Genomic DNA, 72,089 nt, shown 5'->3' on the forward strand with positions numbered 1-72,089 from the left:
AATGGTTGGAGCTTATTCATCGGTATCAGAAAGTAATACATCTCATTATTTATTACCAGTTATTTATATAGCGCACTTTACAGAGAATATTTCGCCATTCACATCAGTCCCTCTGAAGCTTATACTCTATGGGCCTGATTCAGACCCGCTCGCACAGTGCTCGCAAGCAGGTCCATGGTCCCCCACTGTGCATGCGCATGCCAGAGCCGGCTTCGGTGTGCGCGAGACCCGGCCAGCGACGGGCGCTCCGTCGCTACGGGTCTCGCACCAAAAAGGGGTGGCTGTCGATTGTGATTGACAGCTCGCCCCATTTTGGGGGCGGGCAGGGGGGGGTGGCTGGCCAAACAGAGGCGCTCCCGAAGGAACGCCTGCCTCTATTAGAGCCGGAAGCTCACTGGGGCTTGCGATGAGCGAGACCCTACCACAAGGGTCTCGTCGCAAGCCCGATGGTCGCGGCCATTGCGACCATCACCTGGCCGCTCACAAAAGCCAGGAGGCCGGCTCTGTAAAAAAAAAAAATGCCGCCCTGATTCAGAGTGAGCGCTCTGAAAGAGCATCCGGCTCTGAATCAGGCCCTATATCCCGACCACTGGTATCAGAAAGTAATCTCATGTCCCAATTAAGGACATTCCCCTTTAACCTCCGTTCACAAGAAACATCTTCCCTCAAGGGAATATCGGTTTCCCCTTTATCTCACTAAGGCTGCAATCTTCACCGGTAACCTCTAAACTGAGGAGTGGTGCAGATCTCACACTTCAACAAACCACTCATTGGGCGGGATGCATGACGCATCGCATTCCGGATGTGATGCATCCCGCCACCTTTTGCATGCATGTCGGCATTTGGAATGTTGGAATGCATGACGAACACCACAAAGGACCGCTCTCTCGGTAAGAGCGGCCCTTTGCGATGGAGGGACTTCCGGGTCTATGGCCCAGAAGTCCCTATGGCGTCCTTCTGCGCATGCCACGGGGGGGAGGGTGCTGGGAGGGATCCGATCGGATCCCTCTCTCAGCAATCTCTCGATAGAAGCCCATAGGCTTCTATCAGGTATCGTCATCAGGAAGATGGTGTTACCCACAGCAACCAAACCCCGTAGTGCATCACATTCCGGGGGTTGATGCATATGAGCAATGCAGTCTAACCCGCATTTCTCCCCTTGCTGCATCCCGCCCACTATCTTTCATATAATCTGTAATACTAATAGGAGGCCAAACGTGGACAGTTCCTTTATATGAAAGGACGATCTAGGGGCCGATGATTAATTGAGCGTATGACTGTTTGCCGAGCGGGTCTCGTGGGTTTTCCCACTACACTGAATTGGACATATTTCAATAGCATTTTCATTGACGAGTGAAGAGACATAACTGGGCTGTAACGGGGCGTTATTATGTTGTAGGCAATGACCAGTGAGGGCGTGTCAATGCAGCTGCGAGCTATGCAGAGTATGACGCAAACCTAAATATAAGCTTATATAACTTATTCTCTCTATCTGGCATCATTCTGGAGCAGAGAAGGACAGTGCAGAAACTTGACAGATTGGCTTGCTGCCTCATAGGTAACATAAATGCTCTTAACACACAGGCTGAGATGTACTAATGGGGAAAATGCTGTAAACCCCGCTTTTACCGCAATCCCCATATGTACACAGCACCGGAGTGCTTTGTCCCAGTAGGTAAAAGAAGCTTATGGGCTTTTTATCAGGACGCTCCTCCTTGGGAGGGATCCGATCGGATCCCTCCCACTACCCCCCGCAGCCTTCTGCGCATGCATGGGCATGGTAACTTACACAAGCGGAGGGATGGGGGCGTTGCATCCAACATAGATGCTGCCAACTCTGCATACAGTTGACTTCAGTACAGCTGTATGCAGAGTTGATAAAATAATAAAAAAGGGCCAGCATGCCATCCCCAGGCTTTATTGTCCACAATGCCGGTTGTGTGCTGGCTGTGAATTGCACAATTCATATTTAGGTGAATTGGGTGCAGACTTAGGTTAGTAACTGAGGGTGCAGCTTCCTGCTCATATACGAGGTATGTCTATTAAATAACGAGACTGATTAAATTACTCATCTTTATTTATTGGTATTACAAATTTAATGTTTGTCCCCTTCAATATCCTCCCCATTTGCACTAATACATCGCTGTAGTCTTGTTTTTCTCTGGTGGAAGGCATCGAGCAAATCAATTTCTGTTAGTTGTTTCATATATCTGCCGTTTTCTTCTTTACAGCATCAACTGATTGAAAATGTGTCCCTTTAAGCACTGATTTAGCTTTTGGGAAAAGATAAAAGTCGCAAGGTGGTAAATCGGGTGAATATGGAGGATGTTGAAGTGTAGTAATGTGATTGTCGGTCACAAACTGTTTCACAGAAAGTGCTGTGTGACCAGGCGCATTGTCCTGGTGAGAATGAACCATTTTTCCACAGTTGCGGCCGTTTCTTTCTGAGTCTCTCTCTCTCTCAGCTTTTTAAAAACTTCCTTATAATAATGCTGGAGAACTGTTGTGCCTTCTGGAACCAATTCTTGCAAAATTACACCCTTCATATCGAAAAAAACAATGAGCATTGCTTTGACTTTTGACTTGCTTTGACAAGCTTTTTTCATTCTTGGTGATGACGGTGTTTTCCTGTGCATTGACTGTCTTCTGGTTTCAGGATCGTACTGGAAGATCCAGGTCTCATCACAAGTGATTACTTTATGAAACAGGTTTGTATCTGCGTCAGGTTGCAGCAGAATGTCAACACAACATTCCTGACTAAAAATGTCAAATTGTTCAACTTTTAAACTTTGCATTTTTTCGGCACTCTACAGAAAACACAACCAAATGAAATGGCGACTCACAATCAACTGAACGTCATAGAGTCTTGCTGCTTGTCATGCAGGTTCAGACAAGTTCAAGGTTACTACGGATGCAGTTAGAACCGGTTCTGACTGCTTTGTTTACTAGGTGGGATCACAGTCTCATTATTTTATAGACATACCTCGTACGTATAAGTAAGTGACCACGGGGTCTATGTACTAAGCCTTGGAGAGAGATAAAGTGGACCGAAATAAAGTACCAACCAATCAGCTCCTAACTGTCACTTTACAGGCTGTGTTTGAAAAATGACATATAGGAGTTGATTAGTTGACATTTTATCTCTGTCCACTTTAATTCTCCCCAAGGCCTAGTACAGAGACCTCAAAGTCTACTATGTGGCTCAGTGGTTAGAATCGCTGCCTTGCAGAGTTGAGGCTTTGGGATGGAGTAGGGAGTTTTATGTACTTCCATGTTTTTTTTACTTTGTTCCCATATCCCATAGTAATGGTGCCAGGTTAACATGCTTCCGATTAAATTGGGCTTGATGTGTGGCTACATATCTGATACAGTGATTAGGTAGCATTCTTCACTGGGGCCAAATCCAATGTGCATGAATAAACGCTCTCTATATATTGATATAGTATACAGTATTTATGAAGCTAGACGACCGAAACGTGTGCAGTCAAAAGATTAGTGAAATTAAAGTTTTCAGTACAAAAAAAAAATGTCAATTGTTTAAAAACTCTGTTACTTTCAAGTGACATATTCATATGATCCTACACCTTCTGGAATAATGTAACCAATCTTCTTGAGCCAGTTGTATCTCTGGCAGATAAAGCTGGGTAATACACAAGGCGCCTACTAAATAGTGCAAGTGAATAAAAAGTGAGCTTGCACCAGAACAGAAGCAAAATAAGCTTATTTGTACATTTCATTCACATGGATCTCAGTATTTTTCTGGATATTTCAAAGGGACCCTCATCAAAGCGGCTGGATATGAAATTACAGAATTCCGCTAATAGCGTAATATGCAAACCACTATTTATCTAGTCATAAAAAATAATAAGATAAAATGTGTACATCAAATAAAAAAAGAACCAAGTAAGAGGATCACAACTGTATTCCCAGTGAAGCAGGTGTCTAGTAGTCCCAACATGCTTCGTCTTTAAGCGGACTTGGATAAGGTGATTGAATTCCCAGTGTAGAAGGTGTCCTGTAGTCCAACGCGTTTCGTCTTTATGTAGACTTCAATAAGAGTTCTATGATCATGTAACACCTGGAATAATTTACAGTAGGGCGTGTATTATTCCTTATAAGCTCTTATTGCTGTATTCAGTTAGGCATATTGAATCTGTGCCATATATATATATATATATATATATATATATATATATTGTATAAATTCTATGATTTGTCAACACCCATTTACAATTCATTTTTCATCTGCCAAAATAGTCACTGAAGGGTCCATGAATAAATCTATTTTAAAGAAATTGGCTTCAAGTTATCTCACTACTTAAAATGTATTTATGTTGGGGCAGTGTACTCATAGCACATTATAGCTGGGGACAATCAGTATTAGGGGACAAACGTTCATCATCTACTGCTCTGCTCCATCAGTTATTGGTTACCTGTATTCTACCAAATTCAATATAAAATACTTTTACTTACACATAAGGCTATTAACCAAACCATACCAACATACATCTCTTCATTTAACCTAGAATATCTCCCAGCTCGACCTCTCTGAGCAGCACAAGATTTGCGTCTCTCAACCACACGCATTGCCTGCTCCGATTCACGGTTACAGAACTGTTTCAGGCTGCACTCTGTGGAATGCTCTCCTTTGCACAATTAGCCTTTACTCTAGTCTCTAAACCATCAAGCGTTCCCTGAAAACTCACCTCTTGTCGCAGCTTATCATATTCCAGAACCACTCGCATAATCTCCGTAAAATATCCTACCCAATTACATTCCCTCTATACAGTCCACACATAACTTGACATATTTCTATCTCTTCACTTTCTCATCCTGCTGAACCTAGGCCAACAGTCCTGTGTGACTGGACCATACAGCCCATTAATAACCCTTACAATTTGGATGGACCAATATGCACTTGTGTATCAATACCTATTTCCCTATAGAATGTAAGCTTGCGAGCAGGACCCTCTTACCTCTATGTCTGTCTGTTATTGCCCAGTCTAGTTTTAATACTGTTTTGTTTCCAATTGTAAAGCGCAATGGGATACGCTATATAAGTAACTGTTAATAATAATTATAATAATAATAGTAGAACAAAACTGTGTACAGACAGAACAGTAAGAGGAGGCCATGTACGCAAGCTTACAAATTATAAAATACAAATTTACATAATGAACGCTGAGGTAAATAGATCAGATCTCACTGATTATAAGAACCTCTTACTGGCTAATCATATATTATGTACAAGAGTTTATACACACGTTGACAATAATTGACAGTGTATTATATGAAAATAATCAGAGCAACTACATGCAGGTAATGAGTGTGCTCTGACAATATGAGGGATTAAAGACCCATTGGATGGGTACACAGTATGCATATATATATATATATATATATATATACACAGTATATATATATATTTATTTTTTTTATAATTTGTAAGGGCTCTAAGATCCACACAGATTTTCCTGCTGGCTAAGTTTGACAAGGGTAATTTCCATTAATTGGATTGTTAAACTGTCTCGCTACACCCTTCCTGATCATTACACCTATTTGTGTTTAATTACAAATGCACCGCCTCTAAGATAACCCCGATGAAGTCTCATAAGTAGACGAAACGCGTAGTGTGAAGAAGCTGTTGGATCCACTTTAAAGGACACACACTTGAAATCTGTACCACTAAAATAAAGGGTGGAATTTTATTCAACCTTGAGAGTGGGAAACCTTACAGCATATTGTGTAAACTGTATTCTGAGAGGTTGCATTTTAACACTTTAATAAAATATATGTATGTAAATTCAATTGTTTTTATTTGATATAAATATGGACGCCTAAGGCCTTCTTTTTGGGTGGTGGCATTGAATGGTAGTGTTTAGGTATTTACCTAACACTTCTTACATCTTTGGCATCAGTGTATTATTGTGATTACAGAATCAGTACACCATTATCTATAACCTTGCTCCTTCAAGGTATTCCTTTATTGTAGTGTAATAGGAAATAACATATTTATATTGTTGTGCGCCCTCTCAATGTTTTTTTTTCTGTATATATATATATATATATATATATATTTATATATATATATATATTTGGAGTTCGCTTCCAAGACTTAACATGAATACAGCGACTATAACTTATACACAATGTGGGCAGCAGCCACCGTTGCCCACCAAAAATAAATACTATAGGGCTGCAGCAAATTGCAAACCCGCCACAATTACACTCACATTGTGTATTAGGATTTAAATGTGGATTTCCACTCGTATGCTGAGTTGTACACATGTATGCAACTGGACCGCCATATGCTATGATGATAGCGGTCAGCATTTGAGCCAGCCCTGCAAGACTGAAATCAGCTGGGTATCTGCGCACGCACATCTCAACATAGCCCACAATATATATATATATAAATATACACACATGCCCTCTACACGCCCCCAACTACACTTAGCCTACGTGTGAACTACATCCCATTCAGCCACAAGTGAATGTAAGCTCTTGCGAGCAGGGCCCTCTACCCTCTTCTCCTTACTTTACTTTCATCTACTTCTTATTCACCACTAGAACACCTAACACTTGGTTGCTTATGCTCTGTTGCTTATTTGGGTGTTATGGCCACCAATGTATCAATGTATATTATCCTTGTCCTGCATTGTATTGTATTGTATTGTACTGTACTGTATTGTACTGTATTGTTTTGTATTGTACTGTAAGTCACTTTTTTGGTTATGTACTATGTAAGGTGCTGCGGAACACTTGTGGCGCCATATAAATAAACGATAATAATAATAATAAGTAGAGATGCGAGTGAGATTCTATACGACCCCGAATTACCCGTAGATGCGTGCGCTCGCCTGCAGAGCTAATTACTGCAAAACGAACTCTCGTGTAACTCTGTATGGGCCCCAATATCCAAAACCAGGGGTGGAGGACAAGAAGGGCAATATTTGGATTATACAATGAATTTTTAGGTGGATTACCCTCCCCCCTCTCTCCCAGCTGGACACCAGCTAAGGATCCTCCTCCACCTTTCAAATCCTTATACTGCTGAGTTCCCCTCTTCTCCCTATGGGCTTCTCTCAGACAAACAGCTCCTGGTCACTAGAACTGGCTGCTACATGGCCTGAGAGATCCCACAGTGCAAAGTCCTGACAGCTCAGCAGCACTCTGAGCTGGTAAAACATTTTGCATGCCATCATACAGTCGCTAATACAGGCCACTGGCAGTCATGTGCCTACAAGACTGGAGAAACCCAAAAAGGCCAAAGCTGACAAGAAAGGTAACGTCTTCATTTTTGCCTCCCATGTCTTCCTCCCTTTGGACATTGACCTCAAACCCTGATTGCTTCTAGGCAAGTCCTCTGATTCTGCTTGTGACAGGGAAATTGTAATGGAAGTATTATATCTATACAGTGTTAACTCATTCTGCAGTTTTGCAGCTGAAAGCATTTAACCTCTTGTGTAGTTTGCTCTGGTGCTGACAGGGTTAATTCTATGCCATTATCTCTTGCAAACAGTGATAAACTAACAAGTGTCATTGCTGGTATAGAAGTTTCTCTGGGCTTTCAGCTTTGTTTCTGTGTTACAAGATATTATAGTCTGCTCAACTTTTCCCAATCTAGTCTATTATATATTTTATTTTACTTCTTGCAAAAGCCTATTATTATTAATAATATTATTATTATTATTATTATTATTATTATTATTACATCTAGATTGTACATGAGAAAAGAAAATATGGTTATTTGCAAAAGTGGCAGTAGGATGTTGAATAACATAATGTGTTTTATTCCTCCTATATCAGTTCTGTACCATAAATATTCCACAGATTTAATTTGTGAAAATCATCAGTCAAAAAATGTATTAATTTTTTATATTAAATATACTATACTTTCAATTTTATTTACAAATGTTTTCCACATAAATATAAAAAATACTATGCGAGAATCTCCCAGTGTAAAAAAAAAAAAAAAACAAACACAAAAATGTAATTTCCCATAAATGTAAAATTTTAATTTAAAACTGTTAAAACTGTGATTGCTGCTTTGTGTTGCAGGTAAAATTTACTCTTTACATATCACACTGTGCATAATTCTGTCGTTTGCACAGCTTCATGGATTTGTGCCTTCTTGGCCGATATATTCTAATCATATAAAGGATATTTGTTTTAAGAGCTTGCTGGTTTTTGTAGTCCCACAGCCACTGATTTCTAAAGTTACCTAGTTAGCACTGCCTGCGTGACTACAGATATTATTTTATTGAGTAACCAAGGTGAATAGGTTTTCAAAGGTTACATTTAATTTACACAAAAGAAGAACATTGCCTCAATTTGCTTGCTGTCACCACCAGTGGCATATATTTACCATGGAAATCCAACATTCAACTATAACTTGAAGTTAATATTTACCATTTGTCTTCTATGAGTATGCAAACAGAGCAATGTGCAATTTTCTAAATCTAATCTGAGAAATACAGGCCACAGAGTATAATGATTAAGTTTGCCTACAAAATAGGTATAGAGAGACTGAATAATCTGCAATACTAACCATATTACTATTATTATTGATGATACGCTAAGAGCTCCTGCAGAGCTATATAAAGTGAGCACTATATACAGGAATTATTACAGAATATGAATACAGTTATAATACATGGGTAGCCTATAGGAATAATGTTACCAGTGGCGTAAGTTCATCCCAGACGCCCGGAGGCAAGTTATCATTTAGTGCCCCCCTATTTCCCATATTTACAGCCCTAAATGGCGTGAATATATTGTGGGTGATGAAGGGGGTGCCCCTTCAGTGCTGGCGCCCGGTGGCAGTTGCCTCCATTGTCTCCCATACTTTTGCCCCTGAACATTACCGCTATCTACACTACCAGTGGAGGAAGCAGTGACTGGCACTAGTGATGGAACGGTGAGGGCGGTTTAGGGATTAGAATGTTGTGATTTGTCTTTCTAGAACAATAAAATAATAGAACCTAGCTTTGAAGCTACATTAATTAATTTCAACTCAAATAGCTGCTTAAATTCCCTGATATAAAAGAAATGATGACCATTCAGTATCTGGATGCAAAAAGTCCACCTTATGATTTTCCAAGTTATATAAGCCATGCACTGTAACCATTGAGAGATCAAATACAATAGCGGGCTGCCCATTAGTTATTGGCACACGTGAAGCCGTTACGTGGCATTTTTATATTGCCTGATGATTGCCATTCAGCCACAGATTTCACTTCTCAAATCCTTTATTTGTCTTTGTGATCTGCAAAAGTTCAGTATTCCCAGGGCCAAACTGACAATAATAATAGTTAATAATTGTGCGCTATAATATGTTGTTTTAAAAAGTAGCATATGTGATATATTACATTGGCTTAACTGGTTCAAAACAAGAACAGATTATGTAGAAACCTAGGTGCTCATTTCATTGGTGAAAATGCTTGCTACTAATTATATTGGTTATTATACTGTACAGACTAGATGGGTTAAAAACCGGTTTATCTGCTGACTGAGAACATTCTGTAGACAGCAATAGCACCAGTGACATTTGAAAACTATGACACAGCAGGTCAAGGAATAAAAGCATAATATTCCAAAGTGTGAAATGTTTGTAGATTTATATTCATTAACGTTGTTTTCTAAATATTGTAACAAAATTGCATAATTTTCATAGTTTTCAGTTACTGTTCATGCTCCATTATGATGTCTTCACATTTGACTCTATTGGCTTGTACATAGTGACAACAATGGTTAGGTGTAGCCAGCAAATAAAAGCTTCACAAACTGCTGTATTCAGTAATAAACATGGGACAACAAAACAATATATTTAAAACTATACAATCATACATTTTGCACAACACATAATAGCTGTGGTTCTTAAACTCGGTCCTCAGGACCCCACACAGCTCATGTTTTCCAGGTCACACAGCAGCTGCACAGGTGTAAAAGATTCACAGGTGCAGCTAATTATTTAATTTATGATTCTGTGAGGAGACCTGGAAAACATGCACTGTTTGGGGTCCTGAGGGCTGAGTTTGAAAACCCGTGCATTATAGTATACAGCAGTGGTTCTCAAACTCGGTCCTCAGGACCCCACACAGTTCAGTTTTTGCAGGTCACCCAGCAGGTGCACAGGTATATTCATTACTCACTGACACATTTTAAAAGATCTACAGGTGCAGCTAATTATTTCACTAGTAATTATGCAAGGAGACCTGCAAAACATGCACTGTTTGGGGTCCTGAGGACCGAGTTTGAGAACCTGTGGTATACAGTATAGTTAAGTATAGTTTTCTCCTAACTAGTAGAGAGGAGACTGTTTCGGGAGGCAATCGGGAAGCCGACTGCCTATATACCGGCAGCCGGCTTCCCGACTGTCTTATCCCGGCAAGGGTGAAATGCTGGGTGTCTAGATGTAGATGCCCGCATTTCCCCGACGCCAGGAGACCGGCGCCCGGCATCACAATCGTAGTGATGCCGGGTGCCGCGAGCGGACAGCCGCGGGGGGGGGGGGAGGGTTAGGTTTAGGGCTCCCGGGGGGGACTTAGGGCTAGGCACCCCCCCGGGAGGGTTAGGGTTAGGCTAGGGGGAGGGAGGGTTAGGGTTAGTCACCCCCGGGGGGGACTTAGGGTTAGGCACCCCCCCGGGGGACTTAGGTTTAGGCAGCGGGGAAGGGGGTGGTTAGGGTTAGGCACTTAGAGGGGGGATTAGGGTTAGGCACTTGGGGGGGAAGTTAGGGTTAGGCACCCCTAAGGAGGGTTAGAGTTAGGGGGGTTAGGTTAGGTTAGTGGATACTTACCTATCCACGATCGGGATTTCCAGCGCTGTCGGGCTTCCGCTGCGTCGCACTCTGCTCCTGTCGGGCTGCCGCTGACGGGAATCGAACCGCCGGCCACTGTTTCCATGTATTGCAAAGCATCATGTAATGCAGAGCGAGGCTTCATACATATATGTGTTTATTTTGCATTCGAAACAGCCTGCTAAACAAGCTTTGATGCTTATGTTCCGGAATTAATGTAAGCAGAGGGCCCTGTAAACATGCAACGTCACATAAGCGGTACAAGTGCAAATATCTGTGTTACTTGCAGTATTTGTGCATAATACAATGGAGGTCTGTGGAAACACTCATTGGGCCACATTTAGAGATCTACGCTATGATGTTTTCGCAGTTGAGTGATAATCGTCCATCTGTGCTTATGCGCAAGTCGCACTGTGCTTGCGACAAGGTACATTACCGTAGTCGCTCACAGCGACTATTTATTTTCAGTGTGATTGACAGTCTGGGAGGGTTTCAGGGAGGTAGAGGCTAAAAATACAGGCGTGTCACATCCTGGGTCTGTGATCCCATTCACAGGAAATATGGCTGCAGAGTCTCATTTCCCACAGACATTCTTCGCGACCATGGACTCACTCAGGACTGCTAACATGGAATGATCTGCGAGAGATGCTGCATTTTTGTATTTGTCTATTTATTATAGATCGCATTTTCACAGCTGTACTTAACAGTCGGTATTGCTGCTTGTCGCAGTATCACTGAGGGACCTCCTCCCCATCGTCCTGGCTACGCATGTGTGACCCGAGGTCACGCATGCGTACAGCCGCCGGGGAGATAATGTGGAGGCGGCGGAGGGATCTGCTTGGATCCCTCTTTTGCATCCACTGAACTCCTTACCATAGGAAGGAGGGGGGATCCAAGAACAAACATCGTCTGAAGATGGCGCTTGTTCTCGCAAGCAAGCTCTGAAAACTTTCAGGGTTTGCTGAATATCAGTGGTCCATTTGGGACTCCTGATGATCAGTGGCCCGGTAACTAAAATATGCGGAAACTAGCGTTTCTGCATGGTTACCGGGCCATTTATCTTAGATGAATAAACCCCTGAATGTTTTACCATGTTCATTTAACATAGGCCACCCTCCTGTGCTGTGTGTAGCGATATTGGGAGGGGGGGCTATGCAAAGCCATGAAATAAAGCTCTGTGGGGTCTAGTTACTAAGCAGTGTTAGGAGACAGAGTGAAAAGTGATAAGAAAGTGATAAGGTGCCAGTCAATCAGCTCCCACCTGCCATCTCACAGGCTATGTTTGAAAAATGACAGTTGGGAGCTGATTAGCTGGCACCTTATCACTTTCTTATCACTTTTCACTCTGTCTCCTAACACTGCTTAGCAAATAGACCCCTGTGTCTTTAAAGTATGAAATCTTGGCCACGCAAGTCCATTCAAGCAAACTGTTCACGCATGGGCTAATAATGCCGAGAGGGCCCACTGCAAATGACACTTCTCACTGTACTGTGTGAAGTAAAGTTAGCGCCACACACTCTGTTAAATAGGGACAAGCAGTGATAATCTATGTTTCGGGTGACAACACTGGAGAAAATAGTTATCACTGCTTGATTAATAGACTCCACAATGATCTTCTACAGTGAAAATGTTGAGGTGCATGAATGAAAGTGGTTCTAACACTGTTAGAAGTGACGACTACGTACAACGCCTTGTCCATGCTGTAACTAGCATTGTTTTCCAACATCTGTGTGTACAGACTCCTTACATAGCCATTGTTTTGTTTCAGAAAAGTAGTGGCTATGCCAATGTTTGTATTTTGTTCTGCCTGAGGATCCCATTATCTTGTCTATTCTGCCTATCAACAGCTGTGCACTCCTAACCCTATCCCCCTACCCCACCCCATCCCCATACTCCTCAAACAACACACATTTCAATATTTGCCTAGTGGCTGAGAAATGCAGATTGCTGATTTGCTGCGGATATGACGTGTATTGTGATTGCTGGCCACAATAATGAATGTGTCATTGCTATGTTGGTGAGGCATTAATCAACTGTAAATCAACATCTACATGCCTCAGATGTCGTATATGCTGACTGTGGTATATTTAAATTGACAAAAAAATTGATACTAAAAAAATAATATACAGTATTTCATTCCAAATTCTATAGAAGAGGAGAAACATTTTTGAAGCTACAAATATGCAGCCCACAGCTCAAATGCTTTTGTATGATTGTGTTTCTATGCATTAATGAATGGCATAGTGAGTCAGGGTGGCATCATACATCACTAATGCAGCACCCGAACTCTGGGGTCCCGCCTCAGATCACATTTGATTAATAATAAAAACAGGGTCAAGTTACTATTTTATAACAAAAAATGTATAAGAAAACCAAAACCAAACCGAATCAAAACACTTGAGGGTGGTTTTGCCATAACCAAAACAATAATATTTGAATGTGGTGTCTGGATGCTGCTGCTGGGGTGTTAGCAGTGAATGCAGGAGGAGAGAGAGTGTGTTTTGAATGATGTTACTAACGTGTTAGTAGTGAATGCAAGGGGTGGGGAGAGTGTGTATGAGTGCTGCTGGAGTGTTGGCAATGGCTGCAAGGGGAGTAGAGTGAGTCTGGGTGTTGCTGGGGTGTTGGTAGTGAATGCAGGGAGGAAAGTGAGTGGGTTCTGCAGGGGTGTTTTCAGTTAATGCATGTGAGAGGGTGTGTGTATGGATGAAGCTAGGTTTGTAGTTGTGAATGCAGGGGGGATGAGGGTGTGTGTCTTGGTGCTGCTGGGGTGTTGGCAGTAAATGCATGGGAGAGAGTGTATGTCGGGGTGCTGGGGGATTGTGTCTGGATGCTGCTGTAGTGTTGGCTGTGAATGCAGGGGGGGAGTATGTGTCTGGGTGCTTCTAGGTTGTTAGTAGTGGATGCATGGAGCCAGTGTAGGACTGGGGCATGAAGGGCCCACCGGGGTCCATGCTTAAGGGGTGTGGCCAGCCACCACAGATGCTTGGCTAACCATTAGGCAAGTCCTGGTGTAGTTTCTATAGAAGGGAACCAAGTCCCATGCTGCTCAGTGGATCTGCTCCACTAGGTATCTAGCCGTCTAATAGAGTAACAATCTATAATTTGAGGTCCGGAACCTGACACCTAGAGGATGGGGGTGGGCCCACAGGCAGTGGGGCCCACCGGGGATTTCCCCTGTACCCCTGTGGGCCAGTCCAATCCTGCATGGAGCGAAGGTGTGAGCCTGGGTGCAGGGGAGAGGGTGTGTGTCTGGGTGCTGGTGCGGTGTTGGTAATGAATGTGGTTTAGGGGAGTGTGTGTGAGTGGTGCTGGGCTCTGGGGTGTTGGTAGTGCATATGAACAGAGGGGGATGGGTGGCACACCAACAACTATCTCGCCTCCCAGCTCCTGGTATGAACTTACGATTCTGGATCAGCTATTGACTCTTGTATTTAATATTTTGCCACTAACAGAAAATCAATCCCATGTCCACAATGGCCCAGACCCTGTTAGTTTGTGTAGGGAAGGAAGAAGAGTATGATAGCCAGGGTGCCCAGCAAGTCAGAACAGTTGATAGTCTCCTCTACCTGATGTCAGACTGGCTCCCCTCCTATCCCTCTTCCTCCGTGCCCTCTGTGTAGTCCAGCCCACCTTCCATTCTGCAGCACTTGTAAAGAGAGAAGCCTTCCTCCCATAACATGTAGCTCTGCAAAGCTGCACAGCGCAGTTGATTGGACCTGGCTATTACTGAAATGAGGGAATTTATTATTGTGTGTAGCCGGTATGCAGTTAATATAATGCATATGATGAGGGTTTAATGTAATGTGTGTAGAGAGTGTTATTAATGTAATGTGGGGGTTAATTTAATATGGATTTTGTTTATTAAATGTGAAATTAGTTTTTGTGGTGTTGTCAGGGGCTACTAATATGTTGTACCAGCTTGTCATTGGATTTGTACTTTGATGGCGCAGTAACATAACATGAAGATCAACAGTTATCTCTATATATAACCTGCCTTATGAGGTCAGAGATTTTGTGCCAAATTGTTTAGATCTTGGGAAAGTCCCAGCATACCAGCTTAAATGGACCAATACCTCTGCATTGTCTCCAACCAACACAAGTCAGGGGATGTAGGATAGATCTCTTGTCATTTAGAGGGAACTGAGGCCGTGATTCAGAGATGCACGCTAATGCAATCACAGCTGCAAAAATATGCTAATGTCTCCAAAGCTTAACCGGGCATAAAGACGCCCACTGCCGCCTTCTGATATCCGTCCGACGTCGCGCACCAGCGTTAACATCAGTAACAATGACCCAGATCAGGCAGCCATGCAGCAAGTCTGACCTGTCTCAAACACTACGCTCTCCTGATAAGGAGAAGGCAATGGCTAATTTATGCACACCCATGAAACGGCATTTAAACGGTCAGACACGCCTGTGTTTGCCTAGCCAACCTCCCCCCACTACCTGACCCAAACGCTGGCTACCTGTCACCCACGTTGCAAGTGAATCCTCTTCTGCGCGAGTATTCGCAAATCATTCGCTGCACCTGCACAGTGCGGCTTGCAGGCATGTGCAATGGCTAACAATCGCTCGATCTGTGTAAATATCGGCATTGCGTACATCTCTGAATCAGGCCCTAAATACCATCTCGCACAAAGCTTTTTTGTTAAAGTTGTATTTATGGATGATACGCATATCAGATGAGCTTTCATTCCTCCAAGTTCAACTAGTTCCTAAGGTCCCTCTCCCAAGCCGTAGGAAACATTTCTAGGGGTTTATTTGTTGTGGACAGGATAGTAAGGAGATATTTCCATCCCACTTTGTTTCCTTTAAAGAAATCAATTCCACATACCAGGGGGGTATTAACTCCCTAGGTGGTCCATGTGCTTATGGCCCCCTCCTCTGAGCAGCGGGGACCCCCAAAGCTATGCATCTTACCTTGTACCGGCAAGTGTGTTCCCCTCCTCCCCCACGCCGCCATTCGGGAGAGTATAGGCTCTGGGACAAAAAACAACAACAACAAAAACTTTCTTATTAAAGCCATATTTTTCAACTGGATATAAATAGCTGCACAATTTATTATTTATTATTATTATAATTTATTTATATGGCACTGCAGCACCTTACAAAGTACATAGGCAAATAGGTTGACTTACAGTACAATACAATACAGGACATGGATAATATACATTGCTACATTTGCGACCATAACACCCAGATAAGCAACAGAGCAAAGCAAGCAAGTGTTAGGTGCCCTAGTGAGGAGTAAGAAGTAAATGAAAGTAAAGTTAGGAGAAGCACATGAGGGTAGAGGGCCCTGCTCATAAGAGCTTACATTCTATAGGGGAGGGATAGACAAACAGGTGTGACACAGATGGTGTAGGCAGGGAGAAAGGAGTATGTAGCAGCAAGTTAAGATGAGAGCTGGAAGACTTTGCTGATTGTAGAGAGGTGGAGAGTCTGATGGGAGTCTGATGGGAAGAGGGAGAGAGTTCCAAAGGTGGGGAGCAGTGCCGGCAAAATATTGGAGGCGGGAGTGGGAGGAAGTAATCAGTTGGCATGAGAGGCGGCATGCATTTGTTGAACGAAGAGGGCGGACAGGAGAGTGAAGGGACATGAGGTCAGAGATGTAAATAGGATAGGAATGGCTGAGGGCTTTGTAGTGAGTGTGAGAACCTTACATTTGGTTCTGAAAGGGAAGGGGAACCAGTGGAGAGCTTGTAGGAGAGGGGAGGCAGATGCAGAGCGTTTTGAGAGGAAGATGAGCTGAGTAGCAGCATTGAGGACAGACTGGAGAGGGGAGTGAGGGGAGTTTAAGTTGGTTTTGTCCTAATACTATAGGAGGTGTTAATAGTGTGTATTGTGAATTGTCAATATGGTCAAAAATAAACAAATATGCAGTTTCCATAAACTTTATCTTCTAATAAGTCAGACATGTTACATCATACTTGCCTACTCTCCCGATTCGGCCGGGAGCCTCTCGAAAATCGGGTGCTGCTCCCTGCCCCCCTGGAAAAGCAGGCAAGCCTCCTGGTCCCCGGCGACCCGCCTGGCAGCCCCCTGCAATTACCATATAAACCCCGGCTGCGGAGGGGCCGGTGACAAGATTCGCGTAATCGTGGCCCCGCCCCCTGCTTCACAATGCAATTTCGCCGCATTGTGAAGAGGGGGCGGGGCCGCATTTGCGCTGTCACGCCCATGCCCCGCCCCCGTTTTTGCACCACTTACCCGGCCACGCCCCCCCCTTGCTGATGAAGCCCGACGGCTACCTCCCAGAAGGAGGGAGATAAAAGTCGGCAACCCTGTGTTACATACAGCTGTATATGTCTATCTAACATAGTACATACCTCACTGTTTCTGTTCAATACAGGGGGGGGGGGGCTTCATTCTTCCTCAGCATTCAGCAAAGGTGACACAAACACAGCAGGTGCTGTCAGGCTCTCATGAATCCTCCCATGCCGCTGCTGCTGATGATCTCCTCCACGGGTCAGAGAAGCATATGATGAGCACCACCAATCAGAGCTCTGCACATGCCTCTCTGACCTTTTGTGGTGTCTCGTGGGACTTACCCAGCTCCCAGTAATGCAGTTAGGGCCTGATTCAGAGCTGGGCGCAAAGGCGATTACGTGCGCAGATTGAGCGTTTGCGATCGCCTATACGTATAAGTCGCACTGCGCATGCACAGCGTTTAACTTGCCACTACAAATGCACAGAGGAATCCATCGCAGAGTGAGTGACAGGTTGTCAGTGTTTGGGGGTGGTGACAGGGAATGGTCTGGAAAACGCAGGCGTGTCTGTCCGTTTGAACCTTGAACGCCATTTCATGGCCGTGCATAAATTAGCCACTGCCAGTGCATATGCAGTGTGGCGTATTAGACAAGCTCCAAAGGCTGCGACAGGTCTGATCCACGGCAAGGGCAAGATGGCCGCCGATGTGCCATGATGTTACAGATAGTTATGCAGGTAAGCGATGTCGTACACAGATGAGAAGGCAGCGGTGGGCGTCCTTATGCTCGGGTAAGCTTTGCAACTATTAGCATATTATCACAGCAGCGATGCTGTGATCACATTAGCGTGCGTCTCTGAATCAGGCCCTCAGTGAGCCCCTGGTGCCTATCTCAAATGTTGGAGGGGGGGTGAGCTGCCCCCTTGCCCCCCTCCTTTCTGACACCTATGGAACTATTAGATCTGTTGGACTTCACAGCTAGATTTTGGGCCTAGCACAGTGGTTCCCAAACTTTTTTGAATCACGGCGCCCTAGAGTATCAGCTTTGTTTTCACGGCACCACTAAGCCAAAAGTTTGTTATTGAGAAATTCAGAAAAAAATGTAGTAGAGTGAAGTAAATTGTGCTGACCTGTCATCCTTAGGCTCGGTTATGTGGTGGTGGACAGGTTTGCACGTCTTTTTGTCCACATATTTACATTACATTGCCCACAAATAATATGATTTGGTGCTGGACAACCAACCTGAGGCACCCCTGCAAGTGTCCAGAGGCACCCCAGGGTACCACGGCGCACAGTTCAGGAACTACTGGCCTAGCATATTTGACAATCTCTGGATGCCATCTCAGGAACAAGCCTCCAGTGGCAGACCTGTTGTAGGTCCCACCATGGGACCTCCGGGAGGGGGCAGCCAGGTCGGTCAAGCAGCGGGAGTGGTGCTGCATAGGGGGGCGTGACCAGGCATATTACCCGCTAATGGGTGCAGAGCGGGGGTGTGGCCACGGAATCGCATCATTTTGGCCCTGCCCCCACTACACAATGCCGAGATTATCTACATTGTGAAGCAGGGGGCGGTGTCCTAATGACACGATTCAGCACAAATCGCGTCATCAAGCTGCGGGGGTTTTTGTGGAAATTGCGATTGCGAGGGAGTTCAGGGAATCAGCTGCTAGTCGGGAGGCTTACCTACTTTTCCGGGCAGGGTGGGGGCTCCCGGCCGAAACGGGAGAGTAGGTAAGTATGCGCAATGCCAATGTTTGCGCATTTGAACGATTATCGGTGGTCTGTACTTGCGCCTGAGTCGCACTTTGCATGCGTTAAGTTTCATTACCGTCGTCACTCACAGTGAGGATTTATTGGCAAAGTGATTGACAAGCAGAGACTGTTTGTGGGCGGCAACAGGGGGTGGGGACTCAAACGCAGGCCTGTTGTAACTGGTTTCGGGGTGTGACTCTGCCTACTACTGCGATTCCGTACGCAGTCAAAATGGCTCCGACGTCTCATTTCCCACGCCCATTCTGTGGTAACCATAGGGTTACTCAGGCCGATCCATGACCAATGCTGCTTCACTGTACATAGTTGCTTGGATTTATGAACGCGCTGGTGGGTGTCTGCGACATTTGCATGTTTTTCCCACAGCCGCTGTGTACAAATTTGCAGCTTCGATTTCGACTACATCTCTGAATCAGGCCCTGGAGATGATAGTACATAGCTGTGACTGCACACAAAGGGCTGTATTCAGAGGCGGCTGCACGGTCTACGACCGCACGGCCGCCTCGATGTTTGTCTAGTGTGCATGCGCACGAGGGAGCCGGCTCCTTCGTGCGCATGCGTGAGACCCGCTACGACCGACAGCGCTGGTCGTAGCGGGTCTCTTTCCAAAGGGGGCGAGCTGTCGATGTTGATTGACAGCTCGCCCCGTTTGGAAGGCGGGCCGGGGGGGTGGCAGCCCAAACGGAGGCGTTCCCATGGGAACGCCTGCCGTTTGGGGGAGGCCCCACTGACATCACTAGTGATGTCAGTGGAGAGATTCCGGCTCTGACAGAGCCAGAAGCTCTCCGGGGCTTACAACAAGTGAGACCCTATCCTAGGGTCTCGTTGTAAGCCCCGATGGTCGCGATGGTCTCTGGCCATCACCCGAGCGGTCGTTAGAGCTGTGGGTGTTAACCCACAGCCTAACGACCGCAACAGAGGCGGGCGGTCAGGATGCAAGTGGCCGCCCAGTTTCTGAGCGACCGCTTGCATCCTCCGACCGCCTCTGAATGAGGCCCAAAGTCTCCACTGCAGTATCTCTGCTTATCATTTTATTTGTACTGACGCCGGCAAGATTTAAAAGCAACAAAGGGCATATTGTACTAATAGTGAAAACGACACAGAACTAATGGTTGCCAGCAGTGGGAGTACAGCTGTTACCGTACTGGATGGGGGAAACTCTGGAGTTATTCAAATATGGATACATCAGTCGATTTTTTTTTTTGTGTGTGTGTGAAATCGGCCATCTCACAGGCTGTGTTTGAAAAATGACAGTTGGGAGCTGATTGGCTGGTACCTTATCACTTTCTTATCACTTTTCTCTCTGTCTCCTAACACTGCTTAGTAAATAGACCCCTTAATCCTATTTAGCTAAGTTTAATTAGTTTTATATACTATGATAGAACAATAATACAAAAGCCTTAAGCCGCGTACACACTAGGGGCTCTATTTACTACAATCCGCATTGGTAATGCAGATTGTAGTGTGATATTACCGACTAAATTCGCATTGCGAATTCAGGCAATATCACAGGGATTTACTACAAATCCCTTGCAGGGACAGAGCTTGCGATAAAGCTCTGTCCCTGCGAATCCCCTTCGGAGCCTTATCACGGTATTTTCACAAAAAATACCGTGATTAAGTGCCCGCGCATGCGCCAACCGGCCGCCGCTGCTAGCCCCGCCCCACGGCGCTAAGCCTCGTCCCCACGATCGCGGACCCCCCTCTCCCTTAGTTACACTTACCTGCATGCTCCGGGCCTCCGGTGATGTCCTCCATGCCTCCGGTCAGGTGATCTCCCATACTGCACTGGGGCCCGATCACCTGATGACCGGGCAGCAGTGCACTGTGGGAGACCAGCTGACCGGAGGGGAGTCATCTCCGGAGGCCTGATCACCGGTCCCTGGAGTCAGGTAAGTAATTTTTTTTTTTACTATTTTTTTTTTTCTTTTCTTTACAGTAATCAGCTTGCGGTCTGTTTAGACCACACAGCTGATTACAGGGACCGACTCCCGGCTCTGCTCTCCCCATTAGAGCAGGCCAGGAGTCCGGTAACCGGGGGAGACCCTGGATAACGCCACCTCCAGGTGGCGTTATTATCACAGGGCTTTCCCCGATATTTTTTTCACATTTATTTTTAGTAACTCTGGTCGGATCACATTTCCCATTACAGTTATGGGAAATGCGATCTGCTTTACTAAAAATAAGTGATAATTAGGGCTTGGAGTAGAATTTTATGAATTCTACTCCAATTGCCCTGTAATAACTATAGGTGATACTAAAATAATGTGAAAAGGGTGTGAAAACACCCTTTTTCACTTTATTTTAGTAAAAATAATGTTAATAAATAGAGCCCTTGATGATAAGTTGGACAATTTGAACGATAATGATATTGTTATCGTTCATCGCGTCCAATATCGTCCAGTGTGTACGCGGTGAACTGCCAACAGTGCGCACTCCCGCGGGTCGTTGAAGATTATGTTCATCGCCTGAACATGAAGGTCAACCTGCCTATAACAGGTTGTGCATGCTCAGGGAGGGTGCCGGCACTGAATTATATCTTTAGTGTGTGTGCTCAATGTCATTAACAATAGTGAGCCCGGCACTGCAGGGGAAACACTAGACGATATCGCTCATGGAGCATATCGTCTAGTGTGTACGCGGCATTACAATGACAGTCAGACATGATTCTATCTTTGCTTATAACAGTATAAACCATGTCAGTAAAGTATTATTTTAAAGATGACACTTAACAACCCAGTTAAAGTTACACATAGATGTCAGCGAAACAATGGAGGAATAATAACACTGTAAAGTATTTATTGGATACCCTTTGCCCGCTATGTTTACCTATAACATTGATTTTTCTCACCTTCCCTAGAAAGCAGCACAGCTCACGGTCAGTCAGATGATGCTGTGTCTGTCTTTGCTGTTTACGCTGTATGTGGGAGTCGCCAGTGGTCGATGTTCCAGGCTGCGCTCCAGGGAGATGCTGTGCGGATCGGAACTGGTGGACATGCTGCAATTCATCTGTGGCACTAGAGGCTTCTATGTCAGTATGTATCCCATTACCCAGGCTACGCTGCTTTTATTCTGGAGTCTGAAAACCAAGGCTCTTCTGTGGCTCTCAGTAATGAATCATGGGACATGTAGTTTGTGTCGCCAGTAGCGCATCTAGGGCCCAGGCACCCCTGGCCATGTGAAGGACCTGCTTAGCCGCATCACAATATCATGAAGTCCTATCCGCTGTACTTCTAGGCCCAAACTTGATCCTCTTAAGGTGCCCTAACTCTCTAGGTTTTAAGGATAACCATACTTGTCTGTACTGCCATCTGTACTCAACCATAGATATCCTTAAAACTTGAACCCTTAGGGTGCCTTGATGACCCAGTTTGGGAACGTCTGTTCTAGGCCACAACAACATGGAGGCTCTGGCTAGTAGATAGGACCCACAGTCAAGGCTGGGGTAATTTGCAGAGAACCATCCCTTGGCTTCATGGTTAATATTTGCTAAGCCAGGTGTCGACCCCCTTGACCAGTGTCCCTGTCAAGTGCCACCTGGGCCAACTAGTTATAATGGCCCTGCCTGTCACCCACCCACAATAAAGGCATCCATTTTGTGGGCTCAATCAATATCCTTGGATTCTGCATTCTTGAGAATATAGAAACTGGTGACATCTTTGAGGCATGAGGGTGAGATTATGTTAAAGAGTGAGCATATGCTTTTTAACAATGGTTCTTCTCCCAGTCATGGGGCTTATAAATGAGAGAAAAGTGGTGACGCCATCTTGGAGCATGGGCCCACCATAAGAGTTCAGGTCTTTCTTACACAAAATGGTATCTCTAGCCATAATTAGTAAAGGATGAGAGTTACTGATCCAATTCAAATTTGTTTATTGAGGGTCAAAACTGAAAGACATACTTATTTTTTCAGCCTTACTAGCGCATGTCTCCCAGCTGTTCTGATTTAGGCGGGACAGACCTGGTGTCAGAGGACATTCAATGCAGTTAGGACGACCTTTGTCCTAACTGCATTGAATGTTAGGCAGTATGTCCTGCTCCACATGGTGCTGTAAGGAGAAGGTAGGTTTTCAGAGTTGCTAGACATGACCTCAGGGACATTGCACCCTCCCACATGCCCACTGTTGTGTGCAGCCACTTAGTAGGCTAAAACAAAATGAATCTGAGAAGAACCAATTAAAAACGACTACTTCTGACTTCATGCCTTGGTGATGTCATCGATCTATAATAATGGGGACACACTTGGCTATGCCATGAATGTTAGTAGAACCCGGTGTATTGGGGCAGATGTATGAAGCTCAGGGAAGTGATAAAGTGGAGAGTGATAAACGACCAACCAATCAGCTCCCAACTGTAATTTTTCAAACACAGCCTGTAACATGACAGTTGGGAGCTGATTGGTTTGTCGTTTATCACTCTCCAGTTTATCACTTTCCAGAGCTTCATACATCTGCCCCATTAGGCATAAGTTGTAAACTGGCTGGAGAATTTTCCTATGTTGTACAGTGTCATTTGCTTTTTTTTTCATTTCCGTTTCAGGTAAACCTGGCGCCATTCGCAGCAGATCCCGACCTGGTATAGTGGATGAGTGCTGCTACTGTGGCTGCAGTTTTCTTATACTGGAATCTTACTGTGCTGCTCCAATTACTAACACCACCGGCAGAGAAGGTCAGTTTACAGCAGTATAATGGCGCATTGTGGTTTGGTCACCGAAACTCCATAAGCAAAAATAGGTGAAAAAGTTTCTCCACCAAAAGGCAGGAGAAAAGAAGTGCAAAATCCCTATTTTTGAGTAAAAAATAGTGGGGACTTGGTTCAGAACCTTTTGGGCACCCCCCATAATGACTAATTAGAAGAAAAAAAATTATAAATGCACCCTAAAAAAAGCCATGTCATTTTTGAGGTGAAAATGCAAAAAGTGTTTGAAAATTGGGCTAAAGTATAGGTGTTTTGGGGTGCTGTGTAGATGGGACAGGTGGTTTTAGGATTGCAGGAGGCTGCAGCAGGTGTATTTTTATTTAATTTTTTCTGCACTTTACAAACCCCAAAATATACTAGTATCCATTTACATGTACCCCTAATTTAACTACAGCAATTATTTTTCATAAAATATGCATATAACAGCCCTTTGACTCAAAATTAGATCCCTAATTACTTTTATTAAGGCTAATAATACACTGCAATATTGATTCCCCGGGTGAGTTCAGCATTATTGGGTGTACAGACTGATTTCCCCCCAAAAAACTGACCTTTTCGCCAGTTCCAAGTTTTTCGCTGCCTTCGCCCATATGTGTTTTCGTCTGTTTTACAATTGAAATGGGGCAAAAAGTGGGTGCACTCATTGAGTAACTTCGCCTCAAAAAAAGGTAAATGAGGCAAAAATATTGCGCTTATCGCCAATCGCAGCTTTTCGCCTCTAATTGAATTCGGCCCTTAGGCGGGAAGTCTCCATTATTCTGTGCATGAATGACCAGGCGTGTTCTGTGCTTTCTTACCAACAGACGTTTTATATTATTATTATTATTATTATTATCCTTTATTTATATGGTGCCACAAGGAATCGGCAACTCCTTACAAAGTACATAAACAAAAACAGTATGAACAAAACAAGACTTACAGTACAGAACATTGCAGGACATGGACAAGGTTTATAAACATTACTGCAGCAGCTGTCATAGTACCTAAATACACAGCAGGGCAACACAACCTAAGGGGATGGTGCCATGATAGGTAATGGAAAGTAGATGTTGGTATAAGTGAGAGAAGATAGAACACATGTGGGAAGAGGACCCTGATCGTGAGAGCTTACAATCTAATCTCTCCAGGCAGACACTCCCCAAAATGTTTGATATGGAGTGCTGATTCAGTCAGAAAGAAATATGGAAAAATTACTACATAATGTATATGCAAAAAAGTAACGTTTTATTGTGGTGATAATGAAACCGCACCCTCTTTCTGCTCATTTACATAACATGAGGAAGTGACAGGGAAAACTGGTTGTATAATGGTTGTACATGTATAATGATAAAGACAGATACTCATAAGGACAAATTAGGGCAAATCTTTAATTTCTCCATTTATGTACAGTATAACATTGCTCAGTCAGGGGCATATTTATAATGGGTCCAGGAGGGGCCCTGCACCGCACACCCTGCACCCATCCTTTTCCCCCCCATTACTTACCTTTCCAAAGTCCCACGGAGTAGCGCTACACAAAATGGCAAAAATGGCCGCCGCTGCCATTTTCCCAGTGTTTTGCGCATACGCAGTAGGAAATCACCGGGAAAATGGCTGCCATACACCATTTTCTCGGTGATCTGCGCATGCATAGAAGACTCCAGGAACAGACTAGTGTCTGGAATCTACTGCTGCTGTGAGTTCGCTGCTGGTAGCTGGGGAGAGAGGTGGGGGCCCCGGATGGGGAGTGAACACGGGCCCCCTCCTCTCTTAATACGCCCCTGTGTTCAGTATATGTGTTATCGTTAACCCTTTAATAAAAAGTGCCCCCACTCCTATTACATGCTTTGTTCACAGCTCAGAATTCAGCAATGCCATGAAGACTACTGACAGATATATAAATAAGCTTATTACTAAAGCCTAGATAAAAGTTTGTTACATATAAGAGGCCACAAACACAACTAATCCAAAAATCCAATTCCGGGCCGATTGAACAGATTTTTATTAGACCTGCTGGAACAGCTATTTTGCCGGTGACCCCCGTAGACATGCCAACTGCATTCATGGGCCAAATGGTAGCTCTGATTGGACCCCAAGACCCAGTTTGGTAACGACATTGTACATACAGATGGAGTATAATTCTTCAGATGGAGTATTATTCTGCACACCCAATCTTGCCGAACTATATATGCGGCACGTCAGTACATATGCGATGAGCTTGTGCCTGTCACAGACAAAAAAGTATGCCAGTTCACAGAGCGCATTTTGCGTGTTCTCACATTCCGCATGCTCTAGAACTGAGAATATACAGAGTAACTGGATTGTAATCGGGCGTTTACTTCCAACACAGGCAAAGTTAGCGCCGCGCTAAGAAGGAAAACAACATGCGGCCGGCACTTAAGTGGGATTTCTGCTCGCACCTCAGAGATCCTGTAATCTGACTTAACAGCATGGTCAATGGAATAGCTCCAGGAACTCATTCCCGGGGCAATTCAGCATCGTGCTGAACTGAATCTCTCCCAAAGCAGTGGCCTCAGAAGGGGGGTGCGGGCCGCACCCGGGAGTCACGCGCCGAGGGGTGACACCAAGGTGCAGACTGACACTCTCCCACAGTGACAGGAGCCGAGTGCTGCACTGTAGTATTAAGTGCAGCACCCGGCTCCTGACACTGTGAGGGAGCCGGCACTGTAACACAATGCATTCAGCACCCCCTGCACCCCCTCCCAGTAATATAAAAAAAAACAAGAGATATGGTAAGAACTTACCTTTGTTATCTCTGTTTCTACGAAGTCCATAGGGTCCACAGGGTTGACCTTGGGGTATAGCTGGATCTGGATCCACGGGCACCACGCAGTTAAAGCTTTGCTGCTCCCAGGATGCACTTGGGTCCGTCCTCCTCTATACCCCGCCCCGGCCACAGGCACCTCAGTTGGTAAGCAGCTAAGGCCGGAGGAGGAGACTAAACAGAGAGAAGGAAGACTGGAACACACAAGAAACCATACTCACAGAAATGGGAGACGGAAAACCGGTGACCAGCCACACAGCCCATTTGAAGCCAGGTGCGTCAGGGCGGGCGCCCTGTGGACCCTATGGACTTCGTAGAAACAGAGATAACAAAGGTAAGTTCTTACCATATCTCTTGTTTTCTACTTCAGGGTCCATAGGGGGTCCACAGGGTTGACCTTGGGGATGTCCCAAAGCAGTTCAACTAAGGGCGGGGACGCTCCTGTGCTGAAAGGAGTACCCGGCGCCCAAAGGATGCATCCTGAGAGGCGAAGGTGTCAAACGCATAAAACCTTAAAAACGTCTGAATTGAAGACCAAGTAGCCGCCTTACACAGCTGAACAGCGGAGGCGCCACGTCTAGCAGCCCAAGAGGGACCCACAGAACGAGTGGAATGAGCCTTAACAGAGGCTGGCACAGGTAAACCCTCCTGCGCATAAGCCTCACAAATAACTGAACGAAGCCAACGGGCTAACGTTTGCTTGTTGGCAGGCCAACCCCTCTTGTGAAAACCGAAGAGGACAAACAAAGAATCCGACTTCCTAACCGAAGCAGTCCGGTCCACATAGATTCTAAGTGCCCGGACCACATCCAAGGAAGCCTCACCAGCAGAAAGATCAGGTGACTGAAAAGCTGGCACAACAAGTTCCTGATTAATGTGGAACTTTGAAACCACTTTGGGCAAAAACTCAGGACGCGTGCGGAGCACTGCCCTGTCCTGGTGAAAAATCAGAAAAGGAGGGCGACAGGAAAGCGCCCCCAATTCTGAAACCCTCCTGGCCGAAGCAATTGCCAGGAGAAAAATGGTCTTAAACGTCAGCCACTTGAGCTCCACCGACTCAAGCGGCTCAAAAGGAGGACCCTGCAAGACCCTCAGTACCACCGTCAAGTCCCACGGAGCCACCGGAGGCACGAAGGGAGGCTGGATCCTGAGAACACCTTGGAAAAAGGTGTAAACATCTGGCAGTGTAGCAATCCGTCGCTGAAACCACACGGACAAAGCAGACACATGAACCTTCAGAGAGGCCAGGCGTAAGCCGAGGTCCAAACCCGATTGAAGAAATTCCAAGATTCTGGAAACCTGGAACACCTGCGGATCATAGTTTCTGGATTCACACCACTGAAAATAAGTGCGCCACACCCTGTGGTAAATCCGCGCGGAAGCAGGCTTGCGTGCCCTAAGCATGGTACCAATCACTGAACTGGAGAAACCCCTAGACCTCAAGACGGCTGTCTCAAGAGCCACGCCGTCAAAGACAGCCGACCCAGATCCGGGTAAAGGCAGGGCCCCTGAGACAACAGGTCCCGACGCTGAGGAAGAAGGTACGGAGCGTCGATGGAGAGGCACCTCAGATCGGAGTACCAAGGACGTCTGGGCCACGCCGGAGCCACCAGCACGAGCGTGCCGCCGTCCTGCTTGAATTTCCGCAGAACCCGAGGAAGTAAGGATATCGGAGGAAACAGATACGCCAGGTGAAACGTCCATTTCACCGACAGAGCGTCTACCAGACAGGCGCCTGCGTCTCTTGTCCTTGACCCGTAAACGGGCAACTTGTGATTGTGACGGGAGGCCATCAAGTCCAGCTCCGGCAGCCCCCACCTGTCCACGAGTAGCTGAAACACCTCTGGGTGAAGCGACCATTCCCCGGGATGCACATCGTGACGGCTGAGGAAGTCCGCCTCCCAATTGAGGACTCCGGGAATGAAGACTGCCGAGATCGCTGGAACGTGACACTCCGCCCAAGCAAGAATGCGAGACACCTCCGACATTGCTGCCCGACTGCGAGTTCCCCCTTGGTGGTTGATGTACGCCACCGTGGTGGCGTTGTCGGACTGCACCTGAACCGCCCTTCCGTGAAGAGCGGGGCCGGACGACTGCAGGGCCCTGTACACAGCCTGCAGTTCCAGGATGTTGATGGGGAGAAGTGCTTCTTCCGTGGACCAACGACCCTGAAGCAATAATGAGCCGGTCACTGCCCCCCAACCCCGAAGACTGGCATCCGTCGTGAGTAGGACCCAGTCCGGGATCCAAAAGGGGCGCCCCTCGACCAGATGCGCCGTCTGAAGCCACCAAGCCAAAGACTGCCGAACCTCCGCGGACAACACCAGCATCTGAGAGCGGACCCGGTGAGGTAACCCGTTCCATTCCGATAGAATCAGCCCCTGCAGGGGCCGGGAATGAAACTGGGCAAATTCCACCATGTCGAATGTCGACACCATGGACCCCAGAACTCTCATAGCTGAATGGACCGACAGGCGGCAACTGCTCAGGCAACTGTGTATCCGCAGCTGCAGGGAGGAGACCTTCTCTGGAGTCAGGAAAATCCGCTGCTGACGAGAATCCAGCAGGGCTCCCAAATGAGCCATCCGCTGTGATGGAATCAGGGAGGACTTCTTCCAGTTTATCAACCACCCGTGTGCTTGAAGACAAGCAATGGTCAGGTGGAGATGTCGAAGAAGCACCTCCGGGGAGCTCGCCAGCAGCAGAAGATCGTCCAGGTACGGCAACAGACGTAGACCCTGACCCCGAAGGTGGGCAGCCATAACCGCCATCACCTTGGTGAACACCCTCGGAGCCGTGGAAAGGCCAAAAGGCAACGCCCGAAATTGGTAGTGATGGTTCAGGATAGCAAACCTCAGATACCGCTGATGTGCCGGTGCTATGGGCACATGGAGATAGGCGTCCTGGATATCGAGGGAGACCATATAATCCCCGGGTTCCATCGTCAGAATGATGGAACGTAACGTTTCCATCCTGAACCTGGGAACTCTGAGGTATCTGTTCAGAGACTTCAAATTCAGGATAGGGCGATGAGAACCATTGGGTTTCTGTACCAGAAACAGAGTAGAATAGTACCCCGTCCCGCGCTGAGACTGCGGAACGGGAACAATGACCCCTGCTTGTAGCAAGGATTCTATAGCTACCTGAATCTGACCAGCTTTGGTCTTGTCCAGAGAAGGACTCGTACAGAAAAACTGGTGGGGCGGCCTGAACCGAAAAGACAGGGCGTACCCCTGAGAGACTACTTCTCGAACCCAGGCATCCGTGGTGGTATTGTGCCAACACTGGGCGAATTGGAGAAGTCGGCCTCCCACTCTGGGGTCCCCCAGAGAGAGGCCCGTCCCATCAGGCAGCAGGCTTATCCTCCTGCTTGGAAGAAGGGCGCCGAGCACTCCATGCCTGCTTCTTGGGCTTGGGTGCGGCCTTGGTCGCCGAATGTCTCGGGAAGGACTGGCCCTTGGCCTTACCCTGAACCCGAAAGGACCGAAAGGCAGAGCTCCTCACTTTAGCCGGCGCAGAGGCCGAAGGGAGAAAAGCCGACTTGGACTTAGCCAAAGTATCCACTATTCTGTCCAAATCCGGACCAAATAGTAAATCACCATTAAAAGGCAAGGCCTCCAGACCCTTTTTTGAATCTGCATCAGCCCTCCAGGACCTCAGCCACAGGGAGCGCCGAGCAGACACCGCTGCAGCCGACACCCTAGAAGTGAGCAGGCTGGCATCCAAAGACGCTTCCCCAATATAGGAAGCTGCATCCCGCATCTGTCCCACTAACGCTCTCTGGATATCCGGAGCCTCATCAGGAAAGGTATCCTCCAAGGCATTGGCCCATGCCTCAATGGCTTTAGCCACCCAGGAGATAGCCATGGACGGGCGAGCCACCGCCCCGGAAAGAGAATAAATGGACTTTAAACAAGTCTCCACCTTCCTGTCCGTGGGATCCTTCAAAGAGGAGATAGACGGCAATGGCAGCGTCGCGCTTTTGATCAAGCGGGTAACGTGGGAATCCACCGCCGGCGGAGTTTCCCATTTCCTGCAATGAGCTTCAGGAAAAGGATAGTTCGCCGCCAACCTCTTCTGTGGATGGAACCTCTTACTAGGTAATTGCCAGGCCGCCGCCATATGATCCGATAATTGATCAGACAGGGGGAACACAGTTGAAGTCACCTTGGCCTTTTTAAAATTAGGAAACTTCGACCTAGGAGCCGGCGCATCATCCTCAACATGTAGGATAGCCCGCACCGCCCTAACTAAGGCTGGAACATTAATGGAGGACTTAGCTTCCACCTCCTGCCCCATGACATCAGAGTCAGAGTCCTCATGGATTTCTCCATCATCTGAGGACACTTCCGAGTCCGACAACTGCGCAGCTAGTGAACTCACAACCGGACGTTTAGACACCCTTGGTGGCACATCACCTTGCAACATGGACTGAAACGCCGAGGATGAAGCCGCCAGACTCTGTACGGAGCTGGATAGAACATCCACCCAAGGCGGAGGAGCCGTCGGAGCAAAACTCTGCAAAGGCACTACAGACTGACGCGTCCCTGGGGAAGACTGCACATACACAGGCAGTCCCGAGTAAGGACCCACAGTCTGGGCCCCGGGGGAAGACCGCAACATTTGTGGAACCCTCGGGGAATGGGGGATGGTGGGCTGCGGTAACGCCCTAGAAGGGACCGCTGATGGGACCGATAACCGGTCCGCAATAGACGCCAGCACCTGTGAAAACATCGCCCAAGGAGGGTCCTGTGATACAGGGGGGTTGGAGGGGTCCGGTACCAGCTGGCACCGCCCGCACAGACCATCCTGAGATAAGTCCTCCCCATCAACTCCAGCAGCACAACGTCTGCAGGAAAATAGCACAGGAGCCACAGAGCGCTCAGTCTCCTCATCAGACATGATACCGTAAATCACAAGAAATACGTATCACCAGAGGAATTACGGTTTTAACACCCGCGCACTCACCAGTATGCGACACAACAGCCCAGATATGGTACTGTGTAGCACACAACGGTATGTGACTGACCCCACAAATACGTGTTTTATATAAGTGAGGGTCTCAGAAAAACGCCCTTCCCCCACACACCTGCCGGGCCGTAGGAGAAGGAAAGGGATAGTTATAAGCTGACAGTAAGGAGAATAAGTCACAGACAGGCAGCACTAGCAATAGTCACATACAATGCAGAAAAGTTATACTCACTGCACCTTCCGCTACAATCAACCGCCCAGATTCAGTGTCTGGGAGGGCTATAGCGCTGTGTACACTGTCCTTTAGCAGGGGAGAGGTACACAGGGGGACCGGTCCACTTGATACCGCCTGGGAGTCTGCGATGTGCCAGTAAAGATGGCCGCCGGAGACCTCAGAGGAGGAGTGGCCGAGAGATAAGAGCAGCTCAGCGACGCCAGACTGCTTGTTGAAAGGCGCGCTGAGCTGAGGGGAGGAGCCGCTAGACAGGGAAGGCTGCCTCCCCTGGCTAGCAATTAACCCCCGGGTTGCCGGTCCCGCTACCAGCCTGATACCCTGGTGGTCTAGCGGACACGCGGGGTATTCCTCAATTGAGGGGGAGCCCGCCGCCGCCGCTAGCGCCTCCGGTCTGTCCCCAGAGACCGGAGGCTCCTGACTGCATTGAAGTATCCGCGGGCCGCCGCACGCGGCGACCCGCGGCTTACCTGATCCCCGTCGCGTCCGGCAGCAGTCAAGGGAGTCCCCAGAGCCCGGCTAGTACAGGCTCTGGGGTCCCGCCGCGATCCCCAGCGCTGTACTGGCGTCGCGGCGCCAGCGGGGAGAAGGAGCGGCAGCGTGGACGTCCTAAAGGACAGTCTGATGCTGCCGCTCTAACAGTGTAAAAAAAGTAGAAAAAAATAAAAAATTTCTCTTTTAAAATAAAGTTTAGGGGCTGCTCCTGCAGCCCCACTGCGACAGGGTGACCCGACTCCGGCCGGGCACCAACTAAAACTGAGGTGCCTGTGGCCGGGGCGGGGTATAGAGGAGGACGGACCCAAGTGCATCCTGGGAGCAGCAAAGCTTTAACTGCGTGGTGCCCGTGGATCCAGATCCAGCTATACCCCAAGGTCAACCCTGTGGACCCCCTATGGACCCTGAAGTAGAAAGGGACGAGAGGGATCGGGTGTGCGAGGCCACGCCCCCTTTGCATAAGGCCACGCCCCCTTTTTGGGGCACGTGCGGCTGCGCTCACAACGTCCCACCCCGCACCGGGTGACACCGCGAGGAGGGATGCCACTGCCCCAAAGAGTGTATAATAGAATTATATAAAGAAAGGATACCTTGGAAGGAAGCGCTACTAATGCAATAATACACTTTTATCTTCCATTTAATGTTGTAAAATTGTATAAAATAGTACCCTCTTTGTATGGCAGGACTTTGATGGTGGGCAGTCAGGAGTCATGGCCAGGGGATACCCTTTCTGATGTGCCCGAATATAATTAATACTTTATGAAAGTGTTCTGACCCAGGTAGTGACTAAACAGTGTATTCCAGGATATATCTATGCTATTTGTGTAATCTACAGCAATAATATAACACAGATTTCATTAATTTACACTTTCTCTCTATAGCAACTTAAAAATGTGCGATGTATAAAGTTTGAATTCTTCTCAGAATTTAAGAATGATGTCATATAAAATGACATTTTACAATGTTGGGCTTGTTTGGTTCTAGATAACATTATCCAGGCTAATCTCAATCTGTGATGTGGGAGGATGCACTTATCAATCAAGCCATGTCTGTGTGAAGTCCTCTAATAACGATAAAAAACTTTTTGATTGATAATTCTAATAATATTAAGCTTTAACAAACCTATTCTTTTTTATTTTTGGCAGAACAAAGAACATAGGGTCCAGGTTGTCTAACTTGAGCTTGAAAATGATTCCAGGATGATCACCGAAATCCAGTTAGAGACTTTTGCCATCATGGAAAAGTGCAATAAATGGGAATAAATCTTATAAAATGAAGGAAAAAGAAAATTCCCAAGATGAAGCTGTGTTGGCCATAATACAATGCTGCCGACAGCAATCTGCGAATATATTCTAATGGTGTATGCACGTGAGATATGAATGCTTATTACCAGTTATTCAGCAGCCTGTACACCATTAATATTCTGCACCTAATGTAAGACGGGGAAGAGACATGGAAGGTGGTCATTCCATTCCATTGTAACGTTAGAAGCTACACACTGACTTTCAGCCACCCTTTCTTTACCTTCTACCGTTATTCCCGCCTATTCCCCTATTCCTACCTTCGTACGTTTGACAGGTTTCATTAAATTAGATTTTCCCTAACAGTATCATAACTTGTTAATAAAATGTTTTCCTTAATAGTAAAAATAAAACATGAAGGATGAAGGTGAACCATTTTGTGTGCCGGACCAATATTAGCGATGTCACTAGTTCCTGTTGAAGAAATAGGCTACATGCCCATGAATATTGGTTAAGCATGCACAATGGTCGTCTCCTCAATATGTAGGTGACATATTTACATTTTGTTTATATGCACAGTACATAAATAGAAACCTTTATATTGTCACATATGATGAATTTACACATCGCCTGCAGGAGAATACGCACACAAAATCTGTTGGCCATTGGTTTAGGACCTGCTAATATAGGTCACGCAGCACAGAATAGCATGACAGACGTCCTCCTAACTATGCCTATATATTGAGGCACCAATATTTCTGTTAGATTACAGAGCATTTCTGTTACTTATGAGACTGCAAGAAAACCTGACGTGATGACATCTGACCTGTCAAACTGCCATCTTGAGTAGCTTTTTTTTTTTTTAAAGAGGTCTGCTGTAAGCATTGGAATGGAACAGATAGCTGTAGTTTTTAAATCCACAATTAACTTTTCACCTCCCAGTGGCAAATCGTTCCAAAATGTGTACATTGTTTGTGGGTTTTTTTTTTGTTATTTTATATATACATTTGTTGAGACATTTCCAGGGAACATCTGATTTAACATGAAGTTCTGCTCCCATACTACCTGGAGGGGTGTAATTGTACATAGCAACAGGGATCCGCATATTGCAGAGGTGAGGTGTTTCATGCATATGCTAATTGCACTAATTGAATCAAAGTGGCATCTATTAGTGTGAGTGAAATAGAGAGCGAGGTTTAGGGTGTATTATGTTTTAGCTTTGGGTTGTGATCAACTTTTGCAATATCCATATCTAATATCCAGCAATTACTGTTTGTAGCATTTTAGCTTGCACTAAAAGGTCCACTTTAAAGAAACCTGTCAAGCATTCTGTACTCTTTTATGTATGTTATATTATTTAGCTTAGCAATACACAGGCTTTGACATATTATAAATAGAATGTCCACTTATCACTCTATTAAATGTTAATTTGTAAAGACAAAGAGTAGATTTAAAAGTGCAATTAATTTTCAAGCCAAGAGCAAAAAATTAACATCATGTAATTAACAATGTATTTGTAAATAAGGCGCGTATTAAATGGGCGTGCTTAACCCCTCCTGTATTGCACGTGCATGTTTATGCCACCTTCCCAGCTCTTCATTCACAAGGTGCTGTAAGTGCAAGACACAGTGCGGCTGGTTCTGATTCGCACCCAGCTGCAACCGTCTTAGCGTCTCCTGGCGTAGTTGCGTCTGTGGCGTTACCATCGGTTACACCATGGAATCTTGCCCCAGCCCCACACTATGTGCAGAATCTCCGTCAGAGTATGGCCTCCAATGAGGGCCTGATTCAGAGATGGACACAAACTCGATATTTTTATGCAGATCATGCGATTTTTTTGCCATGGCGCATGCGTGTCAGCCGCTAGACGCCCGCACAACGATTGTTTTGCGATTACGCCCACACATAAGATCCATTCGCAAAGTGAGTGGCAGGTAGTCAGCGTTTGGGGGGAGTTAACTGGGGGCGGGATTAGGCAAACGCAGGCGTGTCAGGACCGTTTAACCACCGTTTCATGGGTGTGCATAAATTAGCCACTGCGATCTACTGTGCAGCGTGAGAGCTCTTAGCGTGTCTGAAGAACTGCAGTGTTTGTGGCTAGTCAGGCTTGCTGCCCGATGTAGGTCGATGGTACCAATGTTTACGCTGTTGCACATCATCGGACGGATATGAGAAGGCAGCACTGGGCGTCCCTATGCTCGGCTGTGCTTTGGAAGGCGTTAGCATATTTTAGCAACTGCTATCCGTGGGAGTATGCCGTTTGCATTAGCGCACATCTAACTCGCCCGCTATACTCCCATAACACGCCCGTACAATGGACCATCTCAATGCGTCTGAATAACCACCTCCCAGTCACCGACCAGGAACACCCCATACATTACCAATACATTTCTGCATCTCAATCACAGCTGTGTCTCTGTTAATGCATGTGCCAGACAAGCTGTTAGGGATGTTTGCAGACACGCAGTAGCTAGAAATCGCTGAATTCTGTAGTCATCAGCATTACAAGCTCACAATCAGGTGCAGTATGGGTAACTATAAATATGGATGCCAGAAGCGCGCACGAACTGATCTGCAATTTTGCACTAAATTGTAAATGCACTTACATACAACTGTGACTCCTGTATCTTTGTGTAATTACTTCCATTCACCTCTCCAAATACAATCTCTTTTCATTGCCAAATAAGGATATTTGCCTAGTGTGTCTAGAATAGCTGACAGGGAGAGAATGCTGTGAAGGCCATGTCCACAGTGTTAGACCAGAACAACATTTATCGAACAGAGTTTTAAAGTGGAAGTAACATAAAAAGGCTTACATGGAAATCACATGATAAAACTGAATGGGTGACGTTAATAAAGCTGTTATGTGAATAAAACCATTTGCAGACCTGGCGCTTCTTCTTGTGGAATAGCTTAAAATGACGCCTATGTAGGAAATGTACGTTCCCAGCACGGCCTGCGTTCTCAGACACATATTGGGCGTGCTGTGACATCGTCAGAGGCCGCATCCTGCTACTTCCTGGCAAATAAAAATAAATAAAGCGGGTTATACACCTTTCCTGCACCACATCATTCTCGGTATAAGAAAAGAGCAAGGGTAACATCTGTCTAATTGTTGTTTCACATTAAATATTCATATCCCAAAATACACATAAACAGCGCTTTTGTTAAACTTTCTCCCATAGTTCCCTGCTTTTCCTACCTTTCTTCCAGGAGATGGGTAAGGAAGGTTAGAAAGGGAGACGTGGGCGGGGCTTGACTATATGATTAGCTTAATCAAGTTGGTAGTGTAATTGTGTCATCAAGCCCCACCTACCACAGTAGTGACATATATACTGCGGTGCAGAGCCGTACAGGGACATAGCTAGGGTAGTGCGGCCGGTGCCATTGCACAGGGCACCACAGGTCAGGGGGCTTTGTTTGGGCCTGTCAACTAGACTTTTTGGTGCCCTGTGCCAGAAAGAGCATTGGCGCCCCCCTCATTTTTCAAAGGGACATAATGCACCCAAAAAAGGGCCATGGCTTCATGGGGAAGGGCCAGGGAAGAGATAGGAGAGACCAGGAGATGCTGGGGATGAAATATGAGGAAGCTACAAGCAAGAATGATAATAAACAGAAATTTGACAGGCCCAAACAGCGCCCCCTGACCTGTGGTGCCCTGTATGATGGCACCGGCCGCACTACCCTAGCTATGGCCCTGCTGCGGTGGGCAGGGCCTAACGATGCAATGTGTGTTGTGCCACCTTTTCTATTATGGCAGGTAAACACTATCGAGGAGAATTGCCAGCTCTCTTGGGAGTATCTCTCTGTTCAGGGGTGCAAAGAGGGGCAGGGGGGCATGGTGGGGGGCAAATAGCAGTCTAGCCTGAGCAGGTGCAGAACCTATGTATTCCTGATTGCACATGACCAAGCATCCACACCTGGTCACGCCCCCTGAAGTGCCAGGGCCTGGTATATTTCTAGGAACCCCTGTAGATGTTGTGGTATAATAGGCAATCACGATTTTACTCCTTACTTTGGTATTGACAATTTTTTTTAAAACCAGCAATAATTTAAAAGACAAAACGAGGTTGGGAGCTGGGAGGACACCATGCGTTTTGGTTGAAATCTAGAACTCCTAATAAAATTCAAGGCACCAGCTGGGACCACAGCCAACTTTGCTTCATAACTGACCTCTATAGGACATTCAGGGGTGCTGAGAGGGGTGAGCGGATACTGTTTACCCGGGCCTGGGCTTGCTGAAGGGTCCCTGCGGGGGCCCGGATCCGCTGCTCCCCCACTCCCCCTCCTGTCAGTGGCACCAGCGCTGGGTTGCAGTGAGAAGAGAGACAGCCTCATTTACCAATGAGTGTATCACTCAAAACTAGTGATAAATTTCACTGTGTATGATAAATGGTGCTCCAGCCAATCAACTCCCGTCATTTTTCTAACAGATGACAGTTGGGAGGTGATTGGCTGGAGCACCATTTATCATACACAGTGACATTTATCACTCGTTTTGAGTGATACACTCGTTGATAAATGAGGCTCTTCTGCTGCTGACCCTGAGTGCAGCAGCAGTCTCCTCTGCATGCACCAGATCTGACCCTGGTTGAGGGGCAAAATGTCGGGCCCCAATTCTGCACTTTTTTTCGCCACCTATTCAGTGGTGAAAAGTTATCCCCGTTTTTTTTTTTCGAACCTGCGAAGTCTTTGAAATTGAATACAGTGTAAAACTAAAACCTGCGATAATGACGTCATAGGTGCGATATTAACGCAAAAGACGGACTTATCGCTCCTTATTGAATTCCCCTATAAGAGTCAGCCCCTTAATCTGCAGCAACGCCTTGGGAAGAGACACACAGGGCCGCCATCAGGGGGGGACAGCCAGTACTCCTGTACGGGGCCGCTGGCAACCAGAGTTAATTGCTAATTTATTACCCTCATACAGGACAGCTGAGGCTGCTAAATGCTGGCCGGAGAGTTCTATGAATGAGTCATCACTCACTGCTCAGCAGTGACTCATTCATTAATGAACTCTCCGGGCAGCGCTGCATGATCATCACACACACATGCGGCACCACTGTCCTGCTTCTGTTACTGAGATCAGGAGCAGCTGCAGGAGGACCAGCTTATATAATAAAGGTAGGAGCACTGGGCCCCCTCACAGACAGCTCCCCTCTCAGGACCCAATCAAATTAGTTACTTCATTCACCTCTGCCTCCATAGTTGCTCCACCCTCAGCTCTCCTCCTCTCCTCCCCCTGCTCTCATTGGCCAGATATTGTGTGCACTGCACTGAGGAAGGAAATGTGAGAGAGCAACTGCGGTGCACACACAGAGGTACCTCTGCCCCATCCCTCCCTCCTATACAATCTGCCCCATTGCCCCCTGTACTATGCCTAAATCCTGCCTCTGCCCTCCCCTCCCCCTCTTATACAATCTGTCCCCTGTACTATTTCTGGATCCTGCTCTGTCCCCCTCCCCCTCCTATACAATCTGCCCCATTGTCCCCTGTACTATGCCTATCTGCCCTCCCCTCCCCCTCCTATACAATCTGTCCCCTGTACTATTTCTGAATCCTGCTCTGTCCCCCTCCCCCTCCTATACAATCTGCCCCACTGTCCCCTGTGATATACATGAATCCTGCTTCTGTCTCCCCCCTCCCCAAATTTCTATCTCTGTTCTCTCCTCATATGTGTCCATATCTGTGCCCCAGTTCCCTCATAGCTGTGCCTTTGCCCCCTCTCCATCTCTGCCTCTGCCCGCTTTCCATTTATGACTCTGCTCCTATCCCATCTGTGTCCTTTACTTAAGTGTGCCTCTCTCTATTTGCACCTCTGCCCCCTTGCCATGTCCGTGCTGGGCCTGATTCAGACCCGGTCGCTAAGGAGCGATCACTCACTGCCGGGCGATTGTTGCTCAATGCGCATGCGTCTAATTCGCAGTGCGCGTGCGCAAGCCAGTCTCTGTGATGGGAAATTGTGCACTCATAGCACACAGACTGGCCGTTACTTTGAGTGACAGATAGTGTCGTTTGTGGGTGGGTAACAGGGGAAGGTGCTTGTAACGGGGGAGTGTTGTTGCGAACGCAGGCGTGTCAGGACAACAAAACGCCGTTTAAAGGGCGTGCATAATTAGCAAAGTAGCGTCATTGTAAACGTCACCTCCATGTATTTCAGCCAGCACTGATTGCAGTGCTTGCGGAAGGGTAAGGCTACCTCAAGGGCTGCGACCAGCTCCGATGGCTCTCGATGTTACCTCCAACAATCCCAGGAGATGACTTGTGTTGCGAGGGGAAAGGGGGCATCTTAACACACTTGCGAGCGCTCAGTGCCGTAGCTCGCTAAGACATAGAGGGCGTCCTTACGCGACGCAGTGTGATCACATAATTTAAATATCCAGCCCTTTTTTTTGCAGCGAGCGCATCTTGAGAGCGGGTCTGAATGAGGTCCAGTGTTCCATACCACATACAGTAATTGAACCTCCGGTTGGCAGGTTAGTACAGTTCTGTTGTAAATCATTAGGCTTTTCTCAATTTAAGAAACAAAAAATCTGTTTATTCTTTTTTAATATTTAAAGGAAAAAAAAAAAAATATATATATATATATTAGGGATGTGCAGGCTCGGATAGGTTCGAGTTTGCACGTGGAGTTCGGATTTTTCCCTCCAAAAAAACGGAACTCAGAACGAGGCAAAACGTCATCTTACATGGACGAACATCATCATTCCTGGACAAAAGACCAGGAATGATGATGTTCGTCCATGTAAGATGACGTTTTGCCTCGTTCTGAGTTCCGTTTTTTTGGAGGGAAAAATCCGAACTCCACGTGCAAACTCGAACCTATCCGAGCCTGCACATCCCTAATATATATATATATATACACTCCAGATACCAGAGCTCAACCCCACCCCTTTGCGTCCACCAGACCTTTGGGGGGAAGAACAAAGGGGGTGGGGGGGCCCTGCCTTTTTCATTTGTACTGGGCCCCACGATTTCTGATGGCAGCCCTGGAGACACATGTGCCTTTTGATCGGATATGCAAATAAACAACGTATTCATCTCGTCACCACGACTAAAGTGCTCCAAAATGTTGTTAGCGAGCACCACATGCTACATACCCCTCATTCGCTATAAATATTCCACATGTACAATTTTGGTGACTCAGATATTTTCCATACACTGTGCCCAATGATCATCTATTCAGTGCATTTCAGATGAGGAAATTGATATTTTCAAAAAAATACACCGTTTCACCTTTCTGAAAATTCTGGCATTGCTGCTACTCAGCAAGAAATAAAACAAACATTAACGTTACGCAATCTATTCCAAATGTATTTTCTGTCCTCCCTTGTATCACCTTTCACTGAAAATCCTAGTATGACCGTATAAAGTACAACGTTTTCAGTGTTGTGTGGTCACAGCCTGTGCTTGTAACCCACAATCCCGCGCACACATAGGACCTGATTTATGGTTGCACATAAGTCCATTTGTGCCACGTAATAAATAATGTGACTTGCTGGGTACAGTAGAGGTGTGGAGATGCATGTTAATCACACCTATTAGAGAGGTGCCACATTTTGATTTAGACTAATCCCTAATTTCCAAACATAAAATACAGCCGGGTTGGGTACGGTATCCCAGCAGTCGGGATGCCGGTGATCAGAATACAGACAGCCCATAGGTAAGTACTCCTACACTAACCCCTAACCCTTCCCCCTAATCCACCTTTCCCACAGCTTAACACTAAAGGTGCGTACACACACAACAATTTTTTGAATGATTATCGTTAACGATATTGTTTATCATTCAATCGTAAAAATCGTTCACTTTCTGTATTAAAATGAACGATTATCGTTCATGCGTGTTCACGTTTGTAGTTTGTAGTTCAGTCAGACTGACCAACTGAATGATTTTCATTAAGGGAATATGCAAAAATTGTTTGTAGTTAAAAAAAATCGTTCATTACACTTTAAAAAATCTGACAGATAATCTGACAGTTAATCTGACTGAAAATCGTTCATAAAATCGTTGGTAACAAACTCGTTGTGTGTGTATGCAGCTTAACACTCCCTCCACGGAGCCTAAAGGGGCCTATCCATTAGCAGATTTTTCTGACAGACAAAAGATTTATCTTTTGAAAACTGTGACAGATATCTGTCATGTACATGACAGATTTTTGCAAACGACGTACGATTTTGCATGACATCATTCTGGGAGTGGATTTTTTTTAATGTTTCTATTCATTTTCATAAAAAAATCATTCGTCATTTACTGCGACAGATATTTCTAATATCTGTCAGCGATAAACGATAATTGACCAACATGTTGGAGAGACAAAAGACCAAATTTGTCGGCCGCGGGAGTGCGCATTTTTGTCGTTCAGAGCCTATCCATTAGCAGATAAATTGAACGACTGAACGATAAATCGTTCATCGTTCAAATTTATCTGCTAATGGATAGGCCGCTTTACCCTCCCTCCCCTCCTGCAGCCTAACCCTAACCCTCCCCGTAGTGCCTAAGCCTAACCCCTAGACCTCACCATAACCCTCATACTTACACGCTGGGATCACAATACAGCTGCTAAAACATTATTTTGTTGCCTTTTAAAAAAATAAAAAAACTGCAGGACTGACTGGAATAATTATAAGAACAATGGGAAAAGAAGTGTTCTTTTAACAGCTGGAAAAATGCTAAGCAAATGAAACTGTAACAAAGACAAATGCAAAAGAAATTCTACTTTTTTTAGTTATTACTTGAATACTTTGGACCTTTCACTTCAGAATAGGACTTTGGACCTCATTCAGATCTGGTCGCAAGCGCTGAGCGCTCGCAACTGGGTCGATGTTTAGGCCCTACGCACATGCAGTGGCCGCACTGCGTGTGCGCAAGCCCCGGTGCAAGAGAGAAATTCTCTCGCTCCGGAGCTCACTACAAAAGGGGCGGCTGTCGATGTTGATATACAGCTTGACCCGTTTTGTGGGCGGGGGGGTGGCTACACAAACAGAGGTGTTCCCAAGCGAACGCCTGCCGTTTTGTGGGCGGCCGCACTGACATCAGCAGTGATATCAGTGGGGATCTCGCTGCTCGATCAGAGCAGGAAGCTCCCTGGGGCTTGCGGTTGCCGAGACCCAACTTTAGGGTCTCGTCGCAAGCCCCGATGGTCGCGATGGTCTTGACCATCGCGACCGTCATCCTGGTCGGTCGCTAAAGCTGTGGGTGGTAACCCACAGCTTAGCTAGCGACCAGGAGGCCTCACTTGAAAAGGCAAGCGGCCGCCCTCATTCAGAGCGAGCACTCACTTGTGACCGCCTCTGAATGAGGGCCTTTGTTTGTTAAATCAAACAATGCTACTTTTGTAAATGTAATGTGACCCATGGCAACCAATCAGAATCCTGCATTATGTAGTGCAGAATACAAAAATGAAAGCAGATCTGTCATTGGTAGCAATGGCTTACAGAACACAAATATATAGTTCAGTATAGGCAGGGCAGTTTCTAGGGTCTGAGGCTCCCAGTGCGAGCAGTCAAAATGCGCCCCCCCCCCCCTCGAAGCAGTAATATTGTGGAGTGGGCGTGGCGTCATCGTGAGGGGGTGTGGTATCACAGTAAGGGAGCGTGATCTAGAAAGACCACAGAATGACAGCCACCGTGACTACTGAGTACAAGGGTGTCTAACCTGTCAGAGGCAAAGCGCTGAAAAATATATGTAGCTAAATAAAAGATAGACAGCATGCGCGCGCCTCCGGCGCGCGTTCAAGAAATGGGGTGTGGCCTAGCTGTCACAAGCCCACGCCGCATTTCTGTGTGCATGCCTGTGGTGTGACATTTGCAGAAGTATGACCTTGCATCACACCCGGTTTTAGTCGCGTTGGGAGCGAGCCCAGCCAGATCCACATAAAATACACTGCAACAAACCACTTCCACATAAAATATATTGGAAAAGCCAGAGGCACATAAACTACGTTTTAAAACCACATCCACCTCAAATACATTATTAAATCCAGAACCACATAAAACACATTGAAAAAACATGATTCACATAATACACACTTCATTCCAGCCCCCTCCCTTACCATTCTCTCCCCTCCCTTACCATTCTCTCCCCTCCCTTACCATTCCAGCCCCCTCCCTTACCATTCCAGCCCCCTCCCTTGCCATTCCATCCCAACAGGTCTTAGGCTTCCCCCCCACTGGCTCTCAGGCAAAAGTGCCCATTATGCAGTGCCCCCTGTAGTTGTCCCCATATGCAGTGTCCCCTGTATTTATGCCCCTTATGCAGTGCCCACAGTGGTAGTGTAACTTATGCAGAGCCCCCATTAGTAGTGCCCCCTGTAGTCATGCCCCCATCAGTAATGCCCCCAATAGTAATGGTTCCTGTTGTAGTGCCCCAGTAGTAGTGTCCCCAGTTGTATTGCCCCCAGTAGTAGTGCCCCCTGTAGTAGTGTCCCCTTTATAAATTCCCCAGTATTAATGCCCCTGTATTAGTGCCCCCAATAGTAATGCTCCCTTTGTAGTAGTGCCCCAAGTAGAAAAGCCCCAAGTAGTAGTGCCCCTGGCCCCTGAGTAATGCCTCCTAAGCAATAACCCCAGTAGAAGTGCCCCCCGAGTAATGTCCCCAGTAGTAGTGCCCGGGTGCCCCCAGTAGTGGTGTCTCCCCCAGTAGAAGTGCCCCCAGAGTAATGTCCCTAGTAGCTGTGCCCAGGTGCCCCCAGTAGTGGTGGCTCCCCCAGCAGAAGTGCCCCCAGTAGTAGTGCCTCCCCCCAAGTATTGTCCAGGCTGCCTGCACACACACACACAAAAAAAAAAAAAACAGTAACACTTACCTTCAGCCCCGCTCTGGCCCCAGCTCTGGCGTCCGCTCCGCTCGGCTGCTCCTCTCTCTGCACTATGGGAAAGACGTCATGACGTCCTCCCATAGTGCACATTGTGGGAGCCGGAAGCCGGAGCCTCCGTCTCCGTCTCCGGCTGCTCTGCTCTGCCGGGCGCCCGCTGGTAACTGAATCTCAGCGGGCGCCCGGCAGTTAACATGCTGTTTCTACAGCAGGGGTAGGAGGCAGCGCGCCCCGTGCGATTGCACGGGTCGCCTGCCCCTAGAAACGGCCCTGAGTATAGGGGAATTCCTGATATAAGCTTATATAAAAGACATATCCATCAAGTACAACCTTGTCATTATGACGTCACATGTGGCAGGCTAGTGGTTCTCGTGTGTCCCCTGATACAACACTGATCCCTTTCAAATCAAGATTGTCCCACCTAAATCGGGATAGTTGAGAGGTATGCGTTGTACCAATCACTCCCATACACTGAACTTCACACTGGTGTGTCAGTAATCACCAGGAGTAACCCCTTGTGGAGGAGCAGCTGTTGTCATTCAGCCATTGAACCAATACACCCTTCCCTTCCGTGTACATGGGACTCTGAAAATAATAACATTTCTTTGCAGTTCCCCATTAAGGTACTCATGTAGAGGAGAATACACAAACACAATTTGCTTCTTTTCCTCGCGCAAAATTCATTGGTTTTCACCAATGCGCATCCGATTCCGCACCTAAAGTCCTCACGCATCCTTTCCCATGCCGTCTGAGATGCATTTTGCGTTCACAATCCCTTGAGGTGTGCAAGGCTGGCAGAATACAATACAAGTGAGCTATGGGTTACAAGAGAATTATGGGGTTTATGTACTAAGCCATGGAGGGATTCAGTATGATATACATGGATGGTGGTTCAAATCCAGGCAGCGGCATCCCGGCAGCAGTGAAGATCCCGATCGTCCTAAGGCAAGTATAAACTAACCTAATTCCCCCCCCCACTAACCTTCCTTTAGGGGTGCCTAACCCTAACCTCCACCCCAGTGCCTAACCCTAATCCCCCCTCTAAGTGCCTGAACCTAACCCCCCCTTCCCTGCTGCCTAAACCTAAGTCCCCCGGGAGGGGGTGCCTAACGCTAACCCCCCCTTCCCCTAGCCTAACCCTAACCTCCGGGGGGGGGTGCCTAACCCTAAGTCCCCCCCGGGAGCCCTAAACCTAACCCTCCCCCCCCCGGCATACCTTCAATTGGGGTGCCGGGCGCCGGTCTCCCAGCGTAGGTAAAATGACAGGCTGCGAAATTTCGACACCTGTCATTTAACCCTTGCCGGGATTAAGCAGTTGGGAAGCCGGCGGTCGGCATTGTGTCCGCCGGCTTCCCGATTGTTTCCCCCATGGAGAGTGATAAAGTACAAACCAATTAGCTGCTAATTGTTATGTTACAGGCTGTGTTTGAAAAATGACAGTTCGGAGATGATATGTTGGTACTTTATCTCTCTCCAAGGCTTAGTACATAGAACCCTAAAGCTTATATATATTTTTTTCCTCATAAGAGAGAACTGTTATGCAAGACCAGGCCTATAACAGACGTACATTGCCTTTCTTTCGTTTTGCAATAATCATATAAATGCAGCAACATGATTTTGACATCATTGGAATTGCATTACATTGGCAGACATACTCTCTGATTGCCACATGTTTGAATTGAAATTTACTACGTTAAAAAAAAAAAAAAAAATGTGCTTCACCGGTGGATGGATTTCTGCTGACTATGTGCTTCTTCCATGAAAATGATGACATGGTGAAGATCCGCCTGTGGTTTTCCTCAGTCACTAGAATCTCACCTACACAGCAGCGAATATATTCCCCATGACTCACAAGTCCTCGCCACACTCTCTGGAAAGCTGCCAGATGCCTTTAGTCACTGTGCTCAATATGTCATTTTCATTCTCGCTTGTTTAACCTCTCTCAAAAGCCTGACGCCAGCAATATCACGACTACCATTCTGGTCAGGGTCCTCTCCGTGAAGGGTTGCTGCTATTTCCAAGTTGGAGAAAGGACCTCTGTGACGTAGACACCACGTGACCGCTGCAGGAGGCTGGACCGCTCCTGCGTTACCATCCACTAGGGCATAGAGGGGGAATATATATTTGTGGCGAGCCACCGTGCCCGAAGCGTGGCGAGCGCAGCAAGCCCGCGAGGGGCCACTTTTGGTCCCCCGTTACCATCCCCGCCCCTCCCCCTTTCAGGCCGAGTCACGTGGGTGTGACGTCACAGGGCCATCAGCCCTGTATAGTCTAGACCTAACCCTCCGTGAAGGTGATTTAGACATTACCCTTAACCCAGAGGTAAGCAACCTATGGCACTCCAAGGCTAGCAGTGCATGCTGGGAATTGTAGTCCCATAGCAGCTGGACAGTCAAAGGTCCAAACCTAACTTAATATTCCAAAGCAGTGGTTGATTAAAACTACAATCGGTGCCTAGGTAGAGTTCAAGCCACATATGACATTTTGCCACTGCCACAGTGCATTTTCCATGGCTGATCATGTGGAAACCATAGCTTAAATAAGTAGGTTCTTTGCAAATTACACTAACGTGTAGGATCGTCTCTAGCCCGGTGAAGTGCAGCAACTCGACGTGGCATTGATTCCACAAGGACGGAAGACATCTGGAGAGATGTTGACCCATGCCATCTGGATAGCTTCCCAGAGCTCCCTCCTATTTGTAGCTGCAGGATCTTGGTTGCAAATGGACCTCTCTACCATGTCCCATAAATGCTCAATTGCATTCCTGCTGGATTATTCCATCTTTGTGGGGGTACATTAAGTCTATGAAGGGCTGAAAATGGTCATCAAGCAATGCAACGTAGCATTTACCGGTGGACCGGCAGACCCAAACCATGCCATGTGAACACACCTCAAACTATTATGGAACCACCAAGATTCTACACGGTGCCTTGTTGACAACTGGAGTCTATGGCCTCATGGGGTCTGCGCTACACCCGAACCATAATACCAGGCCAAAACAACTGGAACCGTGACTAATCGTGTGATTTGAGCAAGTGTCACTTTTCTGTTACCATGGACAATTCTGGCCAGACACCGCTGGTCACTATCATTAAGCAACCGTGGTCGGTCACTGTGCAATACCACGGTGGGTGGTAATACCTACCATGAGGTATTCCCAGTATACATGTGTCAGACATAGATCAAGGAATGTTGGATGTCTGCACAACGTTCGGAAATGGAATGTCCCATCCATCGGGCACCCACTATCATGCCCCGTTCGAACTCCAATAATTCACGTCCCCTTGCCATGAGCAGCCTAGCTGGTGTTCAAACTGACTCATGAGATGACAGATTACACATGATGCAGGTCTGGGCATTTCCAAGATGTCACAGTACGGTGGCACCACCTACCATTACCTTTACATATTGCTATCCCATGTCTTTTGGCAGCTCAGTGTATAACCAGCCACTGGTCAGAGATCTGGCTGAGAAATCCTGGCTACAGATCTGCAGGGATAGCAATCAGAGCTCTGTTTTTTTTCATCTGCCTGTGTTTCCTATTTCATCAGGAGCCAGAATTCCTAAATCCACAATCGTAAAGATCATACGATGCCCTTGGAATATAGGTTAATGACCCCTGAACCTTCGGGGCCTCATTGGTGCAAAACGTCCTTGTCAGGGGAGAGCCTTCGTATGACTGTCCAGCATGCAGACCCCCTATTGGCCTATGTCTTTGGCAGTACAGCCCTCACAGCGATGATTACTTACTGCAGTTGCAGAACAATGCATGCCGGTGACAAAAGCCCTAATACAGAAATTGGTGCTTTATCAAGTGCAAAAATATATTTCAGATCTATTTTCTCCAGCTTGTCACCCCGCACAGACTCAAGACTGTGACTTTAACTTACAGAAGTTTTGGTTCTTACATGGGTGGTGATAAAATCGAGTTTGTTAGAGCACCGATAAAGAATATAAAGGGCCAGTATAGATTGGGCTCTTTGCAGAGGTGGTCACTAATGTGGCATCGGATGGGAACGGGAAATGTTTTCAATGTCCACCTGCGTCCGAGTCGCACTATGCATGCCACCCGATGTTTGCCAACGGAGGGCGCAGAACAAATTTAGGAGGTTGGCTAGTCAGACGCTAGGGGGAGACTGCGGCTCTTCCCATTGCACTGATTTCAGCGGCCATGTTCATATAGACATTCTGAGCCTCCATAGGGCCGGTGCTACTGATTTCCATCCGATCGTGCAGATTGTGCGGTTTTTTTTGCTCAAAGTGGCGCTTACAGCCAGTGGGCGTCTCTGTACAAATTCCGTCGGCTGCACCATTAGCATAAAGCCGCCCTCAGTCACACTGCGGAAAAGTCACAGTTGCACCGACATTAGATTCCACCTTCAAGCCCAATATCTTTACAGAAAGTATAACTGGTGAGGCATTGTGTGGCATAGTGGGACGCACTGTGGGTGTAATATTATTACTGGCGGCAATGTGTGGCATATTGGCGGCATAGTGTGGCATAATATTAATACTGGGAGCATTGTATGGTATACTGGGGGCGCACTGTGTGGCATAATGTCATTTTTTGCCCCCCCCCCCACAAATTAGTTGCCCTGGGGCCACCTACAAACCTTAATCCAGCCCTGCTCAGCAGTGCTGCAAAAGGGTACAATATGCCCTCTAGCAGATGACACTGGCCTCTCCAGGCCCTTCCAACCAGCCCAAACCCTGGTAAACAGTACCCGCTCCCCCGTCTACATGCTTTTATTCCCAACTATGAAACTGACTTTCCTGCAATTTCATCCAATATCCTGTTCTTTACAGCTCTGGCAATGCGATTCTCCATATTGACCTATTGATTGCTCTGTAATATCTGCTCAAGTTGCGTTCACATTCCGGTGATACTGGGATATAGGGATATATAACAAGCGTAGAAGTAAAACTACCTGTGAGTTCAAGATCTCAGAAACCGCGCTATGCACATTAGATGGAGGCGTTGTTTGCTCAGACAGCACAGTACAAGGATTCCAGCGCCAGGGCAGTGAACCAACACGCAGCACAATTTGTTTTAGATAAAAATAGCAAATGCAAATATTGTCCGTTGAACTGACATTGTCCTCAGGGCAGTGATATGGCCAGCATAGACTATAATATCACATCCACCATTAACACTTCAGTCTACTTCTCGCTATTTCAGGCAAAGTGGCCATTTTCAGGACACAGAAAGGTTTATTTATGACCTGTAAACAAAAGGGGACCTGCCCCGGCTTATTTGTACAAGTCTACATAATTGTCCAGCGTCCACATTGCACAGGGCGCGCTCACTTCCTAGTCTGTGGGAGTCAGCCTGTATACCAGGGATGTGCTGACGTTTTCAGGTTGGCAGACACAACCATGAGAGTATTACATTGGCTGGAGTGCATCTAGAAATGCTTGTTCCTGCTAAGGTGCACCTGGGCAGTGTGAAATAGGTCTCCCTCGGTTGTGGGCACGCAGGAGGGCAGTAGGTCGCTTAGCGTGGAGCGTGCAGATGTAGAGCATTGATCTAACACTGGAACTACACGGTATCTTGGCATTAAAGAGCGCGTTAGGAAAGGCAAATATGTTGATGTGTTTGCCATGACTCATAAGCTTTAGTTGCTGCCAAAAAGTGAGGACGTATAGGTGAGGAAGCGAATAAGTCTTATCATTACTGGTTGAATGGGATGTACAGTATATCTTCTCGGCCTATTATCTAGAGACTAGTCCTTTTTAACACATGAAATTGATTAGGTATCTACATCTGATACATAATATTTTTCGGACGTAAGGGTTATGTATGGCGCGCTTATGATGAGGAGTTTAGAAGAAAGCAGCATGGGCTGGCCATTATAACACTTGGGTGTAAGGACATGGAAGTATGGATGGAAGTTACCCAATCACAAACCCCGTTGGCTGTTAAGATTTTCAGCCAGCGCCTGTCTCCGGGAGTGAAGCGGCCCCACATGCAAGCTTCCGCTAGAGGTAAGTGCTTTGCCTTTAATAACGACAATTGCGCATCTGGAGCGAGGGGTCATTTTTGTCACCTCTGCATCCATTGCAGTGGGGCACACACCGTCAAGTACTGCGGTGAGATGTCAAGCGGGGGTGGCAGAGCCCCGGGTGCCAGACCATTGCCCACTGGAGGAACAAAGTAAGACGCCTTCTCCGGTTGATGTGGATGCCATGGACGAATGACTTTCCTTGTATCCCATTCGCAGCAAGGCTGAATTTTTAAAAGTTGGGTTTAATGTTGGTTTTCAGCTGCCGGTGTGTGGGGAAGTCAGGATCCGGTGGCCCAAGAACTTACGCTCTGCTCAGGATTTCTCAGAAGTCCTTTGTGACAAGGTGCAGAAGGAGGTGCTGTTACATCATATTATTCCAGTGTTGATAAATGCTGGAAAAGATTTACCACACAAATTTACGGTTATAAGTATTATATACTGAGATTAGCGCTGGTAGCGCTGTGTCCACTGTTCTTTTGTTTGGTGTATTTTTGGTGGAGGGTGAGGGGATCCTCCTTTGGACACTTGTTGCACCAGCTGCTTTTGATCTGCACACTTTAGCTCTTTACATTGTTTTGTTCTGAAAGCTGTTGGGGTGCATGATTGGGCCATTAACTCGCTTAATGGGTCCTGTGCACTCGCAGATTCCCGATAATAGGGAATCTACAATCAGCAGTGCACTTGCGTGCACTGCTGAATTAGGCCCTTTATTTGTTGATTATTTCGTTTAAAACAACACCGATTTTTATTACCTGGCTTAGTTGAGAGTTTGTTGACAGAAAAGTGTTTTTAGGCACATTTCACTAATGGGAACTCAGTGGCTGAAGCATGCACTCTCTCACACCTTCCTGACCCAGAGACGAGCTCTCCCCTCGCTCCCACTCTCCGTGGCCAGGCCTTGGATTCTCTGGAAAGTTGCCAACGGCTGTTGACCTTTGCTGTGTACCAACACTACGGACAACCAGTAATAACTGTTTTACAAGTCTCTTCTAGGAACAACACCCGTGAATAGACATGTGGCCATCAACGTGAATCCATCCTTGCTATAAAAAAAAAGAAATTACTTATCACAGCAGTTTAACAAAAATTGCTGAGGCAGCTAAGCCATTCCTGCATCTATAATTAGTGCAGACTGCCTGTCAGGGTTCAGCCTGGGATCGGCCTCTCTCACCTCCTTGCCGGCTTCCCCTGACTTCCTTGCGGTCAGACGTCTGGTGCAGTGATGGATGTGGGCTGAGTATTCTGCCTTAGGTGCTTTTTGCGAGCTTCCATGGTCGGCTGTGTGTGCTGGGGATCGGAGTTCCCATCATGGGCGCCGCCATGACAGTTCCTCACATGTGACAGTACTCGTAACCTATGGTAGCATGATTTCAGTCAGCTGATGCTGTGCTCCAGTAATCTGCTACCCCTGGGTATAAATCCGCCTCCAGAACTCCAGGAAGACGCTGTTCAACTTCGTTATTCCAAGTGCCTGTGTTACTCCCACTATTGCTCTGTGCTACATCCTTCAGCGTGTTGCTTCAGCCTGCTCACAGTTTCCTGTATTAGCTTCCATGCTAAACCTTACTCTGAGACTTTAGCTTTCTCACAGTACTTCAGTGTTTCATGTCCCTTCCCTGTGTGTCTTTGTATATGTGCTGCTAATTCTATTGCAGCTTTCCTGTGGCTATTACCCTGTATCACTGAAGTGTCAGATTACCTGCTGGTATTAATTAGCTCACAGCTGGACCTCCCAGCACATGTCTGTGTCAATCTGCTCTGTGTCTTGTCAGTGCAAATCTGCACTTGCAGTTAGCACTCTCCCAGTGTATGCCTATCTTCTCTATATGTCTTGTCTGTGCAATCTGCACCTGCATATATAATTATTCCCAGTATTTGGCCTTTGTCCAGTACCACATTTCTAGCATTCCCAATATATTCCTTGAGTCCACTCTACTCTTGTATGTGCAATCCCTAGTATATGTTTGTGTTTTCCTGCATATTTAGCAAACTCCAGTACCTGCCTGTGTCCACATCTCCCTGAGCTGCTGAGCTAGTCAGCTCCTGGATTTCTTAGTGATTCTTAGTACAGTCTCGGTAATCTCAAGCAAGCCGGTGATCAGGATTTCTAATTGTGTTCCAGTGTATCTCCAGTGTTCTAGCAATAACTTAACGTAATATAGTTTCCAGTCTTCTGCCATTCCCAGGTACCTGTCCAGAGGGCCGAGACCTGCTCACTTGGTGCAGCGGAAAACCAAATCCCAATTGGAGGGGTCACTGGAGAAAACCACCAAGTGAGTTAGACTCCGCGCCTCTGGGCAGGTCTAGCCAAACCTGGGTTCGGCCGCAAATAGGAGACCTAGCAAACAGTCACTCCGATAGTCACCTGAACCCCCCGGCTCACCGTCCTCCACAGAGGATCACTTTCACCGGATTGTGACACTGCCCATCTGGCACTTCTGGCAAATGCCAGAAAGGCTAATGGCCAGATGGGCCGGTCCAGCATCAAACATCGACCGAATAGTTCCTCCTCCCGGGCGCTCTGGTCTGCCAGGGATACTGAAAGACGCGGCCATGCCAGGCCCCAATGACTCACAGGTCGCCCTAGTGAGGCAAGGTCACACGCCTTTTTCGGGCTTAGGCGCCGGATTCCCAGTCTGTTCCTGGTGCCTCTTGGTCCAGAGGGGCCCACACTGCACACCCTGCACCTATATATAGTTATACTCACCTCTCTGGAGTCCCGTGTCAGCACTGGTGCTGCAGCAGAAATAACTAGGAAAATGGCTTGGCGGCCATTTTCTTGGAGCTTTGAGCATGCACAGAAGAGACATCAGCGGGAACATGGCACTGGGAGCAATGCCAGAGTCTACTGGGTCACAGAGAGGAGCGGGTCCACACGGAGCCTGCACTCGGGCCCCCTCCTCTCTTAAACTGCACTCTGAGCTAAGCGATACTGCACAGATGGGCGCATGCATGAGCCAGGTGTAGGTTTTCTGTTCAGGAGTTTTTGACACCAATAGGGCATGTTGCCATTGTTAAATCACTATTTCAGGATAGCGTAAAAAGATGTAAAACATTTTTTTTTTTTAAATCTTTTTTCAAAAAAATTTACTTGTTTTATGTATAAAGGTTTTTACTTTTTTTTTTTAAATTAATACTTACTTTTAACTTTGTTTTTCCCATAACTGAGTAGAGTTGAAGCCCAAAGTTCCACTGCAACAGTGAGCGCAAGGACTGGCTCAGCAAAGTGGTAAGTTATGGTGAGAGTATTAAATCACAGTAATAAAAAAAATATCAGTGAGACGGATAACAAAGATTACCCAGATGTAAAACATCAGACCTCTCACTTATTATAACAATGTCCATTAGTCCTGTTTTCTTGGGACAAATTAGGTGTAACAGTTGCTTCGTATTCCCTGTAGATGGCACTGTGTCATCTACAATGTATACACAACCCCCAGTGTGCAGGTTGGCGAAATTAGATGATATAAAATGTGCACTAGGTGGCGCTCTTTATTAAGTGCCAGTCTCAGCAAAAACATTTAAAACAGTTTAATGTCTCAATGTACTCTGAAATGAAGCATAGAATAAACAATGTTATACTTCCCCCATACTTGCAGACCTTCCTAAAGTCTATTTTGCTAGTTTTTAAGTTTGTACCCCAACTTTGCACTTTTTCGCCCCCTTTTTCGAAGTAATTTTTTTGGGGTGTTCTAATTTTTTTTACGCAGTTATCCTTTGGGGGGGCTGTCCCAAGGGTGCAGAGTGGTTTCCCCACCTTTGCACCCCAAAATGATTTTGCACTTCTTTTCACCACCTATTCAGAGCCGAAACTTTTTCACCTATTACATTGCAGATGGAATTGAATATGGCGATACTTTTCCGACAGGCGAAAATTTGCAATTGGCTAAACTTTTTCGCGGATCTCATTTTCGCCTCTAATTGAATACGGCCTTTATCTCTACATTTTACATGTACATTTTTGACTCATCGAAGTAGCCGCATATTGCAGATATACACGCTGAACGCACTCATGGCATACTATTCACAATGGCAATCAAATATTGTTTGGGAAGTTCTCCCCAATACATTGCAGAAGTTGCCACATACAGTCAGGTGCATAAATATTGGGACATTGACAGAATTTTCATATTTTGGCCTCTATTCACCACCACAATGAAATGAAACAAACAAGATGTGCTTTAACTGCAGACTTTCAGATTTAATTTGAGGGTAATTACATCCAAATCAGGTGAACGGTGTAGAAAAACAACGGTTTCTATATGTGCCGCCCACTTTTTAAGGGGCCAAAAGTAATGGGACTATCAACTCAAAAGCTATTTCATGGATGGGTGTGGGCTATTCCCTGATTATTTCATTATCAATTAAGCAGGTAAAAGGTCTGGAGTTGATTCTAGGTGTGACATTTGCATTTGGAATCAGTTGCTGTCGACTCTCAATATGAGATCCAAAGAGCTGTCACTATCAGTGAAGCAAGCCATCATTAGGCTGAAAAATCAAAACAAACCCATCAGAGAGATAGCAAAAACATTAGGTGTGGCCAAATCAACTGTTTGGAACATTCTTAAAAAGAAAGAACGCATCGGAGAGCTCAGCAACACCAAAAGACCCGGAAGACGTGGTGGATGAAAGAAGAATTATTTCCCTGGTGAAGAAAAACTCCTTCACAACAGTTGGCCAAATCAAGAACAATCTCCAGGAGGTAGGTGTATATGTGTCAAAGTCAACAAACAAGAGAAGACTTCACAAGAGTGAATATAGAGGGTTCACCATAAACAGGAAGACCAGATTAGAGTTTGCCAAACAACATCTAAAAAAGCCATTACAGTTCTGGAACAACATCCTATGGACAGATGAGACAAAGATCAACTTGTTCCAGAGTGATGGGAAGAGAAAGAAGAGTATGGAGAAGGAAAGGAACTGCTCATGATCCAAAACATACCACCTCATCAGTGAAGCATGGTGGTGGTAGTGTCATGGTGTGGGCATGTATGGCTACCAATGGAACTGGTTCCCTTGTATTTATTGATGATGTGACTGCTGACAAAAGCAGCAGGATGAATTCTGAAGTGTTTCGGGCAATATTATATGCTCATATTCAGTCAAATGCTTCAGAACTCATTGGATGGCGCTTCACAGTACAGATGGACAATGACCCGAAGCATACTGCAAAAGCAACCAAAGAGTTTTTTAAAGCTAAAAAGTGGAATGTTATGCAATGGCCAAGTAAATCCCCTGACCTGAATCCGATTGAGCATGCATTTCACTTGATGAAGACAAAACTGAAGGGAAAATGCCCCAAGAACAAGCAGGAACTGAAGACATTTGCAGTAGAGGCCTGGCAGAGCATCACCAGGGATGAAACCCAGCATCTGGTGATGTCTATGCGTTCCAGACTTCAGGCTGTAATTGCCTGCAAAGGATTTGCAACAAAGTATTAAAGAGTGAAAGTTAGATTTAGGATTGTTTAGTTTGTCCCATTACTTTTGGCCCCTTAAAAAGTGGGAGGCACATATAGAAACCGTTGTAATTCCTACACCATTCACCTGATTTGGATGTAATTACCCTCAAATTAAATCTGAAAGTCTGCAGTTAAAGCACATCTTGTTTGTTTCATTTCAAAGCCATTGTGGTGGTGAATAGAGGCCAAAATATGAAAATTCTGTCAATGTCCCAATATTTATGCACCTGACTGTATGAATTGCACCTGTAGGCTGCTTTCACTCTTCTATCCAGTTCATCCCAAACCAGCTCAATGGGGTTTAAGTCTGGAAACTTTGTTGGCCATTCCCTGATTGGGGTTTTAATAATAAATAGGTCTGTTTAGTGCCCAAAATGGCTGAAAAAAAGGATAACAGCTGCAGTGAGACGGATAACAAAGATTACCCACTACCCAGATGTAAAACATCAGACCTCTCACTTAGAACATTGGGCCTTATTCAGATTGGGCCTTATTCAGATCCGGACTAATCTGGTTTAATGGGCCTTATTCAGATCCGGTCGCAAGCGCTGAGCGCTCGCAACCAGGTCGATGTTTGCCCACTGGGCATGCGCACGTTGGAGCCGACTCCGACGTGCGCGAGAAACGGCTAGCGACGGCCGCTCCGTCGCTACGGGTCTCGAACCAAAGGGGGCGAGCTGTCGATGGTGATTTACAGCTCGCCCCGTTTGGGAGGCGGGCATGGGGGGTGTCCGGCCAAATGGAGGCGTTCCCGACGGAACGCTTGCCGTTTGGAGGCGGCCCCACTGACATCAGCAATGATGTCAGTGGGGAGCTTCCTGCTCGATCAGAGCAGGAAGCTCCCTGGGGCTTGCGCTTGCCTTAGGGTCTCGTCGCAAGCCCCGATTTTCGCGATGGTCCTGACCATCGCGACCATCAACCTGGTCGTTCGCTAGAGCTGTGGGTGGTAACCCACAACTTAGCTAGCGACCAGGAGGCCGCACTTCACACCACAAGCGGCCGCCCTCATTCAGAGCGACCGCTTGTATCTAGCGATCGACTCTGAATGAGAGCCAATGTCCTTTAGTCCTGTTTTCTTGGAACAAATTAGGTGTAACAGTTGCTTCGTATTCCCTGTAGATGGCGCTGTGTACTTGCAAAAGAGGATGTTTCTCTCTGGTGTCACTAATGTAGGAAATAGGAAGGACGTTTTTCTTCCAGCTTGTGGGCTCGGACGGACTCTGAGCAAACGACAAGTTTCTACATATAGCACACAGGCAAAAGTGAATTTAGGCATATTTATACATATGTCAGTCCTATTGTGAGTCGCACAGAACATGGTCGGCTGTGTCTATTCGTGATATTGCTAATTTCAAGGCGGCAACTGGATGGCGACAATTCATGTGCACAGAAAACCACCCCGTCTTGTGGGAGTGCTACGGGAGTGTTGTGGGCATGGTTCTAAAGCCCCTTGTGATTCTGAGTCGTGCGTTCAGGGAAGAGAAGCCTCTGACGGATCTCCGGCACCTATATGAGGCTGGTGCAAGTGCTGATACCAGGGCTATAAGTAGGGGTGTGCGAGCGGTGCTGTCGTGCAGAGCCCAGGGCTCTGCAGCGGCACAATTGCTGCCCCACAGCACCTGGCTTGCAGGGTACCTGGAACAACACCCTGCAGCCTGTGGAGCTGCCCGGCACAGCATTAGGACGTTTTGGGCAGTGGTCTACTTCCCTAGAGCCGGCGGGGGCTAATATGGGGTTTTGTGTGTCTACATGCATAAACCCGTGCCGCCCATTGATGTTACGCCATCCGCCACAAACATAATCATTCTTATCAGCCAGGGACATAACAGGGCTCTATGCCGCACTGTGCTGGCCCCGCCCCCTAAACACGTGGCGTCATGATGTTACATCTAGGGGGTGGGGCCAGCACAGTGCGGCATAGAGCCCTGTTACGGCCCTGGCGGATAATAGATAATGATTACGTTTGTGGTGGCTGGCGTAAGATTAATGGGTGGCAGGGGTTTACGCCTGTAGATGCACAAAGCCCTGTATTAGCCCCATGGATTCTCACATTAGCGTAAGGAGTACATGTGGCTTCCTACCAGAGGCATCACACCGGCTGGTGACAATCGGTGCGGCACCTACTGACATCCCCCGAGTCGTCCTGTTTCGGCCGCGTGACTGCGTGTCATGCCCCCATCGTCTGCACGCTGAGGGCATGCCCAGCTATCCGGGAGCTGCTGGGAAGCCCCCCGTCTCTCCAGCCACGGGGGGGTGTAATGGTACATCGCCGCAGCTAGCCGCTCTGCTATATGGGTGTCACCACCTCGTATGGTGTCACCCGGTGCAGCCCGCACCCCCCTGATGACGCCATTGCTTCCTACTACAGCCACTTTATGTGTGACGCAGAATCAGCCGCTGTATCTTTATTAGTTAGGTAACTAGTTTATATATGTAACATTTAAATATAATGATTATACAATTTTTAACACAGTTGGAAAGAAATATACTGTATAAAAATAATTGCAAACAGATACTTGCCTACAAAAATTCTGGCTGATGCCATAGTAAGGTCCTTACCTGTTGCCACATTTCTTCTGTGTGTCCTCTACGCCAATTGCCCCAGGATGGTGCATTCCTAAGCTACAAGCGAGATATATGCATGTGGGGTGGCCATACGTCTGCACATAGGAAACGTTTTTTCCACACAACAAGCAAAATACAACAGGTACACAATGCAAAAGAATGATAAGTGACTGGTCACTAGCAATATATATGTGTGCTTGGGGTAAAACATGCCACACGCTACTGGTGCAGTGCTGGATGCATGTTGGGATCTGTATGCATGGCATAAACGTGCTATTTCTATGTGCAGCTTGCGTGAGCATTAATGACTTCCAATTTGCATACATCTCAGCAACAGATAAAATGTATACACAACCTCCAGTGTGCAGGTTGGCGAAATTAGATGATATAAAATGCGCACTAGGTGGCGCTCTTTATTAAGTGCCAGTCTCAGCAAAAACATTTAAAACAGTTTAATGTCTCAATGTACTCTGAAATGAAAGCACAGAATAAACAATGAGATAAAATTCTAAAACTTTGGCCCGTATTCAATTAGTTTCACACCCACCATACTTATTCACATGGCGTACTTTTCGCCTACATCGTGTATTTTAGCTGCGGAAACTTATTGTGCACGTCCCCGCTATCCGCCGTATTCAATTCCAAAACACGCAATAACGTAACCCGGCGAATGCAAACCCGACGAAAAGTGCTGTCAGATTTAGGGAAATCAGCCTGACACCCCCTAAAAAATTCACTAACATTGGGAATCAATGTACATGCCCCCGAATAGCCCTAATAAAGCTATTAGGTGTACTTAGGGGGTCATTCAGACCCGCTCGTGAGCGCAGGACGCTCGCAAGTGGGTCGATGTTCCCCCACTGCGCATGCGCACGACGGAGGGAGCTCCGTCGTGCGCATGCGCGAGACCCGGCGAGCGACGGGCTCTCCATCGCTCCGGGTCTCGCACCAAAGGGGACGTGCTGTCGATGGGCGTGCCGGGGGCGTGCCTGCCAGACGGAGGCGTTCCCATGGGAACGCCTACCATCTCAAGCCGGCCCCACTGACATCAGTAGTGATGTCAGTGGGAGTGATTTTGGCTCTGATCACTCCAGGGCTTACGGCAGCGAGACCCTACCGCAGGGTCTCCGTCGCAAGCCCGATGGTCGCGATGGTCTTGACCATCATCATGGATGCTCGCATATGCTGTGGGTGGTCACCCACAGCTATGCGAGCGGCCAGGGGGCCGCTCCAAGTTGAGGGAGGAGGGCCCTGATTCAGAGCGAGCGCTCTGGTCAGAGCGTTCGGCTCTGAATCAGGCCCTTAAGGTGTATCAATTTATTCTAATTAGCGTCTTTGCACAAGTGGTGAAGAATAGCATTAAGCAGTTTTTTTTGTTGAAAATAAGTAGTCCTGTCAAATTTGGGGTACGTGAAAATGGGTGCAAGCATGGTTTAAAGTCGCTAAAGTAAAGTTTGAGAAAATGCAACATAAGCAAACACCTGCAATCCAAAAAACACCTCCCCCATACTTGCAGACCCCCCTAAAGTCTATTTCACTAGTTTTTAAGTTTGTACCCCCACTTTGCACTTTTTCGCCCCCTTTTTCAAAGTAATTTTTTTGGAGTGTTTCTCAAATTTTTTTAGTTTTTTTTTTTTTACGCAGTTATCCTTTAGGGGGGCTGTCCCAAGGATGCAGAATGGTTTCCCCACCTTTGCACCTCAAAATAACGATTTTGCACTTCTTTTCACCACCTATTCAGAGCCAAAACTTTTTCGCCTATTACATTGCGGATGGAATTGAATACGGCGATACTTTTCCGACAGGCGAAACTCGCAATTGGCTAAACTTTTTCGCGGATCTCATTAACGTATCTAATCGGCCTTAATCTGTAAATTTTACATGTAAATTTTTGACTCATCAAAGTAGCCGCATATTGCAGATATACACGCTGAACGCACTCAGGGCATACTATTCAGAAAGGAAATCAAATATTGTTTGGGAAGTTTTGCCCAGTACGTTGCAGAAGTTGCCACATATGAGTTGGACCTGTAGAGTGCTTTCACTCTTCTATCCAGTTCATCCCAAACCAGCACAATGGGGTTTAAGTCTGGAAACTGTGTTGGCCATTCCCTGATTTGGAGCCTGCCATCTTGTTCTATTCCTGGAGGTGTGTTCTGTCATTATCTTGCTGTAGGATGAACCCTTGGCCAACTAGGCGTAGACCAGATGGCATTGCATGGCTTTCCTAAATGCTGTGGTAGCCCTTTTGGTTCAAGACATCAGTCACTCTGTGTAAGTCACCTACTCAGGATCCAGCAAAACAGCCCCAGACCATCACGCTAAAATTTAAAAGGGCAATGCTTTAAATAGCAAAACATAGTTTTGCTCTTCAAATCATTGCCCTTTTACAAACTGGAGCTTATTTAATAAAGAGTACTAAAAAAAGGCATGTCTCAAAAAGGGGTGTGGTCTCAAAAAGTAAGGGGCGTGGTCACACAATAGTATCCCCAATTAAAATTATGCCACACAGTAGCACAATCTTATTCATATTACACTGCATATAGTGCCCCTGATTCACATTACAGTGTCCCTTATTCATGTTGTGGCACACAGTAGTGCTCCTTTTACACAATGCACACTGTAGTAGTGCCCCTAATACACATCATTCCCACAGTGTAGAGGTGTCCCTTATAAAAATGCCCACAGCAGTGGAACCCATTACACATAGTGCCCACAGCAGTAGTGCCCCTTATGCAATGCCCACTATAGTATTAGTGCCCCTTATGCAGTGCCCCCCAGTGGTAGTGCACCATATGCAGTGCCCCCAGGACTGGTGCCCCTAATGCAGTGCCCCCAGTTGTAATGACACCTGTAGTAGTGCCCACAGTAGTAGTGCCTGCAGTGGTAATGCCCCCAGTAGTAATGTTCCCAGTAGTAGTGCTCCCAGTAGTAGTGCCCCTAATGCAGTGCCTCCAGTAGAAATGCCCCCTGTAGTAGTGCCCACAGTAGTAGTGCCTGCAGTGGTAATGCCCCCAGTAGTAATGTTCCCAGTAGTAGTGCCCCCAGTGGTAATGTCCCCAGTAGTAATGCCACATGTAGTAGTGCCCCCAGTAGTAATGCCCCCATTGGTAGTGCCCCCAGTAGTAATGCCGGGCTGATATCCTGGGTTAGGTGGGCCGGTGGAACGCAGTTCCTTCCCGTTCTGGACCACTTTAATCCCTGGTTTCTGTAGTCCACTGACGGTGCTTAATGGCCCAGTCAAGCCTCTTTTTCATTGTTGCAGATCACCTGTAAATTCTTAATCCATTACTTTTTTTCTAACTATGTAATTTACACTTTTTTAAAAGTTTTTGTTAACTTTTTTAATATCTAGAAGTTTATTATTTACCTTTGTACCATTTCAGATTATTCACTGTACTTTACTTGCTTAAATATCAATAAAAAACTGTCAAAATTGGGGTATTCTACAGCTTTTGATCAGTAGTGTACACCTAATACTAGCGTACATAAGGCACATACAGTTGTATCATCTGCTTAACTTTGTAAATTCAAAACAGTTTTATATTTGAAATCACTGTTGTGCTTATCTATCCACATGTCACGGGTCTGTTCCAACATACAGTGCCATTCCACTCTCTTTGAATGCTGCGAACACCATGGTAAGAATTCAAGATTGCACAAGTGGCAGAAAATAAGAATTGTATATGGGTAAAAGGGTTTCAGTGACTCAGGATTGCACACAGGTAGCAGAGTGTCATACACTCTGGAGTGCACATGGGTATAGTAGAGTGCCATGAACTCAGGATTGCACACAGGTAGCAGAGTGCCAGGAAATCATGATTGCATACAGGAAGTATAGTGTCAGGAACTCAGAATTGCATTTCGGTGTCAGAAGCATATAGATAGCAGAGTAAAAGGTACTCAGGTTTGCACTTGGGTAGCAGACTGACATGAACTCAAGATTGCACATGGGAAGTAGATTGTCAGTAACTCAATATTGCATTATGGTTGTAGAACAGCTGGATCACATGGATAGCAGAGTGTCAAGAACTCAGATTGCACATGGGTAGTATTATTTCAGAAACTCAGGATTTGCACTTGGGTAGCAGAGTGTTAGGAGGACATGGATAGTAGAGTGTGAGGAACTCAGATTTGCACAAGTGTTGTAGATTATCATAAACTCAGGATTGCATTTTGGTAGCATAATGCCAAGAGCACATGGATGCTAGAGTATCAAGAACTAACGATTGCACAGAAGTAGCTTTCCCTATAGATTGTAAGCTTGCAAGCAGGGCCCTCTTACCTCTATGTCTATCTGTTATTACCCTGTTTTGTTCTATAAATGTTTCCAATTGTAAAGCGCAACGGAATATGCTGCGCTATATAAGCAACTGTTAATAATAAAAGAAATAATTAGCAGTATACTAGGAACATCTGACTGCACACAGATGTCATGGTGTCAGTAGAACACAGATATCATGGTAGAAAATCTAAATTGCACATGGGTACTTCAATAGCAGAATGTCTGAAACTCAGGATTACACATTGGTAGCAGATTGTCAGGATCTCAGGATAATAGGCTCAGTATACCAGGAACTTAGTATAGTAGAAACAGTATCAGTACTGAATCATAGGAACTACAAATGTGTGACACCAATTGATCACCAAGTATTTGGCCATGATTGCAGTGAGAGCCAGACAACAGGTATAACTCAATAAATCCTGGGGAGTCAAGCAGGACTGATTAACTGCTGGATAGCTGAAACAGCAGACACCCAAGATACAGCATCAATTCTGGTAAGAGTACGATACGCACAAGCGCATGCAGTGGCAGTTTGAGTACCTATAAACCGCCTTCAATTCATCGTTTGCTAGGTCTTATGTTTCCAATATATTACCTAGAAACCCCGCTGGCTGACAACAATAGAAGCACCATTCCCTTGCAAGAGCTGCTGCATTGCATCTTTCCTCTCAGTTGAATGGGGGGCCAATGTGTGATTTTGGCAGGGCAGTCCCCACGCCCCTTACTGCGAGGTCACACCCCATTTTCACACACCACTCACCCTTTTTTTGCATGGCAAGCACCTTTTTTGCAAAAGTACATACTCAGTAGATCATGAAAGATGTTTAGCTTTATAAGTAGGTCACCAAGTTCAAAAGTCTGGCCACCCCTGCATTACAGGATGTGTGTGCTGCATTACAGGGGACCTGTGCCCAAGGATGTGTGCTGCATTACAGGGGACCTGTGCCCAAGGATGTGTGCTGCATTACAGGGGACCTGTGCCCAAGGATGTGTGCTGAATTACAGGGGACCTGTGCCCAAGGATGTGTGCTGAATTACAGGGAGTTTGAGTTTCAAGAACGTGGTGGAAGGGGGAGTGTTAGAGGGGGTCATTTAAGGTGCTAATAAACTGTAGTGCAGAAAATTTTGAATGCACAGTCATGCCTATGGTAATATATCTTGGGCCTGATTCGCAGTCGCGGTACGGTGATATCAGCACAGATGTAATGCATATGTGTCTGAGTCGCACTGCGCATGCGCCCCAATTATTACTGCACTGAGACGGTAGGAGGTAACGGGTGTGGCTAGGCAGACGCACAACTGCTCACACAAGATGCCACAATCAGATAGAGGAAACTGCACCTGCCATAGGGATGATGGTGCACCAAGACATATTTCCACAGATGCAAGACGCTGCAAGTGGACGTGGCATTAGCATAAAGACACGGCTCAGGCTGCAGGCAACGCCGAACCAGTCCCCTCAAACAAAGGTTCCTATTGCATTTTCCCCTTACCTCCATAATCTAGCTGTTATATAACATGGAAAACAAAACATCAGGACACAAAGGTGCTACTTTTACAATTTGCCTGAAATTATTATTTTTCAAAATCAATCAAATATGACTTTAGATAATCGTAAACATATAAGCAAAATTCAAGCAAAGGTCCATCCGTGTCTAAGTTGGTTTGAAAATGTTCCAGGAGCGAATCAGCGCTGTGGACTGTGAACTCCAAGCTGACAGTATCCAGCCGAGCACAGAGACTGGTAAAGCCGGCAAGAAAAGGAAACATCACAAGCACAACTGCCACGGACAAACAAACCCACATGCTGACTCCTTCCAATGTCTCCTGAGTCCTGCACATCAGAGAGCACAGCCCAGTGGCAGCAGTGTTAAGAGGACATTGACAGCAGCATTAATAGTAGGCGAAGGCTGGATAAGCGTGAGAATATGTAAGATTACTGGTGTTTTGCTGTATGGCTGTGTATGACAGCCTTGTTGCTGGGCAGTTTATAGTGCTGGCTGGTCAGATGTTTGGTAGAGCCAATGATATTGTTTGAGGGAGTGGTCGGTTTATCAGTATATATTGGCTAGTTTACATGAAGACAGCCTCTTTGGTTATGGATCTTTGAAACCCACTATCCCACCCGTTTGTTGCGTCACACTAACCTTTTCTTTCCCAAATTAGGGGAGGCGCAGCATGGCGGGAGTACGCTGCAGCTCAGTGGCTTTATGTGCCGTAAAATAACTTTGTGGGGGCACTTGCCCTCGATGAACCTGGCGAATTTGTCCTCCGTGCGGGGAGGACCCGGCACTTTTCTGTGCGTAAGCGCCTCGGATTGGCCCAGGGGGGAAGTGAGACCCTCGCATCCTTAGTGCGTCTTGAGGGGGGATGTGTCAGTCGTTCCCCGAGTATTTGAGCAAAGTAAAAGCTAGAACTGAGTCTGCAGCGTCTCTTGCCACCCTGGTTAGGTTAATTCATTATAAATAAAAGCTGTGGCCTTTCAGCCAAGCTCTTGTTGTCTGTGTCATTATTTATTAGTTTAAGTAAGTAAGCTATACAAGGTTGTTAAGGGTTAGAAGCAATAAACCAATGTATTATCTTAGTGAACAGGGACAGAATAGGGTAAGGAGTCACCCAGCCTATTTCCTACCATTCCCTCAGTTTATTGGTTTCACAGAGGAAACCACTTATTCTCAAAAGAGCTTAAAAATTATTCCAATCAGAAACCTGATTGTTTTGTTCCACATTATTTTGTTAGAGCCATTATTTGGTAGTGGTTAAAAAATAGGAACACCTAGGTAAATCGGACCTATTATAGGAACGTGACATTTATATGCAACAAAAATATAATTGTAAATCAATTGAATGGAATTTTCAAGTTCTAAAAGGGGAGCCGGTACTGTTTACCCGGCTTGTTGGAGGGTTCCTGCAGTGGCCCGGGTAAGTTGCCGAGGGGGACGTCATCCCCCTTTGCAGCACTGCTGTGGCCAGGGCTCACCCCTTCCCTCCACGCTGCGTGACAGTCGCCCCCCAGCAACACCTGCCCTCCCTGCTGCCCCCCCATCTACCACTCCTCCACTTGCCGACACTTTTAAACTTTCAGGGGGTGTGGCCATGTCTCACGGGTTTGGTCACACTCCCCAGTACCCAGGCCCATCCCCATCTCGACGACCTTGTGTAGAGTGCATACTTTGTTATGGCAGCAAACAATGTTATTAAATAATATATTTTTAAACCCAAGTCATCCTCCTCTGTGAAGTGATATTTTACAAAAAAAATTTCACTGCTTAATCCTTTCCAGCAGCAGGCATGTCATTGTGCGTATGCAAAATATCTCGGTAACAAAACAAAAGCTTTATCTTCCTGTGTAAAATGCAAATAAAGATATGTACTTGCTAGGCTGTCCCTCCTATCAAATACATTTAACCAACGGTGGGGGTCACCAAAATGTTATCTCATCCCTTTCTGCACAGTGGTCTGTCCTTATGAATACAGTATATGAAATATTAATATATATTATATATTTATATATAAAATGGTAGGGAAAGAACATGCTCCTAATAGTGTAATATTTAAGAGTGTTAAAGTAGTAACAGTGGACCTGATTCAGACCCGACGCTAAGCCGCAAATGAACGCAGCCAAAAGGGGCCGGGTATGCAAATGCAGAGATCGCACTGTCTGGTGTAATTATGCCCTCTATGCCTTAGAGAGCGACGGCAGAGCGAACGCACGCCAGTATAAAGACGCCCACCTTTCTCTCTTAGCACACGTCATCTCCAGGAAGTGTCTGATTAATCGGTGACATCGAGAGCCATCGGAGCTGCACGCAGCGCTTGAGGTAGACCCTACCCCACCGCAAGCACAGCGATCACTGGAGGCTGAAATATAAGCAAGTGACCTGTACAATGACGCTTCTTTGCTAATTATGCACACCCATAAAACTCCGTTTTGACACCCAGACACGCCTGCGCTCGCACATCCATTCCCCCGTTCACAAGCACCTTCCCCTGTTACCACCCACAAGCGGCGCTATCTGTCACTCAAATTAGCGTCCAGTTTGTGTACTACGAGCGCACGATTCCCGAGCGCAGTGAGTGACTCGCGCATGCGCATATTGACGCATAGGCATGCACAAACGTGCAATTATCGGCCATAGCATTCGTTCACAGCTTAGCGTCCGGGTCTGAATCAGGCCCAGTGTGTATATGATATTGCTCGTACCAAAAAGAGAGATTAGTGACGCTTGTCGAGGGATTCCTGGATTAGTAAATAACCTTCATGATCTGTCTGGTATGTGTCTCATTTGGACACGTATGATGTTCTCACGGTTCCGGTATATCAATACATTTGAAATAAAAAAACTCACAATAGTGTAATAAGATCAAAGATGGGGGGGCCAGGGAGTGGAGTAAAGTGCCAAAATGGGGTAAAGTGCTTGGTGTCTTTATAAAAGACAAGACCAGATGGTAAGGCTTGTTTGTGTTATCTCTCATATACGGTATAGCTGCCGCCTCAGTGCTTGGTCTGGCGTGACTCTCAGATGTATGTACATTATATCATAACAACCTCAGGACCCCAGCATAGCAGCATACAGTAACTAGAAATCCATTACTGAGCAATATCACACTATTGTGATTTGTATTTCTTGTATGCCGCTATACAGGGGTCCTGTGACTGTTACCACTTATACCCTCTTAAATATTACACTGCTACAGGGGCATCAGAACGATTTTATGTTGGGGGGCAACATAAAATCTTTCTGATGCAGCCCCCCCTCCCGCCAACCTACACAGCGGTGGCGGACTGTAAGGGGCTCTGCAGCTTTATAGCAATAGTCTGTACGGCCCCTGCACCGCGCGGAGGAGGAAGTATAATGTGTGGTGTTATAGTAATAGGCTGTACGGCCCCTGCACCGCACGGAGGAGGAAGTATAATGTGCGGTGTTATAGTAATAGTCTGTACGGCCCCTGCACCGCACGGAGGAGGAAGTATAATGTGCAGTGTTATAGTAATAGTCTGTACGGCCCCTGCACCGCACGGAGGAGGAAGTATAATGTGCGGTGTTATAGTAATAGTCTGTACGGCCCCTGCACCGCACGGAGGAGGAAGTATAATGTGCAGTGTTATAGTAATAGTCTGTACGGCCCCTGCACAGCACGGAGGAGGAAGTATAATGTGCGGTGTTATAGTAATAGTCTGTACGGCCCCTGCACCGCACGGAGGAGGAAGTATAATGTGCGGTGTTATAGTAATAGTCTGTACGGCCCCTGCACCGCACGGAGGAGGAAGTATAATGTGCGGTGTTACAGTAATAGTCTGTACGGCCCCTGCACAGCACGGAGGAGGAAGTATAATGTGCGGTGTTACAGTAATAGTCTGTACGGCCCCTGCACAGCACGGAGGAGGAAGTATAATGTGCGGTGTTATAGTAATAGTCTGTACGGCCCCTGCACAGCACGGAGGAGGAAGTATAATGTGCGGTGTTATAGTAATAGTCTGTACGGCCCCTGCACCGCACGGAGGAGGAAGTATAATGTGTGGTGTTATAGTAATAGGCTGTATGGCCCCTGCACCGCACGGAGGAGGAAGTATAATGTGTGGTGTTATAGTAATAGTCTGTACGGCCCCTGCACAGCATGGTGGAGGAAGTAGAATGTGTGGTGTTATAGTAATAGTCTGTACGGCCCCTGCACAGCACGGAGGAGGAAGTAGAATGTGCGGTGTTATAGTAATAGTCTGTATGCCCCCTGCACAGCACGGAGGAGGAAGTATAATGTGTGGTGTTATAGTAATAGGCTGTAGGGCCCCTGCACCGCACGGAGGAGGAAGTATAATGTGTGGTGTTATAGTAATAGTCTGTACGGCCCCTGCACCGCACGGAGGAGGAAGTATAATGTGTGGTGTTATAGTAATAGTCTGTACGGCCCCTGCACCGCACGGAGGAGGAAGTATAATGTGCGGTGTTATAGTAATAGTCTGTACGGCCCCTGCACCGCACGGAGGAGGAAGTATAATGTGCGGTGTTATAGTAATAGTCTGTACGGCCCCTGCACCGCACGGAGGAGGAAGTATAATGTGCGGTGTTACAGTAATAGTCTGTACGGCCCCTGCACAGCACGGAGGAGGAAGTATAATGTGCGGTGTTACAGTAATAGTCTGTACGGCCCCTGCACAGCACGGAGGAGGAAGTATAATGTGCGGTGTTATAGTAATAGTCTGTACGGCCCCTGCACAGCACGGAGGAGGAAGTATAATGTGCGGTGTTATAGTAATAGTCTGTACGGCCCCTGCACCGCACGGAGGAGGAAGTATAATGTGTGGTGTTATAGTAATAGGCTGTATGGCCCCTGCACCGCACGGAGGAGGAAGTATAATGTGTGGTGTTATAGTAATAGTCTGTACGGCCCCTGCACAGCATGGTGGAGGAAGTATAATGTGTGGTGTTATAGTAATAGTCTGTACGGCCCCTGCACAGCACGGAGGAGGAAGTAGAATGTGCGGTGTTATAGTAATAGTCTGTATGCCCCCTGCACAGCACGGAGGAGGAAGTATAATGTGTGGTGTTATAGTAATAGGCTGTAGGGCCCCTGCACCGCACGGAGGAGGAAGTATAATGTGTGGTGTTATAGTAATAGTCTGTACGGCCCCTGCACCGCACGGAGGAGGAAGTATAATGTGTGGTGTTATAGTAATAGTCTGTACGGCCCCTGCACCGCACGGAGGAGGAAGTATAATGTGTGGTGTTATAGTAATAGTCTGTACGGCCCCTTCACAGCACGGAGGAGGAAGTAGAATGTGCGGTGTTATAGTAATAGTCTGTATGGCCCCTGCACAGCACGGAGGAGGAAGTAGAATGTGCGGTGTTATAGTAATAGTCTGTACGGCCCCTGCACAGCACGGAGGAGGAAGTAGAATGTGCGGTGTTACAGTAATAGTCTGTACGGCCCCTGCACAGCACGGAGGAGGAAGTATAATGTGCGGTGTTATAGTAATAGTCTGTACGGCCCCTGCACAGCATGGAGGAGGAAGTATAATGTGCGGTGTTACAGTAATAGTCTGTACGGCCCCTGCACAGCACGGAGGAGGAAGTATAATGTGCGGTGTTACAGTAATAGTCTGTACGGCCCCTGCACAGCACGGAGGAGGAAGTATAATGTGCGGTGTTATAGTAATAGTCTGTACGGCCCCTGCACAGCACGGAGGAGGAAGTATAATGTGCGGTGTTATAGTAATAGTCTGTACGGCCCCTGCACCGCACGGAGGAGGAAGTATAATGTGTGGTGCTATAGTAATAGTCTGTATGGCCCCTGCACCGCACGGAGGAGGAAGTATAATGTGTGGTGTTATAGTAATAGGCTGTATGGCCCCTGCACCGCACGGAGGAGGAAGTAGAATGTGTGGTGTTATAGTAATAGTCTGTACGGCCCCTGCACAGCACGGAGGAGGAAGTAGAATGTGTGGTGTTATAGTAATAGTCTGTACGGCCCCTGCACAGCACGGAGGAGGAAGTAGAATGTGCGGTGTTATAGTAATAGTCTGTACGGCCCCTGCACAGCACGGAGGAGGAAGTAGAATGTGCGGTGTTATAGTAATAGTCTGTATGGCCCCTGCACAGCACGGAGGAGGAAGTATAATGTGTGGTGTTATAGTAATAGGCTGTATGGCCCCTGCACCGCATGGAGGAGAAAGTATAATGTGTGGTGTTATAGTAATAGTCTGTACGGCCCCTGCACCGCACGGAGGAGGAAGTATAATGTGTGGTGTTATAGTAATAGTCTGTACGGCCCCTGCACCGCACGGAGGAGGAAGTATAATGTGTGGTGTTATAGTAATAGTCTGTACGGCCCCTTCACAGCACGGAGGAGGAAGTAGAATGTGCGGTGTTATAGTAATAGTCTGTATGGCCCCTGCACAGCACGGAGGAGGAAGTAGAATGTGCGGTGTTATAGTAATAGTCTGTACGGCCCCTGCACAGCACGGAGGAGGAAGTAGAATGTGCGGTGTTACAGTAATAGTCTGTACGGCCCCTGCACAGCACGGAGGAGGAAGTATAATGTGCGGTGTTATAGTAATAGTCTGTACGGCCCCTGCACAGCATGGAGGAGGAAGTATAATGTGCGGTGTTATAGTAGTAGTCTGTACGGCCCCTGCACAGCACGGAGGAGGAAGTATAATGTGCGGTGTTACAGTAATAGTCTGTACGGCCCCTGCACAGCACGGAGGAGGAAGTATAATGTGCGGTGTTACAGTAATAGTCTGTACGGCCCCTGCACAGCACGGAGGAGGAAGTATAATGTGCGGTGTTATAGTAATAGTCTGTACGGCCCCTGCACAGCACGGAGGAGGAAGTATAATGTGCGGTGTTATAGTAATAGTCTGTACGGCCCCTGCACCGCACGGAGGAGGAAGTATAATGTGTGGTGTTATAGTAATAGTCTGTATGGCCCCTGCACAGCACGGAGGAGGAAGTATAATGTGCGGTGTTACAGTAATAGTCTGTATGGCCCCTGCACAGCACGGAGGAGGAAGTATAATGTGCGGTGTTATAGTAATAGTCTGTACGGCCCCTGCACAGCACGGAGGAGGAAGTATAATGTGCGGTGTTACAGTAATAGTCTGTACGGCCCCTGCACAGCACGGAGGAGGAAGTATAATGTGCGGTGTTACAGTAATAGTCTGTACGGCCCCTGCACAGCACGGAGGAGGAAGTATAATGTGCGGTGTTATAGTAATAGTCTGTACGGCCCCTGCACAGCACGGAGGAGGAAGTATAATGTGCGGTGTTATAGTAATAGTCTGTACGGCCCCTGCATCGCACGGAGGAGGAAGTATAATGTGTGGTGTTATAGTAATAGTCTGTATGGCCCCTGCACAGCACGGAGGAGGAAGTATAATGTGCGGTGTTATAGTAATAGTCTGTATGGCCCCTGCACAGCACGGAGGAGGAAGTATAATGTGCGGTGTTATAGTAATAGTCTGTATGGCCCCTGCACAGCACGGAGGAGGAAGTATAATGTGCGGTGTTACAGTAATAGTCTGTACGGCCCCTGCACAGCACGGAGGAGGAAGTATAATGTGCGGTGTTATAGTAATAGTCTGTACGGCCCCTGCACAGCACGGAGGAGGAAGTATAATGTGCGGTGTTATAGTAATAGTCTGTACGGCCCCTGCACCGCACGGAGGAGGAAGTATAATGTGTGGTGTTATAGTAATAGTCTGTATGGCCCCTGCACAGCACGGAGGAGGAAGTATAATGTGTGGTGTTATAGTAATAGTCTGTACGGCCCTTGCACCGCACGTAGGAGGAAGTATAATGTGCGGTGTTATAGTAATAGTCTGTACGGCCCCTGCACCGCACGGAGGAGGAAGTATAATGTGCGGTGTTATAGTAATAGTCTGTACGGCCCCTGCACAGCACGGAGGAGGAAGTATAATGTGTGGTGCCGCACGGAGGAGGAAGTATAATGTGAGGTGTTATAGTAATAGTCTGTATGGCCCCTGCACAGCACGGAGGAGGAAGTATAATGTGTGGTGTTATAGTAATAGTCTGTATGGCCCCTGCACCGCACGGAGGAGGAAGTATAATGTGTGGTGTTATAGTAATAGTCTGTATGGCCCCTGCACAGCACGGAGGAGGAAGTATAATGTGCAGTGTTATGGTAATAGTCTGTATGGCCCCTGCACCGCACGGAGGAGGAAGTATAATGTGTGGTGTTATAGTAATAGTCTGTATGGCCCCTGCACCGCACGGAGCAGGAAGTATAATGTGTGGTGTTATAGTAATAGGCTGTATG

General features: G+C 46.6%; 1 protein-coding gene across 1 annotated transcript; it reads left to right on the top strand.

Moving 5' to 3' along the window:
* Positions 1-7,234: 7,234 nt before the first annotated feature.
* LOC148535478 (insulin-like growth factor 3.L) lies at positions 7,235-33,213 on the top strand. The gene is made up of 4 exons (XM_088462652.1): positions 7,235-7,285; positions 21,643-21,817; positions 23,322-23,450; positions 33,088-33,213. Exons 1-4 carry the CDS (start codon positions 7,235-7,237, stop codon positions 33,099-33,101), a joined length of 369 nt encoding a protein of 122 aa, XP_088318778.1. The 3' UTR covers positions 33,102-33,213.
* Positions 33,214-72,089: the final 38,876 nt, after the last annotated feature.

Source organism: Taudactylus pleione, unplaced genomic scaffold, assembly GCF_031769625.1.
Source record: "Taudactylus pleione unplaced genomic scaffold, aTauple2 ptg000051l, whole genome shotgun sequence".
Classification (NCBI taxonomy): domain Eukaryota; kingdom Metazoa; phylum Chordata; class Amphibia; order Anura; family Myobatrachidae; genus Taudactylus; species Taudactylus pleione.

What these genes read in the sequence shown, in the direction of transcription:
- LOC148535478 (XM_088462652.1), top strand. Translation starts at nt 7,235, where the DNA reads ATGTGCCTACAAGACTGGAGAAACCCAAAAAGGCCAAAGCTGACAAGA. An exon ending in GGCCAAAGCTGACAAGAAAG is followed by an intron (nt 7,286 to 21,642) that starts GTAACGTCTTCA and finishes CACCTTCCCTAG; the next exon opens with AAAGCAGCACAGCTCACGGT. An exon ending in CACTAGAGGCTTCTATGTCA is followed by an intron (nt 21,818 to 23,321) that starts GTATGTATCCCA and finishes TTTCCGTTTCAG; the next exon opens with GTAAACCTGGCGCCATTCGC.